General features: G+C 53.8%; 3 protein-coding genes across 6 annotated transcripts; 1 reads left to right on the top strand and 2 right to left on the bottom strand.

Annotated features, from left to right (window-relative positions):
• The first annotated feature begins 3,688 nt into the window (after positions 1-3,688).
• LPO (lactoperoxidase) lies at positions 3,689-21,978 on the top strand. 2 transcript variants are annotated; one of them, XM_069481137.1, is made up of 12 exons: positions 3,689-3,764; positions 4,692-4,779; positions 6,078-6,238; positions 7,931-8,048; positions 8,508-8,637; positions 9,392-9,598; positions 10,855-11,179; positions 13,337-13,497; positions 19,366-19,618; positions 20,486-20,659; positions 21,324-21,561; positions 21,771-21,978. In XM_069481137.1, exons 1-12 carry the CDS (start codon positions 3,689-3,691, stop codon positions 21,976-21,978), a joined length of 2,139 nt encoding a protein of 712 aa, XP_069337238.1. The 2 variants fall into 2 exon arrangements, with proteins under 2 accessions (XP_069337238.1, XP_069337239.1); XM_069481138.1 differs by lacking the exons at positions 4,692-4,779; positions 6,078-6,238.
• Positions 21,979-24,808: 2,830 nt separating this feature from the next.
• On the bottom strand, positions 24,809-33,885 carry MPO (myeloperoxidase). The gene is made up of 12 exons (XM_069481136.1): positions 33,789-33,885; positions 33,550-33,643; positions 32,990-33,165; positions 32,618-32,741; positions 32,404-32,533; positions 32,110-32,316; positions 30,887-31,205; positions 28,926-29,086; positions 27,515-27,770; positions 26,848-27,018; positions 25,755-25,992; positions 24,809-25,016 (listed from the first exon to the last, which is right to left on the bottom strand). Exons 1-12 carry the CDS (start codon positions 33,862-33,864, stop codon positions 24,809-24,811), a joined length of 2,160 nt encoding a protein of 719 aa, XP_069337237.1. The 5' UTR covers positions 33,865-33,885.
• Positions 33,886-45,730: 11,845 nt separating this feature from the next.
• TSPOAP1 (TSPO associated protein 1) lies at positions 45,731-68,058 on the bottom strand. 3 transcript variants are annotated; one of them, XM_069481132.1, is made up of 31 exons: positions 67,726-68,058; positions 66,800-66,907; positions 66,396-66,524; positions 65,622-65,801; positions 64,912-65,097; positions 63,630-63,707; positions 63,460-63,543; positions 63,131-63,220; positions 62,817-62,939; positions 62,456-62,560; positions 60,743-60,793; positions 60,324-60,344; positions 59,427-59,631; positions 58,644-58,816; positions 57,233-57,348; positions 56,838-56,947; positions 53,043-53,873; positions 52,746-52,897; positions 52,053-52,433; positions 51,725-51,970; positions 51,198-51,377; positions 49,814-50,653; positions 49,084-49,183; positions 48,831-48,982; positions 48,008-48,176; positions 47,545-47,616; positions 47,098-47,130; positions 46,837-46,940; positions 46,675-46,746; positions 46,354-46,464; positions 45,731-45,760 (listed from the first exon to the last, which is right to left on the bottom strand). In XM_069481132.1, the coding sequence occupies exons 1-31, from the start codon at positions 68,056-68,058 to the stop codon at positions 45,731-45,733; spliced, it is 5,565 nt and encodes a 1,854-aa protein (XP_069337233.1). The 3 variants fall into 3 exon arrangements, with proteins under 3 accessions (XP_069337233.1, XP_069337234.1, XP_069337235.1); XM_069481133.1 differs by having other exon boundaries at positions 47,545-47,589; XM_069481134.1 differs by lacking the exon at positions 65,622-65,801.
• Positions 68,059-68,585: the final 527 nt, after the last annotated feature.

Below are 68,585 nucleotides of genomic sequence, written 5' to 3'. Positions count from 1 at the left end.
TTTGGACTTGTCTATATGAGGCATTTTCCGGTGCCAGCTTTGGCTACCACCATGCACATCATCCTTGTTTGGTGTAAGGGAGAGAGAATTCGATTAAATCCATTGTGGGGCAAGAAGACTTTTCTGAGCCTGAAAACTAAGTCACAGAATCATAGACTCTTGAGGCTGGAAGGTACCATAGACTTCTCTTATCCAACGTGTATTGGATCCGAGGCCTAAGAGATGTCATGTGTCCAGGGTCACACAGGAATTTGGGGGAAGATAGTAATAGAATGGTGCTCCAAGTGCTGTTCTTGAGACTGGTGTGATATAATATGACCTCTCCACTGTAGTGGAGACTTTGCAGTGTTTTAAGGGCTCTCAGGTCTGCATCTCAGCCTCTCATGCCTCCTATTTGCAGCAGATCTAAACATCCAGTTCACCCTGAATATCCAGTCTCAGATGTCTGAAATGCCATGGAGACACTTGGCTTGCAATCAGTGTGTGAACCGCAGCAGGACTAGGTGGGCTTCGTTTTGGAAAATGGAGTAGTTGAATCAGTTGTTTTTTATGTGATCGGGTGCCCCAAGCCCTTTGGCTGAGGTAGAATATAGGAGATTGTCTCTGCTGTAGAGGGCTTAATAAGAATCTCCTCTTCATTATACTCCTGATCCTGGAGCTGCTCAAAAAGGTCAAATAGAGTGTCCTCGTGGGTGACGGTGTGTTTGTTGGCTTTCCTATTGGCTCATCCCAACACCCTCAACAGAGCTCTTGCCAGCCATGGAAAAGAACCCGCCTGATTTCTTCCCTTCTCGGGCCTTCCTCCAGTCTCTTTGGTGACTGCTCAGCAAGTTTGAGAGCCAAACTCTGGAGGGCCTCGGTACTCAGAGCATGGTCTGCAGGCCCACAGCATCGGCATCACCCAGAGCTTATTGGCAGTGCAGACTCTTGGGCCCTTTCCATGATCTTCTGAGCGAGAATCTGCATTTACCAAAATCCCTAGTTGATTGTGGGCACACTAAAGTGTCAGAAACCTGCTAAGAGGCCATCCCTACCCTCTCCCTCTGCAACCTCCAGATGCTGAAGTTCTCTGCTCTAGGAGTTTCATTCACTCAGCATGTACTCAACACCTGCTGTGTACCGACATTTGCTTAGGTGCTAGGAAAACAGAAATAAATAAGACATAGCCCTTGAGGAGCTCATGGTCTCATAGGGGAAACAGACATGTATGAGATATGAGTACAATACTATGGGAGGACAGAAAAAAGGAATGGCCTAACTTTGCCTGGAGAAATCTAGTAAACTTCACAGAGGAGGTGGCATTTGGCCTGGGTTTTGAAGGATGAATAGAAGTTTATCAGGCAGAGAGAGCATTGCATAGGGAAACACATAAGTAGAGGCATGGGATTGTGGACCAGCCTGGCATATGAGGGGCAGAGGCTGTGGCACTGTCTCCAGATAGTGCTCCATGTCCCGGGGAAGGCTCCAAGCTTTGCTGCAAACCAAAGGGCCTGGGAACTGGTTTCTGCACTGGCCATGACGATAAGAATGTGGATAAACATCCAAACGTCACAGAAGCCTCTTGTTGGCCTCTTACACTCTGAAGCCCCATGCCCTCTGCCCTTTGCCCTGCTTGGTTCTGGCTCCAGACAGTGTCCCTCCAGCATCTTTCTGCACACCCCCTTTTCAGTGACACAACCCAGGATGTACCTGGCTCTGCTTTCCGTCCAACACCCCCTTCCCCGACACTGACCAGGAACATTGCCCAAGACATGGAAAATAATTTAGCTCTGGCCTTGAAATCCCCACTCCTTGACTTGACAGTGAGGCGAGCGTGAAGGGATCCCAGAGAACAGGAGAGGAGACACGAGCAAATAAGCATAGTTTCCTGTTCAGATTTCTCACCTTTCACCTCTTTGGCTTATTTTCTTCTTCAGTCTGTCTCAGATGATGCCCTTTTTCCATAGACTAACCTTTTACTTTTTGTTTATAATTTATTATGAAATACATTATTCATCCAAAGAATAATATAACAAATACCTGTGTGCCTCTTAAAAAATCAATGAGATGGTGGTTGCCAGTAGCTGGGGGAGGGGGAACAGGGAGTTGGTGTTCCATGGGTATAGAGTTTCAATTTTGCAAGATGAAGAAGTTCTAGAGATCTGTTGTACAACAATGTGACTGTACTTAACATTTCTGTACTCTGCATAGTCAAAATGGTACATCTTATGCCGTGTTCTTTACCATAATTTCTTTAAAAAAGTCAATGATACCTGTTACTCCAAAACCAATGTTTTTGTCTGAAATGGGCAGATTTCTGTCCACTCAGTGGACCCAGCAATGGGTCTCCTGGAGTCAAAAAAAAGTGTGATAGAGGGAGAGGAGGTGCCAGATGATCTTTTCCTATTTGGGGCCACATGAATACAAGGACAAGTTGCGATGTTTGAGAACTCATCTTGGGTGGAAAAAGAAGTACCAGAGAGAATCTCAGCCAAAGAGGTATTCATACCTTGTCTTTTTTCTAGCGTTAGAGTACTAAAAGTACATTCAACCATATAAAAATTATTACAGGGCCCACAGAATGGCAGAGGGAAGAAGTGAGGGGTGTGAAGGAGGCCAAAATTACTAGTCCAGACACACAGCTCTCCTCTTCTGGTCTGGCCTCATCTGGGGGAGATTATTTGGACAGCATCTGCAGGGCAGGCTGGGTGGTCTCTCAGGCAAAGCTCCAGAACTGCGATTTCTCCCCCGGAGCTTCGGGTGGACACAGAGGGTCAGCCGATCTGAGGCCGTTCTTCCTGGTGTGTTTCTGGAGTCCAGTGAGTGCTGAAGGGAGAAGCCTGCCCTCTTGTGAGAGCCGAGGAGCCTTGAAGACCAGGGTCTAAATACAGCCATTCCACCTGCACACTGTGGCCTCCCTAGGCTGGAGCTGGAATCTCCTCAAAAGATATTTTGGGTCTACTCCACCAAGCCCAGTGAAGCCCCTCATCAAAAAACAAAGCTGCAGAAATTTTAGTCTGATGACTCAGAGTTGAAGTTCATGGTGAAGGGGTTCATCTAAGAGCTGGAATCTCTCAAGGGAGCACTGAGCTTTGCCCCCACTTTCTTTCATGTGTTCCCATCAAATTGGTTCTTTGGGGGATGGTGAGGCCTCTGCCTGGTGTCTGAAGGGAGAAGCCGCGTGTCTGCCCCTCAGGCACTCTCCCCATGCTGGGCCAGGGGACACTGGCTTGCAGGGGGCAATACAGCCTGAGGGGAAGGGGGAGGGGAACTCCGAAGTCCCGTTCCAGGCCCAGTAACAGCATTTCTCACACCTGTGACAAGACAGGTACAGGATCTCAGGACCACAGGGCAGAATCGGACATCCTACATCACTTTGGTCCCACTCCACCCTCAGCAAGCCAGGGGCCCAGAGATGTTAAGTAACCTGCCTAAGGTCACAGAGCGAGTAGGAGCAAATGCAGAATGACAACTTAGGGCCTGAAACTCGGAAGCCTGAGTTCTTCCACCATTGCTTCTTTCCATCTCCCCCACTACCTGGCGTGGGCTGTGCATAGGGTAGACGCTTAATTCGTTAGCATGGTTTCCTCTTCCCTGTCCCAATGTTAAGGCACCTGGTGCTCCCTGGGCTTTCTGTCTTCTGCGATTCAGTCCTTCCCACTGGGGCTCTAGAGAGGCTCACAGCATGACCCTGTGTCTCGTTTCAGCAATGAGGGGCCTTCTCCATCTCCCAGACCTCCTGGCTTCGCTGATCCTGCTCCAGGCTGCAGTAGCTGCTGCGAGAGGTAAGTGTCTCCCTGTACTGGTTTCCTGGGGCTGCCATAACAAAGCACCACAAACTGGGTGGCTGCAGACAATAGAAACTTATTTTCTCACAGTCCAGGAGGCTAGACATCCAAGATCAAGGTGTTGGCAGGGCCGTGTTCCCCATGAAGGCTCTAGAAGAGAATCCTGCCTGTCTCTTCCAGCTTCTGGTGGCTCCTGGCATCCTTGGTGTTCCTTGGCTTGTAGCTGCATCACTCCAATCTCTACCTCAGTCTCCACATGGCCTTTGTCTCTGCACATTGTCTCCTCTTCTTATAAAACCACCAATCATTGAGTTTAGGGCTCACCCTAATCCAGTATGACCTCATTTTAATAGGGTCTGCAGAGACCTTATTTCCAAATAAGGTCATATTCTGAGGCTCTGTGTGGATGTGAATTTGGGGACGGCTATTTAACCCACTACATTCTCCTTGTTCAGAGAATGGGTCCTCCCCACCCCCCATATTCCAGCTCCCAATACTAGTGAAAACAAGGAATACCACCGCTACCTTCATGCCATCTCCCTCCCTACTTCAGGGTCCTGGTGATCAGTAAGCTCTTTGATGGACTTGCTTAAGAGTCTGTGCAACCATCTCACCAAGAACCAGAAAAATCCCCACAGCCCAGTAACCTGAGCCAACCTGAGTGATCATACTCCTCCTTCATCCCACCCCTGGGTGTTCCAGTGATATCTCGAAGAGCAATTTTAGCATCTAATTGAAGATCCCAGAGTATTCTTCCCATTCTGTGCTTTTGCCTCTTAAGGACTCTTGTGACAGTTTCCTAATCTTGATCTCCTGCCTGCTGAGATTTGAGGGATGGGAGTGATGGCGGAGAAAGAGGGAGCCAGGCAGAGGACATCTCAAAGGAGTGGTGTCTGATGCCCTGCTCCCCCGCCCCACCCCAAGCACAGACCACCAGAACTGCTGCCATCTCGGAAGCTGTGAGTCAGGTCAAGGTCCAAGTCAACAAGGCCTTCCTGGACTCCCGAACCAGGTACGTGACACACACACATACACGTACTTCCTTTCACAGGTTTTGGGTTAATGCCAAGCACGTCTAGGCCAGCCCTGACAAGCCAGTGAGCCAGAGCAATTGTAAAACTCGCCCTTCCACCCCTCTCCAAGTATGTGGCATGTAGGAGCAACAGCCCACAACTCCTAACACCCTCAGCCTGGAAGTTACCTGGAAGTAGACATCTAACCTAATTCCGGAAGGACTTTGTTCCAGATGGCCTAATATTTCCTTGGGTCATGCATTCCAGAGTCTCAGAACGCCTCTAGGTAAAAGTTCTTCATTCAGCCTACTGGCATTGACTGACTGAGGTCAGGGTCACTAGAAGCAGAACCCGAGACCTGGATGTACGTGCAGGTGACTTATTAGGGGCGCGCTCTCAGGGAAGCTGAAATGGAGCGAAGGAAGGGGAGGCTGGAAGGCAGTAGGCCTGGTGGCTCCTTGCACCTGCCCTGTGCGCCCGCGTAGTCCTCTAGTGCTTTAGAGTTAATGGCCTGGTATGTAGTGAAAAGCCAGGTACAGTGAACTGTACCCAAAAATTAGGGTTGTCTTCTGTGAGAATTTGAGCCACTTCCAATATTTATGAGTTTTAGAGCCACAGAGATCATCTCATAGAACCCCTTCATCTCACATATAAGGAAACTGAGGCACGGTGAGGGGGTAGAGGGTTCTCAAGGAGAGACTTTTCTTTCCACCTTGCCCTTGGTCATTCATCTGTGTTGTCACAAACTTCTGAGTAGAAGGGTTTTTGTTTTCTCATTGTACACTTGGGAAATTAAGGAATAGGCTGGGTGCTTCGGGCCCCATCTGAACAAGCTCGAGGCTAGTTCTAGGGCCGGATGCAGTGAAGGATGTTTTCATGGGCAGCCTGGAGGGACACACACATCCTAGCCCTAGAATTCTCCTCCATGGAGCTTGATGACATGCCAGCTACATGCCAGGGGTTCCTCAAGTCTGAATCAGTCACCCCCGGGGGCCTGTGTGTGTTTTTGAGGCTCCTCTGACTGGAACCAGGAACTGGTCTTTTCACGTCCGCCCACCTGCGTTCCCTCAGCACCAGACCTGCCAACACTCAGGGGCCACTGTAGCCTCCTCCTCCCGGAGGAGCATTTCCAGAGGCGCCAGCAGAGAAATGAAGAAAAGGTCCTGGGAGCACAGAAGTGTCTGTGTCCTGTGTGCCTCCCACGTCCCCTGTACATACACCACCTCCCGCCCCTCCGCTGGGCCCCCAGCCCCCTCCTACAGCGCCGGGCTGTGACCCCCACCACTCTGCACCACAGGCTGAAGGCCGCCATGAGCTCTGAGACGCCCACCAGCCGACAGCTGTCGGAGTACCTCAAGCACGCCAAAGGCCGGACACGCACAGCCATCCGCAACGGGCAGGTGTGGGAGGAGTCCCTAAAGACACTGAGGCAGAAGGCATCCTTAACCAATGTCACAGGTACAGAAAACCTACCAGCCCCCTGATGGCAGGAAGGGCCACCTCCCCACAGGAGAGAGCAGAGGCCACCAGAAGCGGCACTCCCTGTCAGGAGCTATCTACTCAAAGAGGGACATGCAACTCTCCCTTCTCAGAACTGTAGACCAGACTGGCAGAGCAACGAGGGGCTTAGAGGACAGCAGAGGCAGGAACTCAGACCTAGCAATGTCACATTGCCAACTCCAAGTGAAGGGACATTGGTACTCTTTGTACAATACCATCTGTACAGCCTCTGCCCAGAGGAAGTGCTAAAGTCAATAAACACAGGCTCCCTGTCCCAAACCACAGTGCCACCACTTCCTCTAATAGAGGGGACATTTAAGCCACCTGTGTCAGGGCGATTTATAAGGATTATGTCACAGGAGATGAGATTGCCATCTTGTTCTGGGTAACTTGTTGCTGAAACAATGAATTTAACTGATGGCTTGGTCATAACCTCCTCCACGCCCATCCCCACCCCCAGCCAAATGCCACAGCTCATGGAGGGTCATGAGGAAGCGGTTTGGTCCTGACAGGAGGAAGAGGCTGCAGGTTCTCCCTGGGAAAACAGAAATGGAGGAAGACTACCTGGCCCAGGACTTGGGCAAATTCCAAAGTGCCAAAAGAAGGAAACTGGGACAAGGTGGGGAGAAGCCGGGAGCACTTTGGATTCTGAAATTCAAAAGGTGCTGAGGGTTGAACCCCAGCCCCTGCCAACTTTCACAGATTCCCGCCCTCCCTCCCCCGAAAAGAAGCCCCCATACAGCCACATTTCCCCGTCTCCCCTTCATTGCAGACACCAGGATGGATGAGGGGCTATGTTCGGAACTTGGCAGCTGTCTCCATTCTGTGCCTACATTGAACCCTCTGATGCCTAAGGCCCCCCTCTGTTACTCCTCCCCCCCCCTCACTATAAAATTACCTGTCCCTGGGCGCAGTGGCTCACGCCTGTAATCTTAGCACTCTGAGAGGCTGAGGTGGGAGGATCGCTTGAGCTCAGGAGTTGGAGACCAGCCTGAGCAGGAGTGAGACCCCATCTAGTAACTAAAAATAGAAAAAAATAGCCAGGAATGGTGGCACGTGCCTATAGCCCCAGCTACTCAGGAGGCTGAGGTGGGAGGATCGCTTGAACCCAGGAGTTTGAGGTTGCTGTGAGCTAGGCTGACATCATGGCACTCTGGCCCAGCCAAAGAGCAAGATTCTATGTATGTATATATCTGTCGCTTCCCGACATCCTTCCTAGCTACATTCCTTCTTGCTTTATACTTTAGGTGTCAGCGAAGCTTTAGAAGGAAAGCAATCTTATCAAACTCATACTAACATATGCTTAACCTCTTGGGGGGGGGGGGGTATTTTCATTCTAAAGGAAAGATTTGTAGATTCAAATGAATCTTGGCCTGAGAGACAGGGAATTACCAGCCATGCTGGGGACGTTCCCAATCACTCACTATCTGTGTGGCCTGGGGCAAGTCTTTTGAGTGTTATGGTCTCAGTTTCTTCTCTGTAAAATGGGAGTAAAAAAAAAATCTTACCTTAATGAGTTGTGAAGATCAAATGAGAAACCGCCTGGGAAATGCTCACCTAGAACATGGAACGTGTCCTGCCGTGTTTGGAGAAGGACATGCCTCCGAATGGAGCAGGAACTCAGCCCCTTTGGGGGCCCTTCTGTTTCAGGCTCCACCCTGGACCTGACCTCGCTGTCCTGGGAGGTGGGCTGCGATGCCCCTGCTCCGGCGGTGCAATGCGACATGAGCAGTCCTTACCGCACCATTTCGGGAGACTGTAATAACAGGTGCCTGGGCAGGGGTGGGCGTGAGGGGCAGACCCCCACTAACCGCCCGCCCCGCCCACCTGCACCCCCAACCACTACGCCTTGCTTTGCCCCTTGGGCATTCCAGGCAGAGCCGCCCCTGCCGCTGCCGCAGCCCTACCCTCCTGGACTTGCACCCCCAACTTCCCCACCTTCTAAAGATCACGCGTTTCCAGCGGTCCCAGTGAGCCCACCGTGTCCCAGTGGAAGTGACACCTTTCCCCAGGGCAGAGGAGTCCCGCGCCCTCAGGGGATGGGGACAGTTCAGAACCCCCCCCCCATTTGACGCACATCCTTTGCGTCCCCTTTCCCTCGGGCAGAGGCTCCTGGGGTTCCCCCATGGGGTCCCGAGCAGTGGGACCCGGGGTCGGGGGTGGCCCGGCGCGGCAGGAGACCCCGCGCCGAGCGGCCGAGGCTGAGGGCGGGTCCCCGCGGTTCCAGGAGGAGGCCCGCGCTGGGCGCCGCCAACAGGGCCCTGGCGCGCTGGCTGCCCGCGGAGTACGAGGACGGGCTCTCCCTGCCCTTCGGGTGGACGCCGGGGAAGACGCGGAACGGCTTCCCTCTCCCGCTGGTGAGGGCGGGCCGGCTGGGGGCGAAGGATGGGAAGCAGAGGGGAAGGGATGCACTCCCCAAAGACACGCGGAAAGGAAGAAGAAATAGGTGGGAGGGTGGAGGGATGCGCGGCGGAGCCGCTTCCCGAGAGAGATGATTCGGACTTGCTCCCTGGCGACGTTCCCCGAAGTGCCACTAGACGGCAGCAGAGCTCCGAGCCCGGAGCCCAGCCACGTGGTGGTCACGTCCCAGCCGCCAAAGGCCTGATACCCTGGGGTCTCCCAGGCAGATGGCCTCCCTGCCCCATCCTGCTCGCGCTTACCCCTGCCCCAGCCCCTGGAGTGCATCAGCTGTTGTTTGCCTGGAGGTCCTATCTGTTGGCCTCATCGGAGCTGGCAGCCCTTACCCAGAGCCCCTCTCCTATTCACGGACACCTGGCGCCTCCGTGGCACTCACTTCAGAGGCAGCCTGTCTTTGTTTTTCCTCCCCATAATGGAAAGGGCACTGGCCCTGCAAGTCATCAAGTCATAGAGACCCGGGTTCAGTCCCATCCCTGCCCTTTTGTAGCTGCAGGACCTTGGAGAACTGACGTCACGGCTCCAGGATTCAGTGTCGTCCTTTACAAGATGGGGTAATGCCACCCACCTCACAAGCTCCTCATGGAGATTGAATGCACCTGTTACATAGTGGGCACTTAATAAACTGCAGTTGAATCTGAATCCTCAAAGCACTTTTTCCTCTAATCCACCCTCCCCTTCTCCCTCCGTCCATAGGCCCGGGAGGTATCCAACGAGATTGCCGGCTATCTGAATGAGAAGGATGTCCTGGACCAAAATAGGTCCCTGCTCTTCATGCAGTGGGGTCAAATTGTGGACCACGACCTGGACTTTGCCCCTGACACCGAGCTGGGGAGTAACGAGTACTCCAAAGCCCAATGTGAGGAGCACTGTATCCAGGGAGGCAACTGTTTCCCCATCATGGTAGGCCCTGCAGGGGGGCGGATGTCCCTAACCAGTCCCTTACCCACCCTGATGTAGGAGACATGCCCAGCCCTTTAACTAGGATCTCTTGGTAGACCTTGGATGCTGATTTGATAGCTTCCCAAGCCTCACACATCCATTCATTCACTCAGCCATTTATTCAGTAAATAGACATTGACCATCTAATCCGTGCCAGGCAGTACACTAAGCACCAGGGATACAAAAATGAATAAAACACTGCTTCTGCTGTCAAGGACAAAGGGCCAGTGTGGGAAATGGACATGTAACTACTAATGGCAAAACTGGAAAGCTCTGGGGAGCCTTGGTCAGCAGCAATGGTAACACCTGGGGGTTTATTAGGCGTGCAAAATCTCAAGCCTCACCCCAGACGTCGGGAAATACATTCTATTAATACATTTTACCAAGATTCCCGGGAGATTCATCTTACACACAGTAAAGGTTTTGGAACACTGCTGTAAGTCATTCTAAAGGAAACTTGGATGAATCAGAATGAGCCGCAGGGATTTGTGGGAATTTCCTGCAGGAGGGGAGAGGACCTGGCAGTAGTGCACCTTTTCTTCTTATTCACGGGTTTCACGGTTAGAGAGTAATTTATTCACTTAAACAACAAATCAAGGCTATGTGCTGTGGCATAAAGAATATGAGCTGGGAAATGAAGCCAATCTAGATCTGAATCCCACATCTTTCCCTTCCAGCAGTTTGTAAGTTCTTAGGCAAGTTACTTAACTGTTTTGAGCCTCAGTTTCCTCACCTGTAAAATGGGACTGAATTGTCCACTTTATGGGGTTTTCTGAGGACAGAAGTGAGATAAAGTATTCATAATGCCTGGCATATGGTAGGTCCAGAAATAAAATGGTAGCTTTATTAGTAGTAATTATTAACAAACCCTTTCCCATCTCATGTCCTGCTTTCCTGTACAGGGATGTCAGAACTCCCCTCCCCATCGAAAATTCAGAGCCCTCACTGTAAAGGACTGAATGGTTGCCTTTTGCTCTTTTTATTCAGTAAATAGATATTAACCATCTAGTCTGTGCCAGGCAGGATATAGTGAACTTCAGGGTATTAAAGGCCTAGGGTGTGCAACATCAGCAGGAAGTGTCTAGGGTCAGTGTCTGGTCCCAGGGTCCCAGGAGGGTGTCATCAACATCTTTGCATCCAGACTTGCCTTGGGGAAAGGTCGCCAGGGCCCAGCTATGCTGCCCCTGCCTGGTCATTGATGCCCAATCTCTCTGCAGTTTCCACGCAATGACCCCAAGCTGAGGACTCAAGGGAAGTGCATGCCTTTCTTCCGAGCCGGGTTCGTCTGTCCCTCTCCACCCTACCAATCCTTGGCCCGAGAACAGATCAACGCTCTGACCTCCTTCCTGGATGCCAGCTTTGTGTACAGCTCCGAGCCATACCTGGCCAGCCGCCTCCGCAACCTCAGCAGCCCCCTGGGCCTCATGGCCGTCAACGAGGAGGTCTCAGACCATGGGTTACCCTTCCTGCCATTTGCCAACAAGAAACCAAGCCCCTGCGAGTTCATCAATACCACCGCCCGTGTGCCCTGCTTCCTGGCAGGTGAGTCTAGGCCGGGAGCAGAAGGGCCCAAGGACAAGGGGGTTATCCAGGGAGGCTCCACCACTGCTCCTTTCTCATCAGCTTTCTGGAAAAATGCACACCAAGCCACTGCTGACCCTGGCACTGGTCCAGGACTGGCAGAAGGGCCCAGATGAATAGAGAATCTAAGAACATGTATTCACTGTAAAACAAAACAAGGAAGTTCAGAAAAGCTCAAAGAAAATAAAAAGAAAATTCACACAATCCCACCACCCGTCAAAATCATCATTAACAATTTTTAATACCTATCATTCCAGTATTTTTCTATCACACATATAGCTCTACATTGTTTTACATAATTGGGGTCCTACTAATGCTCTATAACCTGATGCCTTCACTTAGTATACTCCATGCCCTTAACTATTCTTCTACAACATGATTTTTTTTTTTTTTTTTTTTGAGACAGAGTCTCACTCTGTTGTCCAGGCTAGAGTGCCCTGACGTCAGCCTAGCTCACAGCAACCTCAAACTCTCAGGCTCAAGCAATCTTCCTCTCTCAGCCTCTCGAGTAACTGGGACTACAGGCATGCACGACCATGCCTGGCTAATTTTTTCTATCTTTATTTTTAGTTGTCCAGCTAATTTATTTCTATTTTGAGTAGAGACAGGGTCTCACTCTTGCTCAGGCTGGTCTCGAACTCCTGAGCTCAAGCGATCCTCCCTCCTCGGCCTCCCAGAGTGCTAGGATTACAGTACAACATGATTTTTAATGGCTGCCTGGTATTTCCTGACATATGTTACCATACTTTATTTTTTTCTCAACCCTATGTGGAGGCATTTAGTTATTTCTAGTTTTTCTGTGTTGTATTGTTGTTGTTTAGGTAATGATTATCTTTATTGATGAACCTTTGTTCTCCTTTTCGATACATTTAAGATAATTTCCTAGAAGAGGAAGTTCTAGATTAAGAGGAACATATATTTTTAAGGCAACCTGTGTGTGACCAAAGCCCTCCTAATTCTGTTCCTTCCAGGGGCTCACGCCCTCCTGGGCCTCTATCTCTGGCTTCTGGAGGCCTTCGCTCCTTCAAAACTCTGCTCTCCTGGGACAAACCCCCCGGCCACCCTGACATGGCAGAAAGCCTGCCCAGAGGCCACGGTCTTTTGGTAGACCTTTTGGATTTTGTGTTCGCACATACCCCACATCAATCCAGGCACAAAGCCAAGCTATTTCCTATTTTCATAAAAATATGCACTAACACCAAGAATTTGTGGATTTAGTAGACTTTCCTAAAGATTAGAGGACACCTGGTCTTTCACCATTTAACTGCTCCCATCCTTACTCCTCTCCACCCCCGATAAGCCCCCATCTAGGTTCTTCTCCCTTTATTACCTAGAGGAATTCAGCCCTACCCAGGTTCCTACCCTCAAACCTGCATTCCTAAAATTTTCAGAGTTGCTCTGCAAAATAAAAAGCCCCTCATTTATTTTACCTGCCCTTCTTAGAAGGAAGTTGAATTAATTACAATTAACAAAATTTTCCTTCCTCACTCTGGGAGGCCGAGGTGGGCGGATCGTTTGAGCTCTGGAGTTCGAGACCAGCCTGAGCAAGAGCGAGACCCCATCTCTACTAAAAATAGAAAGAAATTATATGGACAGCTAAAAAAATATATATAGAAAAAATTAGCCGGGCATGGTGGTGCATGCCTGTAGTCCCAGCTACTTGGGAGGCTGAGACAGGAGGATTGCTTGAGCCCAGGAGTTTGAGGTTGCTGTGAGCTAGGCTGACGCCACGGCACTCACTCTAGCCTGGGCAACAGAGTGAGACTCTGTCTCAAAAAAAAAAAAAAAAAATTTCCTTGCTGGTATGTCACCAGTAGCCTTTACCACATTCCCAGGTGATAAGCCTTATTATCCCCACTTTCACAGACAGGAAACTGAGGCTCAGAAACATTAGGTAACTTGTCCAAGTCCACACAGCTAAGAAGTGTATGTATGGAACTGAATTCAAACTTGTGCTTCCTCCCCCAGTCCCCAGCCCTCTCCACCCTACTTCCCTTAAGTTGACTGGCAGGAGGGGCCTAGGAGAGGGCCCGTGGGGCACCATCATTTCTTTGTGCGGGTTCCTGGGTCCCGGGCCTGCTCGGGGACAAGCCACCTCTCTGCCTTCTGGGCTTTCAGGAGATTCCCGAGCCTCAGAGCAGACCCTGCTGGCCACTTCCCACACCCTCTTTCTCCGCGAGCACAACCGGCTGGCCAGAGAACTGAAGAGACTCAACCCTTCGTGGGATGGAGAGAAGCTCTACCAGGAAGCCCGGAAGATCCTGGGAGCCTTCGTGCAGGTAGGAAGGCCCAGGCCCACCTGGCCCCGGCTTCCAGCTCTGCCGTCTGCTCGCTGCCACACCTCCAGCTACCTCCTCTGTTTCCAGACCTCCGTGCACCCTTTCTTCTGCTCCGCTGCTTCTCTCCCATTGTCTTGTCCTTATAAATGCCCCCTCCTTTCATTTCTTCAGCTTCTCTGTCCCAAAATGAATCCCTGAATTTGGAGTGATGGAGAGTCACCCAGATGTTGATCCCTTTAGTGTGTCTGCCCTGGTGCCATCACTGGAACCATATGCTCTTCCACTCCTGGGACTGCTACATTATATTGATATGGGTTATTTTGATTTCATTCTCTTCCTTTTTAATTCTCTGTACCTAAGCCTCATGTCATGGGTATGCTCAACTGGTATTGTTGATTGGCTGATGGACTAGAAGAGACTTAGAAAGATTAACAAGTTAGGCTGGGCGTAGTGCCTCACGCCTGTAACCCCAGCACTTTGGGAGGCTGAGGCAGGAGGATCACTTTAGGCCAGGAGTTTGAGACCAACCTGGACAACATAGTGAGACCTTGTCTCTAAAAAATCAGAAAAAATGATGGCACATGCCTGTAGTCCTAGCTACTCAGCAGGCTGAGGCAGGAGGATCACTTGAGCCTAGGAATTCGAGGCTTCAGTGAGCTGTGATTGTGCCACTGTACTCCAGCCTGGGTGACAGAGCAAGACCCTGTCTCTAAAAAAAAAAAAAAAAAAAAATGTTCACAGGTTTATATATTTTAAACATTTTATTCTGAAATAATTATAGATTCTCAGGAAGTTGTAAAAAAATATACAGGAAGGTGCTATGTACCCCTCACCCAGCCTCCCCCAGTGCTAACATCTTTCATAACCATAGCAACAGCAGGAAGTTTAACATTGATACAAACCATACAGCTTATTCAGACTTTACCAGTTTTAAATTCAATCATCTGTGTGTGTGTGTGTGTGTGTGTGTGTGCTAAAATTCAGATTTTGCTTATTTCTTCTTTCAGTTCTATCAGGTTTTGCTTCATGTATTTTAGAGCTCTGTTGTTTGATGCATAAACATTTAGGATTGCTTTATCTTCTTGATGGATAGATCCTTTTTTCATTATATAATGTCCCTTTTTGTCCTAGGTAACTTTATTTGCTCTGAAGTCAACTTTATCTGACATTAATATAGCCACTCCTCCTTTTTTAAAATTAATGTCTCTGTGATATATCTTATTTCCTCCATTTCAACCTATGTATGTCATCATGTTTCTTATAGGCAGTGAGTTTCTTGTGGACAACATATAGGTGAGTCACTGTAAAAAAAAATCTACTGTGCCAATTTCTGCCTTGTAACTGATGTATTTAGGCCATTTGCCTTTAAAGTAACTATTAATGTGTTAGGGCTTAACCATGCCATTTTATTATTTGTTTTCTGTTTGTTCCTTCTGTTTCTTGTTCCTCTGTTGTTATTGTTTTTCTTGCCTTCCTGTGGGTTAATTGAACATTTTTAGAGGTCCATTTTTATTTTTACATATTGCTTTATATGGTTTTTTTTTTTAGTGGTTGTTCTCAGTATGGGCAGATAGATAGAGATAGAAAGATAGAGACACATGGCATATCACAATCTACTAGTGTCAGTGTTTTATCACTTCAAGTGAAATATAGAAAACTTACTTCCACGAGGACCCTTTTCCTCCCCACTTTTAAAATATAATTATCTAAAGTATTTCCTCTACATACAGTTTGCATGACATCATATGGTGCTTCAATCATAAAATATGATTAAAGAAACTTATAAGGTAGAAAATAATTTATGTTTGCTTCTATTTTTACTCATTACATTGTTCTTCTTTCCTTTCTGAAGTCCCAGCCTTCTCTTGTTATCACTGTCTTTGTGTTTAAAGAGTTTTCTTTAGTCATTCTTTAAGGATAGGTCTGCTAGCAACAAATTTTCTCACTTTTCCTTCATCTGAGAATGTCTTTATTTCCCCTGTATTCCTGAAGAATAGTTTCACCAATACTAGATTCAGGGTTGACAGTTCTTTTCTTTCAGCACATGAAAAATGTTCTGTGACTTTCTCACGGCCTCCATGGTTTCAGATGAGATATTCACTGTTATTTGGATTGGTGCTTCTTTATAGGTAATTTGTCATTCTCTTTGGCTGTTTTTAAAACTTTTTCTTTTTTTCCCTGGCCTCGAACCCTTGGGCTGAAGCGATACTACCACCTCAGCTTCCAAAAGTGCTGGGATTGCAGGCATGAGCCACCACACCTGGCCTGAGACTTTTCTTTATATTTAGTTTTCAGAAATTTAATTATGATGTGTCTTGGAGCAAATTTCTTTATGTTTATACTGTTTGGGATTCAGTCACCTTCTCAAATCTGTAAATGTATGTCTTTCACCAATTTTGAGAAATTTTTAGGGATTAGTTCTTCAAATACTTTTTCAGTTTCACCCCCTTTCTCCTCTACTTCTGGGACTCCATTGATATGAATGTTAGACCTTTTGTCATTGTCTCACAGAACCCTGAGACTCTCATTTGTCTGGAGTGAGTGCCGTGGCGTCAGCCTAGCTCACAGCAACCTCAAACTCCTGAGCTCAAGCGATCCTCCTGTCTCAGCCTCCTGAGTAGCTGGGACTACAGGCATGCACCACCATGCCCGGCTAATTTTTTCTATATATATTTTTTAGCTGTCCATATAATTTCTTTCTATTTTTAGTAGAGATGGGGCCTCGCTCTTGCTCAGGCTGGTCTCGAACTCCAGAGCTCAAACGATCCGCCCACCTCGGCCTCCCAGAGTGCTAGGATTACAGGCGTGAGCCACCGCGCCCGGCCGTGTCTGAGGTTTTTTTTAAAGTCTGTTTTCTTTCTGTGGTTCAGATTGAGTAAATTCCATTGATCTGTCTTCAGTTCTATCCTCTGTCATCTCTATTATTGAGTCTATTTAAGTCTTTTTAAAATTTCAATTAGTATACTTTCAGTTCTATCATTTTAATTTGTTTCTTTTTATAACTTCTACTTCCTTGCTGTGATATTCTGTTTTTTATTTGTTTCAGGAGACTCTATAATTGATTATTGAAGCATTTTTATAATGGCTGCTTTAAAATATCAGATCCTTCTAACATCTGATTCATGTTGGTCTTGGCATTAGCTGAATGTCTTTTCTCACTCAAAATGTGGCTTTTCTGGTTCTTGTTATTATGAATGATTTTCTTTTTTTTTTTTTTTCTTTTCTTTTACCCCACCGTGACAGACATGTAAGGAATGGTTTTCAACTCTCTCCTAGACATTTGGTTATTGTGTTAGGAGACTCTCAATCCTATTTAAATCTTTAGCACATAGTTACCTTGTTTAGGTTTCGCACGTAGGTTCTGGACTACTTTTGTGAGCTTTAGTTCCACCAAAGTTTAGTTTCCTGAACCTAGCAATGCTATGTTCGTTTGCTTCATTCTTCTGGTGCTTCTGGGCTTCCCATTCAATCCCTGCTGGTGCTGTCTGCAAGGCAAGAAGGTGTTTTCCTTGCTGTCTGCTGTTGCTCAGCAACGTTTTAGGGAAGGAGAGGCCACTGTGCCCAATCTTCTTATGCTACCTGGTGATGAGCAAAGACACAGAGCTTCACTGCTGCCACCACTGCAGGCCAATCTGACCATTTGCCAGCGTAGATTGTGGATCGAGGGCTGGGATAGCCAGAGTCTTCAAGGGGACATGAGTTGTGAAGCAGCGATCAGGGTTTTCTACTAGGTCTCTGCTGGATTTCCCTTGGCCCAAACCTTCAGAAGGAGACAGCAGGCTTTACTTGACTTCTTTTGCCCATTTCTGTTGGAGGTTCCAGATTACCAGCCTCTCCTTCACCCAGTCTAGGGGTATGTAGGAACTCACCACGTTGGTATTCCCCGAGTCAAAAAATCCCCAGCCAGTTTACTCTCTTCTTTCCAGCTTTCAAAGTCCTTTTATTGTTGCCTGTTGAATAATTTCCAGGGTGTTTAGTTATATTTGGTGGGAGGAGTAAGGAAAATGAGTCTCTTCCATCTTGTTCTAGTACCAGAGCCTCGTGCACATATTTGTAACTATCGAAGAGATCTATTTCCATTATTTTTTTTCTCAAAATCTCCAGAATTCAATATTTATTTTTAAAAAATGGTTGGACCCAGTAATCATATTACTGGAGATACTTGTAGGAAATCATCCAGCAGAGTAAAAAATGTCTACCTAAAGATTGCATAAGTTAAGGCTTATATTAGTTTGCTAGTGCTGTCATAACAAAATACCAGAGACTAGATGGTTTAAATAAAAATTTTCTCATAGTTCTAGGGGCTGGAAGTCCAAGATCAAGGTGTTGGAAGATTTGGTTTCCCTGAAGCCTCTCTCCTTGGCTTGCAGATAGCTGCCTTTTCACTGTGTCTTCACACGGCTTTTTCTCCGTGCGTGTGCCTATCTGGTATCTCTCTCTCTCTCTCTCTCTCTCTCGCCTTATAAGGATGCCAGCTGTATTGGATTAGAGCCCCACCTTATGACCTCATTTAACCTTAATTACCTCCATAAAGGCCCTATCTACAAATACAGTCACATTAGAGGTTAGGGCTTCAACATAAGAATTTGAGGCGTACACAGTTCAATCCATAACGATGCTTTTTGGACTACGAGAAAAAGAAACCCACTCAGGCTAGTTCAGATGCTCAGTATTGGTTCAACCCTATACGTGTGTCAAATGGAAGATGATAAGGGTTTCTTCTGGGACAGGGAGTGTAGTTGAGCCTCATCAAAGGTTAGAGCCAGAGATTGGAAACCATCTGGAATTAGGGCAGCTACTCTGGTCCTGTCTCTCCCTCCTCTCTGCTCCTCTCTCAATTTCTCCATTGTTCTCCACTCTCTCTGCTGGTGGGTCTTCTCTGCTTTTCAGCACATGGTAGAAAATGAGCACCTATGTGACCCCACCTGCCACATCAGATCCAGCACCATCCAAAACAGTCTAGAACAGCTGCGTCCCCAATCTAAGTTCCTGAGAGGGAATCTGACTGACCAGCTTGGTCGGGTGCCACAGCTGGGCCATCCACTGTGGCTGAAGGTGGGGTTCTGTCTCCTGCTGCCTCCCACAGCCCGGGGGACAGACCACCTGATCCACAGGTGACATCCCCAAGGGATTTGTCACTGAACAAACTAGAAGCCACCTAAGAGTAAATCAATAAGAGAATGGCCAATCACATTTAAAATAATTGTGAAAGCTAGTTAGAAATGTAGAAAATGTTAAGTGAAAAAGAGGAATGCAAAGCTATGCATTCTCTAGGATTATAACTATGTAAAATACACATCATATAGATACAGACTAGAAAGAATACAAATTAATATAATTATTGTGTTATGTGGAGGCATGATTTTTCTTTTCTGAAAATTTTTTCTATTTGTGTTGTTCATTGGTGTTGCGTAAAATAACATTAGAATCAATCTTTCCATGATGCGGCATTTCTTTCAGAACTGGAGATTGAATGAATTTCCCTTGGTTGCCCCTGAATCACTCCTGTTTATCATTCTCCTCTCACCCTGACTTTGTTACATTAAAGTGACACACAAAGACTGCCACTTTAGCATCAAGGTCATAAACTTAGAGCAAAGATGACAAAGAGAGTACGTGTCATGTCCCAAATTCAAATGACTGATTAGTAGAACCTATGTTGAGACAAATTATGAGAGATCAGCAGATAGGATGCCATGATCGATTAGCAATGTCTGCCATGGTCTAGGAATGGAAACTTGGCATGAATGCTATCCATTTGCCATCCTTGATTTTTGATTGCTCATCCCTCTTGGCCACAGCTCTTCTCCAGCCTCCCTCTGCAGAAGTTTAAACCTTCTCACACCCTTTCCTCATTTCTCTCTCCAGATTATTACCTTTAGAGACTACCTACCCATTGTGCTAGGTGACCATATGCATAAATGGATCCCCCCATATCAATGCTATGATGAATCTGTGGATCCCCGAATTTCCAATGTTTTCACCTTCGCCTTCCGCTTTGGCCACTTGGAAGTCCCCTCTACTGTGTCCCGTCTGGATGAGAATTATCAGCCATGGGGTCCAGAACCAGAACTCGCCCTGCACACCCTCTTCTTCAACACCTGGAGGATAGTCAAAGATGGTATGTCCTTTCGGGGAGCTGTCACCTGGCTCTCCTCTCTGCAGCCTGCTCGTAGGGAAACCTGGCTTGGAAGTCAGACTTCAAGCACTTTTGTGTGACCTTGGGCAAGTGAATTCACCTCACTGAGCCTCAGTTTCCTCATTTGTAAGATGGGGAAAATAGTAATACCCATCTCATGCAGATATCCAAAAAAATTAAATGAGATATACATGTAGAGCACCCTACAGTGGTTCCTGACACAAAGGAGGTGATCAATAAATATTAGTTATTATTATTTCTTTCCTCCTGGCTTCTAAGGTGCCTGGGATTTCCCTACCTCTTTTCCCTGCCCTAGGCTTCTCTGACTTCTACAGAAAGAATTCGTGGGCTTGGTAAATAAACTTCTCTTTTCTATTCTCCTCTAAAGCCTTCCACCTCTATGAGGTGCCAGAGGTGGGAGCCAGCTTTCCTTTATCTCTGGGGCTGTGCTGTGCTGACACTGGCTTCACTTAAGGCCTCATGCATTAGGGCCATTTCCTAAAGATTTCTGCAACCTCTTTCCAGTCTGCAGTGTTCCTCAGCAGAACACACGGAAAGAGAAGGAGCTGACTCCATGAACTAGAGCTTGAAAAAAAATCTTGACATTTATACTCATGTCATCATCCCGCCCTTTCTGCCACCCTCGGAGCAGGCAGTGTGGGCTCTCCCCTCCCCCTGAGCACACCCCGCAGGCTGCACTGTGCTCTGCTCTCCCTACTTCCAGCCCACGCTGTCCAGGTGGCCCTACTTTCAACCAAGAGAAAATGTCTGGTGGAGGCAGGGGCCAGCCGTGGAAGATGTCCCCACCCTACTCCATCCTCAGGATGGCCTCTGGGTCTCTCTCGGCAGGTGGAATTGATCCTCTGGTGCGGGGCCTGCTGGCCAAGAAGGCCAAGTTGATGAAACAGAACAAAATGATGACGGGAGAGCTGCGCAACAGGCTTTTCCAGCCAACTCACAGGATCCACGGCTTTGACCTGGCTGCCATCAACATACAGCGCGGCCGGGACCACGGGCAGCCTGGTGAGTGCGCTGGGGTCTGGCCTGTGCTGGGGAACTTTTAGCTAATTTCTGGGGCCCTTAGAGACCCTTCTCTGTAACCCTTAGAATCTGATCTATTTTAAAATGGAAGGAAGGCCAGTTTTTAAAACCCACTTTGTTCATCTACAAAGTGGAATCTTCCATTTTCCCTAATGCAGAGACAAGAGCACATACCTGGTGCTGTCTTGGAGTTCCTCAGATGAAAAAGAGAACAACTAACTTGTAAAAACAGTTTAAAAGCTCAGAAAATATTAAGAAAAGAACAGAGAAATTGATGACTGTTGGACCTTTCTTTTGTACCCATGAATGGCAATTTAATATAGTAATAAAAAACCAGACTGCCTGAGTTCAAAGCCCAACTATGCCATTTACTAGTTATGGGACTTTGGGTGAATTACTTAACGCTTCTGTTCTTCAGTTTACACATTTATACAGTACTTAGAGTAGTGCCTGGACTCACAGTGAGTACCACAGAACCTACAATCTCCTCAGGACTAAAGTGCCACGGATACAAAATAACAGATCGCTGCCTCCCCGTCCCAAAGGCTGTGAGTTCAGACTTTTTAGGGCTGACAGAGCTGGAGTGGGTATGTCCCCAAGAGCGGGTGTGGGCAGAGATAAGACAGCCTCAGCCTCTCCATCCTAGGGTACAACTCTTGGAGAGGCTTTTGTGACCTCTCACGGCCGCAGACACTGAAGGAGCTGAACGTTGTGTTAAAGAACAAGGTGCTGGCCAAGAAGTTACTGCGTCTCTACGGCAGCCCTGACAACATCGACATCTGGATAGGGGCCATCGCGGAGCCCCTGGTGGAAAGGGGCCGGGTGGGGCCTCTCCTGGCCTGCCTCCTGGGCAAGCAGTTCCGGCAGATCCGTGACGGAGACAGGCGAGTGAGACTTCAGCGGGGGGAGGGCAGGCTGGAGCCCTTCTCCAAGGTGGGTGTCCCAGGGTCCTGCATCCTGCGTGAGGACTATCTCCAGACCTCAGGATGAGTGGGTCTTTTTCATGGTCCCAATGGCCTCCTTCGCTCCCCTGTGGCGGAGTGGGGCGAGGCCACAGCTGGACTGGATGGAATGACCTGCTGTCTCTCTGCAGGTTCTGGTGGGAAAACCCTGGAGTCTTCACAAAGGGGCAGCGGGACTCTCTACGGAAAATGTCCTTCTCACGCCTTGTCTGTGACAATACCCGCATCACCAAGGTCCCGCTGAACGCATTCCGGGCTAACAGCTACCCACGAGGCTTTGTGGATTGCTCAGCCATTGACAAGCTGGACCTCTCACCCTGGGCCTCGGCGGAGAATTAGGGGCCTGGGCTCCAAGGCCTCCACGCTGCACAGTAAAGCTCCCTTTGGTCCACGATGCCATTTCACACCCAGTCCCAGCCCTTCTTCCCAGCCAGGCCTTTCTACACCTGCCAGATGAACAGCTGGTCCAGGCCCCAGGGAGGCTGCCTTGGCCTTCCCAGCTCTTGCACTGGGCTCCCCAACTTCCACCCCCATCCACTCTGCTTGTGGAAATCCTCCTTTCTGTTGGGACTTAGGCCCTCTGAGATGCCCTTCCAGTCTAGCTTGCTGCATGTCACCTGTCCTCTCCCCTCAACAAGCCTTGCTGAGGCTGTGGCCTTTGACCCTTATCTGTCCTCCTGGCCTCTCAAACTAAACTGTACGATCCCTGAGCCAGGACTTCAGCCTGCTTCCGAGTGTCCCCCATGGCACCCAGCGTGGTGCTCAGCACATAGTTAGTGCTCAAAAGCACCTGGTGATCGACTAAAGATGCTGGCAGTGACACTGTTCCCTCTGAAGTCAGGCCTTGGAATTACTGTCAAATAAGCAGCTAGATGTTTGTAATCCATACGCACCTCACTGCTGAGATACAGCACGAGTGGGTCTCGGGGTGGGAGAGCACGGTGTGGTGGGATTTCCAAGAGCTCTCAAAGCAAGGGCTCCTGGGGAAGAAGAACTGGCTGTGGAGTCGCAGGAGATGGGGCTGCTGGCAGCGGGTGTGCGGTGGGGGGAATTACTGGTGTTGCCAAGGCATAAAACAGGAAGGAAAACCAAGCCTGAACTCCCTGCAGCTACAGGTAATTTCTCTTCCAGCAGCCCTTCTGGGAAATACCCTCTTCTAAGGCAGCGGTCCCCAACCTTTTTGGCATCAGGGACCGGTTTCATGGAAGACAATTTTTCCATGGGGGGGGGCGGGGAGGCGGAGCTCAGTCGGTGATGCGAGCAATGAGGAGCAGCTGTAAATGCAGATGAAGCTTCACTCTCCCACTGCGTGGCCCAGTTGCTAACAGGCCAAGGACAGTACTGGGCTGCAGCCCTGGGGGTTGGGGACCGCAGTGCTAGGGCAGCCCTAGGGCCTGTGAAGTCTCTAAGGGGAAATTTCAGAATATTCCTGAGCTGCTGCCCAATACAGATTCATATGTTCTTGTTTTGAAATGACCCTTCAGGTAAGGTCAGCCCAGCCAGGGCCCCAGGCCCCTGACCGGCGGGGTGGGCGTGGGAGACACCTAGCCATCCTGTGGGAAGAGCCCAGCAGCCCGGTGACCTGGACTGCAGCCCTGGCTCTGGCCCCTGCTTCTTTGAGGCCTCAATTGAGCCCCTTTCCTCTCTCAGCAGCCCTGTCCTCATCAGTGAAATGAGGACCAGCAGTGTCTACCCTGCCACTCACCACAGTGGGGCCCTAACGTTACCTGGGGCCCCAGGGTCCACTAGACCCCATCATCCTCCACACCTTCCCACTCCCAGTTGCGGTGCCCCCTCCCCATATGTGGGAAAGGTGGAGGGAAGCAGGGGGGTCCACCTGTCAGATGCAGGGGTCAAGCTCCAGGCAAGGCTACTTGGGGAAATGCAGTCCTCCTCCTCCTGCAGCGCTGACCCCGTGTGCTGGGCCCAGCCATCTGCTGTCCCTGAGTGAGAAGGGTCTCTGAACCCCTGTGCCAGGCTGCAGGGATGCAGGACGCGGCGGTCCCCTCTCCTTGGGGGGGCTGCCTTCCTACCCGACTTCTGCTCTTTCTCTCCTCCTGCACAGCACGTTGTCCCCACTACTTCCTGACACACAGTGAGCACACAGCAAATGTTTGCCAAAGCAATGAACGAACACAAGGGCTCAGTGACCACAGTCCCCTGCAGGGTGGCAGGGGTGGAGGGTGGGGGAGGAGGGTCTGTTTGGCATGGCCAGCCCCCCAGGTGTGGATCGGCCAAAGGAGGACTTCCCGGAGCCCTCACCCCAGTGCAGAAACACAAGGCCACACTGGCTCAGGGTCAGAGCCCAGAGGGAGCCTCTTGCTGAGGCGCCCGCCCCTGCGCAGACACGACAGCAGAGATCCCCATCCGAGGTGCTTTATTACCATAAACATCAGGGCAAACAAATGGTACAGAAAGGCCACTGGGCCCAGTTCCTCTTCAGGAGGACGTCTGGGAATAAGCAAGAAAACAGAGTAAGGAAGAAAGAGGGAAGCCACGGCCCGAGCCACACGGCCCAGCTGCGAGCGGTCCATCCTCCAGGGTCACCGGTTCACTTCTGCAAGCCAGGACACAGCCAAGGGGCAAACTCCCTGAGGGCACAAGTGGTACCCTGGTATCTCTCCTGCCTCTGTAAGTTTCCCACGCCAAGCACGGCGCCCTGCACACAGTAGGTGCACAATAAATGAAGAACCAGATGATGCTAACGGGCCTCTGAGGAGCCCTGACAGCTGTGATTTGCAAGGAAGAAAACTCATGCTTGGCGAGGCCGAGTAGTTTGCCCAAGGTCACACAGCCGTAAGCCTCAGGGCCAGGGAGTGAGCCCAGGCGGTCCGGCTCCAGAGCTGGGCTCCTCACCGATCTGCTCTGCTGCCCTCCACGTACTCAACATTCTCAAAAACAGCAAGCACACACTCGCACAAACGACACACAGGCAGAGCACATAACACACTACCCATGTTCACAGCCATACGAAACGCCAATTTGTAGACACTGCGCACAAGCGTGTGCGCACACGCACACACACACACACACACAAATGAACGTCCAGCCGCTCATTTTCTCAGCTGGCGCCAGAACAGGATGTGCTCACCTAGGGACAGGAGATCTCTGTGGTTCCAACTGGCCAGCCCAGGTGTACCCCTCACTGCTGCACCCCCTTGCCCAGCCCCTAGGCCTTTTCCCTCCAGGCAGCCAGGTCCAACGGAGGAAGTGTACTGCAGTTGACAAAGTCCCGGGGAAAGGAGTTAGACATGAAGATGTTGTTCTTGGACACGGTGGTGATGCCCGTGTTGTCGCAGATGATTCGGGGCAAGGAGATCTTGCCCAGGGCCTGCTGCTGCCGTGTGGTGAACACGCCCTTGTTCTGCCACCAAAACCTGCATGGGGAACACCCGTGGGCGCTGTACCCGCTGCTCCCCGGATGCAAGAGGACCACAGCAGACAATGCCCAGCAGCACAGGAGAGCCCCAGGCCCTCGGGCAGCCCAGGGCCTTTCAAACTGGTGGTCCCTCTCTCACAGTGCAGAGGAAAGCAAGGCTGTCCGGCTGCCTCTCCCTTGCCCAGCCTAGCAGCCTCCAGGGCACCCCCAATGCCTGGAGGGGGAGCCTGGCCCACACCCACTCATGAAGCCCTGTGCCCTCTCCTGGGGCTGCATCCACGGGGTGGAGAGAATCTTGGGGGTGGTTTATCATTTGCCCACCCAGAGAGGGGCACCTATTTCTAATTTTCCCAGAAGTGCAACACAGGCTAGGAAAAAAACAGACATGAAGATGTCAGGACCACGATGAGATGGCCCCAAGGGAAGCTGTGGGAAAGCTGGGACGGGACTGTTCCATAGTGACTGACACCTCCATGACTGCCCAGTGGAACCCAGAGGGAGTAGTTAAGAGTGGTATTTTTTCCTATCCGCCCTCCTTCACAACCAGAGGTCCAGGTCACTCCTTGCTGCACTCCCAGATAAGTTCAGGGCACCTTAGGGATGACCTGGAGGCTTTCCAGAACACACTAGAAAATCACTGACTCCTTCCAGCCCTTCCTTTGACTGGAGAAAGTTGGGCCCTTGAGAGGGTCCAGGATAGGCCCCGCCCCCCAGCGGGCCTGAGCCCCCTCCTCACCGATCACCGTCCCGGAGCTTCCTGAACTGGGTGCCTATGAGGCAGGCCAGGAGGGGGCCCACGCGGCCTTTGTTCTTCAGGGGCTCGGCCACGCCGCCTATCCAGATGTCGATGTTGTCGGGCGTGCCGTACTGCTCCATCAGCTTCCTCGCCAGGTCCAGGTTCTTCAGCACCGTGCCCAGCTCGCCCACCGTGTTGGGCTGCGGGAGCCCGCAGAAGCGCCGCCAGGCATTGTACCCTGCGAGGGGGAGGGGCGGGTGGTGTGGGTAGGGCCCTGTGCTGCAGGTGGGGAGGTCACTGGGCACAGCAGGGAAGGGTCACATATATGCCATCAGCCCCGAAAACCCACCTCCCCAACACACCAAAGTCATAGACTGGGAGGAGGACCCCTCCCTAGGGAACGCTGAACCCTTGGCCCAGGCCAAAGGGGACAGCTGGGCCTCTCTAGGACACCCTCTGTCTTTCCCTTGCTGTCCCACCCTAAGGCAGACCCTAAATTGCCATAACTCCTGCCAGCTCCAAGAATAGGGACATTTCACTGTCCCCCTCTGGAGCAACCCAATGTGTCTGTCTCTGATCCAGGAGGGGTGAAGTGTGTCTAGAAGCCTCAGCCACACTGGCTACTCCATAATACAGGCACAGCCATTAGGGTTAGGCTGATCGGGGTTCAAATTCTAGCTTTGTCTTTGGCTAGAGAACCTGGCCAGGTTCTGAGTCTCTCTAAACCTCAGTTTCCCCCTCAGCAAAATGGAGGCAATAATAATCTCTTTCCCTCAGGGTTCATGTACAAGTAAGCAAAGTGAAATGATGATGGAGACAGATTTTCAGACTGTGAGTCATTGTCATTATTATGATGCTCCTAGTAAGAGGGTTACAGCACGCAAAGGAGGATGGGAGGAAAACTGGCCAGATGGGAAAGGTGGGGGCCTGACCTCAGGCTGTTCCCTGAGAGCAAAGTGCTGGGGTCGGGGGAGAGCTGGGAGCATCGGGGGGCCCTAGAGTGGGATGGGGAGCTACGGGCTACCTGGGAGGCACCGAGGGGCGGGGGCGGGGCAGCAGGGGGGTGGCAGGGGAGACTCCTGCAGCCCCTCACCTGGGAGGCCGTGGTCCCGGCTGCGCTGCATGTTCAGAGCGGGCAGGTCCAGCCCGATCCTCATGACCTGCTCAAACAATCGCTCCCGGATCTCATCCACCACGATTTGGTTCTGGCGATTCAGTTTGGCAGGCGTGGCCATGAGGCCCCGGAGGATGGGGTCAATGCCACCTGGGGACGAGAGGAGCAGGGTGGGGCAAGGATCTGGCTCAGTATCAGAGCTCAGGTTGGAGCCAGGGACAAGTCCAGGTGGGGTCGGGGGATTGGAGAAGAGGGCTGGGCACAAGCCACACCTGGTGCCAAGGTGGCCCCAGTGAGCAGGTCCCCACCAGTCACTACATGACCCCAGACGCACAGAAGTCTCAGGGGATTATGCCATTCAGACTTGCAAGGTTGGGATGCTCCCAGCCCCTGGCCTCCTGGGTCACAGAGAATCACACAGACGCACACTCGTAGGAAGGAGCCAGCTCCTCTGACAGCCATCTCCAACCCACTCTATCATCAGACGCAGGAGCAGAGGCGGGTGGGCTGACACAGGTGAGTCAGACCAGCTCCCAGAGATGGAAGCAAAGCAGATTTCCTCCCACCCCAGCTCTCTGCAGCCAAAGCCACCCCCACCCCACCCTCAGCTGCAAGCCCACCCTCTCCTGGCCCAGGTCCCACTCACCTTCCAGCACTACCCTCCAGGTGGCAAAAAAAACCCTGCTGAGTGGGACACGGGGGTTTATCGCCACGGGCTGGTACCGATTGTCCAGGCGGAACATGAAGGGTTGGATGAGGGTGTGGCCATAGCGGAAGGCGTTGGTGAAGACATTGGAGATGCGCGGGTCCACTGAGTCATTGTAGCCGCTATACTTGGGCAGGTACTTCTTCATGGCCTCTGGCCCCAACACCAGGGGCAAGTAGTCCCGGTAAGTGATAATCTAAAGAAAAGTCACCTGGAATGGCCTCTCCACTTACTCCTCGCTGCAGTCTCCCCCTGCTCCTGGCTTGAGGGATCCCTCCTGTCCCCCATCCGTGGTCAGAGAATTGCTTCCCACAACTCTGGATCCAGGCCTAACAGAGTGGTACCGAGGGGCATAAACACAGCTCTCCTGCTTGCTGGCTGTGTGGCCTTGGACCAGGTATTAACCTCTCTGAGCCTGAGTTCCTCAAATGTAAATTAAGGATAATTATATTATCCTCTGCCCTAGAGAATTCAATAACAAAGCACTTTATTAGTCATCGTGATACCTCCCTTACCCTTGAGTTATCCATGTCTCATTTTTCCTACTATCTTATAAACTCCTTAAGAGCCAGGGAAATTGAAATTACTGAAATTATTAACTGTGCCTCCAAGTGCCTGGCCCACAACAGGGCTCACTACAGGTTTGTGGAAGGAGGGGAGGCAGGAAGGAATGACGAACACTCTGGCATAACTGCCCCCAGTGGAAAGGGAAGATGTGGAACAGTCTCACTCTAGATTCTAGGCTCTAGAATTTCCTCTGAACCTTAAATGAATCTCACCTGAGTTCTTAGTGCAAATCAAAAACTCACCCTCGGCACCTGCAACTCCCTCCCCGTCTAGAACCTAAGGGAGCGTGTTTATGTGTGTGTGTGTTTGTATTAATATGGGATCCTGGGGAGGGGACGGGGACACTGAAGCTTCAGAAGTTGGGAGAGAGAGCCAGGAACACTGCCCCAGGGGCAAATGAGGCCGAGGAGTTCCGGCAGGGCCAAAAAGGAGACGTGAGTGGGTAAAGAGCCCAGGGGTGACAACGAGATGGAAGAAGGAATCGCACTTCCTAAACAGCTACTCTGCGTCAGGCACTAGACCACCTGTTCAACCCTCCTGACACCACTCCTGGACCCACAGGGAAGACAACAGGGAGCAGCAAGGCTGGGAAGAAGGGGAGGGAAGGGAGGGAGACTTTGTCAAGCACATAATGTCTGCCAGGTGTTTTCATTTTAATCCTTATGGCATCATAGGGAAAGAAACCAAGGCTCAGGAGGGTTAGTAACTTGCCCGAGATCACACAGCTAGGATGTTGCAGATACATGTGCGACCCCAAGTCAGCCTGATACTCAGGACATCCTACCTGGACCATGGCCCCCACAATCTTCCGGGCCTCCTGGTAGAGCGTCTCTCCACTCCAGCTGGGGTTCAGGCGCTTGAGCTGTGTGGCCAGCCGGTTGTGCTCCCGCAGAAAGAGGGTGTGCATGGAGGTGAGCTCAGGCATCTCACTGGAGCGGGTGTCCCCTTAGGAAAGTCAAAACCACTGTCATTCCTAAGACCTCCATCCCAGAAAACATCTGCTCCCCGGAAACTCCCTCCCCAGCCAAGGCCTGAAACGTCTCCTACTCCCCCTCCTCTCCACCCATCTTTTCACATCATGCTCAATTTATACTCCTCTAGGAGGCCTGCCCTGGTGCCCCAGGCCACCAGAATAGCTTCTTCCTCTGCTTAGGGGCACTGCGGGTCAGAGATGCTCATTCAGTAGGTATCAGATCTGACACATGACTTGCCACCTTCCTGTACCTGACACTGGGAGCTCTTTGAGACCAAGGACCATGGCTTGTGCCTTTGTGTATTTTACCCTCCCTCCTAACACACAGAGAGACACATGGGGCTGAACACAGTGCCTGATACAAAGTGTGAGATTTGTGAACACTGCCTGGCTAACTGATTCTCTTGATTCAGGGAAAGCCAAAAAGTAGCATGCATGTTGGCACAGCCTATCTCCCTGCCTGTGTCAGACGCAGTTAATGATCACAGCACTCTTTCCTGCTAATACTAGATGCACCCTCAGAATCCGTCTCAACACAGGACTCCAGAAAGCCACTACCATTTGAATACAGTTGTCAGCCCCACCCTTACTACATGCCAATGGGGCAGCTTGCTCCAGGGGAGGGGGCCAGGGCACAGGATGTGTGGGGTCCACACCTGAGACTCTGTTCGAGAAAACTAAGCAAGACCCACGATTCCTCTAACTCTCCCCCAACCCTTCTCTGAAAGGGGCCAGAGGGCAAGGGTCAGGGCCATTTCAGCAGGACACTGGGTTCAGTCCGGGCCAAGTCTAGAAGCTGGTGGGAAGGAAGCTCTCTGAGAGCAGCTTCTCCATCCGTGAGCCTGGGATAGGGGGCTTGGCAAAGCCAGGCTAGAGGTGGCCATGCCTGGCTGGGGAATGCTGCCCTTGCCCAACTAGCCCAGAAGAGGCCAGGCTCCTTCCCCAGGAAGTCCTCGCTGGCACTGACCTTGATTCTCTTCCCAGGCGCCCAGCCAGGGCAAGACCAGCAGGAGCCACCAGGAGGAAGGGGAGGGAGACCAGAGGAAATGGCCTCGGGCCCACTAATGGCTTTATATTAAAACACACTGGGAAATTTCTGGTCACGTCTGCTATCACTGCCCCAGTTGTCCCCGAAATTTCCCGTATTTAAATTTAAAATCCCACCCTCTCTTATGACAGGCAATCAAGATGGGCAGGAGGTGATAGTCTGGAACAGTGCTGTCCAACAGTACTTTCCAAGGCGAGGAAAATGTTCGACATCTGTGCCACCTGATAGGAGAGCCACTAGCCAATGAGGCTACTGAGCATTGGAGATATGGCTAGTGCAGCCGAGAAACCGAGTATATTTAATTTAAAATAAAATTAAAATAGCCACATGTGGCTAGTGGCTACCACACTGGACAGTGTGGTTCTCCAGGGTGAGGGCACCACAGTGCTCTCTGTCCCTTTTGCACCCTGTCCTCAAGGACTCAACTCTCCTCTCCTCCAGAGTCCAGAAGAGGAAAAAGTGACAGAGAAAGTGATGGACAGGCAGACAGAGGCTCCTCGGTCGTCCCTGTGTCTCCATCTTAGGTTTGGAGTTGGGGGAGGACCATTTGGTTTTTTGCCTTTCTGGCTTCATCAACTTGTTACCAAGGCAACCGGATTAATATCATGAAGTTGGTGAGAACAGTCTCTCTAAATACAAACCCACAAGCTGCTCACAGACAGGCCCACTGGCTCCAGCAGGGAACACCTCCTGTGCCACCCCAGGTCTCCACCCTAGGGCTGACCTGCCAGGAAGCAGGGGATGCGCACAGAGCGGTTGGTGAGCAGACAGGGGTCGTCGTGCAGGCTGTCAAAGGGCAGCAAGGCCCGGCCGTTGTCATGGAAGCGGGTGTTGACGGCCAGCAGCCCCAGCTGGTTGCTATTGTTGCGCAGCTTGTTGGCCAGGGGGTCCTCACTGCCATACACCATGCTGGCATCCACGAAAGAGGTGAGCGCGTTGATCTGATTGCGGATAGTGATGTTGCTCCCAGGGCAGGCCGGGCAGGAGCGGAAGAAGGGGATACAGTCTTGTTGGTTCTTGATGCGGGGGTCATTGGGCGGGATCTGCGACACAGAGAGAGGCTAGACCGGCTCCCCCAGGGCAGGGACAGTGGGCAGAAGTGGCTCTCCTGCTGCCCTGGGGGACAACCTGCAGGGAGGCCTCTGAAGGTCCCAGTGGGATCACTGCCTGGGGTTCCACCAGCAGAGCACCCCTGAGGTTCAGGGTTGATGGTCAGGACACGGAATGGGGAATGTGCGGAGCCCCCTCGGGTGGGCACGGCCAGTCCTCTGACCCCCTCCTCACTAAACATTCTCCTTTCTCTCTCTCTCTCTCCTCTCCTGTGTCTGTTCCTTCCTCCTCTCCCCTCTGGAGTGGTCTCTATACTCTCACTCTGCCTCCTCTTCCTTTCCTTTTCCCCACCTCTGTCTCTCTCCCTTGTCCCTTTCCTGTCTCTCGCTCTGGCCCTGACATTCCTGCCCTCTCTCTGAGACTCTCTCTCCTTTCTCTCCTCCTTCTCCCTACTCAGCACGTGCCTCAACTCCCCAGCCCACTCTCAGCCCTGACCCCAGCTCTCTGCTCCCTAATGTGGGCGTCGGGGGAGGGGAGGAAACAGGGCTGAGCGCGGGCCACTTGCCCATGGAGGTTTGAGGGACACCGAGAAGGTCCTCATCCCAGAACTCTCTCCCAGACTAACAGAGCCAGTAATCCCCCCAACGGTGTCCTGCCAGCCAGGGGACAAACATTACTCTCTCCCCTGGCCTGGGAGAGGCAGCGAACGCATGGGATGCGCTGGCTGAGAGCCCGGCGCCGGGAGGCAGACAGCACAGAGCCGGGCAGGCCTTGCCTCTGGACACAGCGGGGCTGCGGAAGGAGACCTGGACACAGAAGGGAGGTGGCCACTTCCAGGAACAACCTCCCCCCTCCGCACGCCGGCGGGGCAGGAGGGGCAGGCGGGAAGAAGGGCACCTTGAGCGGGAAGCAGGGCGGCTGCTGCAGGCAGCTGGTCTCGCAGTTGAGGCCCGTGAGGAAGGAGGCCCGGGCTGCCGGTTCGGGGGTGAAATCGAGGTCGTGGTCGATGAGCTGGCCCCACTGCATGAACATGAGCGAGCGCTCCTGGTCCGGGGTCAGCTGCTCCGTGGGGAAGCGCACGATCTCGTTGGAGACGGCGCGAGCCTGCGGGACAGGGGACGTCAGGGGCGCCTGGGTCCCGCACCGCACCGCGTCTGGCCGGCCTCGCCCCCTCCGCCCGCCGGCGCTCACCAGGGGCACCGCGAAGCCGTTTCGCTTGACCCCAGCGGTCCAGCCGAAGGGCAGCGAGAAGCCATCCTCGTACTCCGCAGGCAGCCAGCGCACAAAGGGGCGGTTGGAGGCCCCCAGCGTGAGGCTGCGTCTGCAGGGGAAGGACAGGGCGATGGCACGACCTGGCACCTCCCTGAGCGCCCCCCACCGCGGGCCCACACCCAGCCCGCCGCACCTGTTGTTGCAATGCCCGGTGATGGTGCGGTACTTGTCGTTCTCGGGGCACGTCATCCCCAAGTCCTGGTAGGCGCAGCCGCTTGACTTGGACAGCAGGCTCAGCTGGGCGGGCGTCAGAACATCTGTGGTGGGTTCGGGGGGACAAGGGGGTTGGTGAGAGCTGAGCCCCTCGTTTCCCATCTTCCCTGACCTGAGGCTGAGGAGCCCTGGACATCCTGGAGGGGGCCCCTGTCTGAGAAGCAGAGGGGTTGCTAGCATGCCCCCGAGACTCCTTGGAGGGAGAGGTTAAGGGGATCACCATGAGATGGCTGGGGTCTCTAGTACGGGTCACTAGTGGAGCAGGGGCCTAGGGTGGGATGGGCAATAGTACCAGTGACATTGAAGGGCCCCCGCCACCGGGACCGCAGCTTCCCCTCCAGCAGGCCCAGAGCCACGTGCAGGTAGTCAGCAGCCCTCACTGCAGTCCTGGTGGCTGCCACAGGCTGCTTGAAGTAGGACAGGAGTTCCATGGGGCTGGCCGAGCCACTGCGAAGCCGCTGCCTGATGCTGCTTGGGGAAGGGAGGAGTAAGGGCCCAAGAAGGGTGCAGAGACACTCAGCAGAGCCCCGGCCCAGGGGCAGACACACAGAACTATGTAGACAGACCCACGGACGGGAAGAAGTTTTCTTTTAATTAAAAAAAAATTTCCATATATATATATAGATAGATATAGATATGGACCCAGGTGTCCAGACAGAGGCAAGGCCATGGGACGGATGGCTTTGAAGATATTCTTGCATCTAGAGACACGAGGACAGGCAGACAGACAGAGGGTCCCCCATGAGTCCCCACAGACCCCCATCCCCACCTACAAACTCCCTGCTGACTGCTCCTTCTCTGAAAGGCCAGGGGCAGCCTTGCCCGGAGCTGGGCAGTGCCCAGCACCCCCACCTTTCCCGCCGCTCCTTGTAGGCCTTGTCCACTAGCCGCTTGGCCTCCTCCATGCAGGTCAGCACCACCGAGGTCTCCACCTCCCCTGGCACAGCTGTCCAGAGCAGGGGTCACAAAGTCAGGAATGGGCCCAAAGTCCCCCATCAGGCCCCAGAGCCAAGGAGCCTTCACTGAGAAAAGGAGTCCCTGGGACTCAGAACCACCCAACACACCACCTTTTCCCCCCTTTTGAATGTTACCTGGAGCAGCACCCTCAGAGGGCTGGGGCATGGCCAGAATGGCCAGGAGCCCTGCTAGGGCCAGGAGCAGCTTCATCTCTGCAATGAGACCCCCAGCCCAGCAAATGCCCTAAGCCCACAGTGCACCTGGGAGAAGACAGCCCCCCACTCTCTCCTCCTGGGCCCCTCACTCCCACTTTCACACCCCAGCCCACCTCCATGGCCCTGTCTGTGGATGAAGCCAGGCCTCCTTGAGGGAGGGGTCCACAGCACCCTCATCCCCTTACCAGCTGCAGTCACCCAGCCCCCAAGGACCCCACCTCCACTGCTCACCTGACATTGGCAACTCCTCTTAGCTGAATCTGGGCTTTTATGTCCTCTAAGCTGGGGGCGGGGCAGGGCAGAGGAAGGACTGTCCCTGGAGACTGAACTCTCTCTCCTCCCCCACTAGGGTTGGGGGTCACATAGAGGGGCCCCTGAAATGGGGGCACAGGTCAGGAAAGGAGGAACCAGAGCTGTCCCCAGCCTTTGAACTTAGCACTCCCACTCCAGGGTTTCTCGCTCCCCATTGTGCACCTAGACCAGTGCTGTCCCCCAGGGGGTACACACAACTGAGTATCCAGGGTTCCTTTGAAAGGAACAAAAGTCAGGAACCAGTAGCCTAAGGAGTTATGGGGAATAGAGTGGCCCCAGGGAAGAAGGGAGGGGAGTGATAAGGCACCAATTGGCTTCAGGGGCCATCCCACACTCCAGCAGTAACCTGGGTCCTGCACCACCCCTGATGGGCAGCCCCTGGTTCTTGGTGGGGTTAAGGGGACAGGAAATCTGGCTGGTGACCGTTGGGCTTCACAGGAAGGAGGACCCTGTGGGCAACGGGCTCAGGACCAAGGTAACTTCCTCTATCCCTCCTCCCTCCCCTTTCTTCTTGACTTATGGTAGGGGGCTGTCTCCAAAACCACCCCTTGACACCACCCCCCCGCCGCATCTGCTTCTGGATTTCAGGAACCAAGAGAGAGCAGAGTTGGTTGTGGTTAGTGGTCAGTTGGGCGATGCAGCCCAGGGCCTCTCTGGGACAAGATCCTTGCAGCTGGGAGGATTTGGGTTAATGATTCAGGATCATTCTGATATAGAAGAGGGGGAAGCTTCTCACTTTAGAAAGGCTGGCAGAAGGGCTTCCATTCTCAAGCAGAAGTACTTGTGACATGACTGTTCATCCACCTGCCTGGGCCCTGGTCAGGCTGAGCACGTGCCGGCCATGGTGCCTATGTCCTATTTTGGTGTAGCCCCACCCCCTACCTTCAGCCACCTTCCCGCCACTCACTCTTGTCTCCTATGCCTAGACCACATGTTGGCCAAGGAACAGGGACAGCAACACACCCAGAACATCTTCCCCACGTGCTCAGCGATCCATCACCTGCTGGGAAGCGGAGCCCAAGGGACCATGACAGAGGAGGCCATTCCTCCAACCTTGCTCCACCAGTGACTTGCTGCGTGAATTTGGTCAAGTGGCTCTTTGTGAATCAGGTTCTAGAATTTTATAGGCTCTTGGAAATACTTTTTTAATCCTATCACAATATATTTTCATTGAGGAGAACACAAACAGGCAAAAATAAAAATAAATTGAAATCAAAATCAAGTGATATTGTGGGTAATTTTTTTTCTTTTAAGGTTTTCAATGTTTTTCACATAAATAAGCAGTTGGAAGGAAAATAATTTCCCATAATCCCACCATTCACCAATAACCCATTTAATAATTTAATATCCTATATGCAGATATGTATTCTTCAACCATGATAAGAACAACTTTAAATATTGTTTTACAATCTACTTTTAGTACTTAATAATTTTATCCTGGACATCTATATCAATAGTTACAGGTTTACTTCATTTTTATGTCTGCATAATATTTTGTATAAATATTTTGTATGATTTATTAACTAATCCTCTCTTAGATACTTGGGTTGTTTCCAGTTTTCATTATTATAAACAGCACCAGGATGAACATCCATGGCGTTAAATCTCTAGTCACATCTTCAGTTATTTCCTTAGGCAAGAAGACTTAGAAGTAAAATCGCTGTGCATTTAGGTGTGCACATTTTAAGGCTTTTTAATATTTATAGCCCAATGGCCTGTGAAGATTGCACCTCATCCTCCACGAGCCATGCATGAGAGCACGTGTTCCCCATCACCCCCATCCACCTGAGCATCAGCGTCCTTTTACTCTTTTAGGGGAATTGTCAAGACTCAAGAGGGAGGAGGCATTTAAGCCCCTCACAGCAGAGATGAGAAAGAGGGAGCCCAGGGAAGGAAACCACTTTGCCAAAGGCGACAGTGTGGCACAGTCCAGAACAATCTTGCGACCTGACCGGCGCTCTTCACTCACTTGCCTCTGCACACTGCTCCTGGCCTTGCCTTCAATCACCTACTCCACAGGTACTTATCGAGCCCTGGTCAGGACGGTGCTGGGCACTGGGCATCCTCCACTGAACTAAGCGTGGGCCAAGTCCTCAAGGAGCTCACAGAGGGAGGCGGAAAGGAACAAATGGGATCCCAAGAGCCTGTGCAGGGTTCTTTGTGAGCATCGAAGAGCGGAACTTGGATCAGCTGGGGGGGCTGTAGGGAAAGGAAGGCTTTCTTGAAGAGCTGATGCTTGAGACCGTCTTGAAGAATATTTTGAAGGTGACCAAGTGGACACAGGGACGGAAGAACATTCTGGGCCCAGACGATGACCTGGCAAAGGCCTTGATGCAGTGGGCCTCGCTTGGACACTTCCAACACAGGGGCAGGGAGGCAGGGAGGAGGCAGGGCAGCAGGCCCAGGCCCAGGGCACAGTACTGAGATGTTCTTGTCCCGAAGCCCCAGGGAGCCAGGAAGTCTGAGAAGCCCGCGGGCAGGCGGTGGTGTGGAGGCTGCGCCCGGGGGGCAGGGCAGGCGGCAGCGCAGTGACTCACGCCACTCAGGAGACCTGCTGTGCTTTCTCAAAGGCAGCAATGAGGCAGGGAAGGGTTGAAAAGCCAAAAGTCTTTTCAAAGAATGACGGTAAAATTCCCTTAGGTCTCTACCCTCGTGGAGGTGGGAGAATTCTCAAGAAGCACAATCCCCAAACCCCGCCGGGGGCTCAGGGCTGGGTCTGCGGGCCCGCACTGTTCACGATGATTCCAGCCAATGAATAATGACCCACGTGGGCTCACCGCAAGGCCGTCAGCCTCCCCCGCCTGTACCTTTGTTGATTCCTCATCTAGGCCTTATTTGTCTGGTGTGTTGGGGGCTGAAAAGGCTTCTCAGCGTGCAGAGTAACCAAGAGAACATGGCTCCTGCGGGAGATCCTGCAAAGAAGCCTTGTCCCCATAAATTACCTTCCAGCTCCCCTTCCTCGGGCGGCCTCTGGAGGGCACTGCTGGAACTGCTACATGCCAAGACTATAGTCATTTGAGGGTGCCCCCCCAACACACACACACTGCCCCCCCCCCCCCCCCGCTTAGATTTCCCAAACATCCCACCCCCCGGGGTGAAGCCCAACTGCTTGTGGGATAACGGGCCCCCTCTGCCACTGCTTGCAACACAGTTTGTTCTTTCTTAATGCTGTTTAGGAAACACTTCAGTTGGGATTACAGCCAGATTTCCTGTGTGTGTGCAGGTGGGGAGAAGGAGGCACCCCCAGAGGCTATGGAAGCTGGGGAGGCGGAGGGACAGTGACTGCTCAGACACGCCAATTGCGCCCAGCCCGTGGACCTTGTTTTAGCTCCCTTTAAAATTTTAAAAATTAATTTTGAATTCTAAAGGTAATACCTGGATATCTTTTGAATAAAATTTCAAATTGCAGACCAGGGTAACGCTCCCTTTAGATTAAGTTATTACATCATCCCCGATTCCAGTCCCCGTCCTCCACTCTTTAGACATAAACACACTGTTGTCATTTTCGTGTTTGTCCTTCCAAACCTTTTACTTTACATTCATTCATATATTAATATATGGATCTGTGAGAAATGGTCTTTTTTCCTTGGTTTTTCCATAAATGGTATCACATTATACATACTGTTCTGCAATGTGCTTCTTTCCCACAACAGATCTTGCAGATCTATCATGCACTACTTAGAGAACCACCCCATTTTTTAAACTGTTATATAATATTCTTTAGTTGGGCTACACCTCCATTATGTAACCATTCCTCGATTGATGGAAGTTGACATTTTTCCATTTTTTCACTGTCAAAAACAATGCCTCGAGAGGCCGCCTTGTACACACACACAAAAGTTCTCCAGGGTAAAGATAAAGAAGTGGACCACAGGTTTTGTGCATTTTAAATTTTTAACAAATATTGCTAAACTGTCCTCCAAACTTTGTAAAAATCTCATGGGCAAAGAATGGAATCATATCATTGGTTCAATTTTTATTTCTTTGATTAATAGTGACGTTGAGCATGTTATCATTTGTATTACAACTTCTGCAACTTTCCTGTGTTTGGTTTTGTCAATTTTTCTATTGGATTTTTTAATTGACTTGTAAAAGTTATTATATATTCTGGATAAACACTAATCCTTCAGCTGTTATGTATGTTGCAAATTTTTTTTCCAGTCCATCACTTTTCATTTATGTTTTGTATAATCTTGAGGTGGTCAAATTTATCAATCTTTCTCTTTATGGATTTTGCTTTTTGGACGTGTTGAAGGAGCTCTTCTCTTCTTCAAGATCATAAACGTGTTCTCCTATTTGGCATTATAATATTTCAATACTTTACTTTTTATCATTTAGGTCACTAATCCATCTGGAATTCTGTGTGAATAGTGTGAGGTAAGGAGCTATCTTTATTTTTTCTCCAAACAGATAACCAGTTGTCCCAATGTCTTTAATTGAATAATCTGTCATTTCTGCACTGAATTGAGATACTACTTTAGTAACGTACTATAAATTTTGTATTTCTAGATTGTTCTATTCTACTCATCTCCTAGTCTGTTTATCTATTCCCATGCCAATACCTCGTTGTTGAAATTACCATAACTTTCTAATACATTTTGATTTCTAATAAGGGATAAATTCTCCTTCATTCTTCCTTTTCAAAAGAATCTTCAACATTCTAACATATTTTACTCTTTCTTAAGAATTTTTGAATGTTTGTCTAGTTTCATAAGAAATCCTATTGAGATCTTTATTGATATTGCATACAATTTATACAGAAATTTGGTGACACTTGACATCTTTATGATATTGTCTTCCCATACATGTACATTCATTCGGTCCAACATGTTTACTGAGCACCTACCTCGTGCTAGTACTGTTCTGGGTACTGGTGATACAGCAATTAACAAATTACCTGCTCTCATGGAGTTTCCATTCTTGAGTAATACAGTGTATCCTTTCATTTGTTTGTCTTCTTTTATATCCATCATGTAAATGTTTTTGTTTTACCCATGAAAGGCTTGCTCATTTCTTGTTAGATTTGTTCCTAAGTACTTCCTTTTAAAAAAAAGTATGTAAATTTTGTCATTAAGTTTCTCCACAGAAACTTGTAAAACCTTATAAGTATTTTCTTTTCCTTAAAACCATTCAATTCAAGGTGAGTTTTGTTTTGTTTTGTTTTGTTTTGTTTTTTAGAGACAGGGTCTCACTATGTCGTCCAGGCTGGAGGGCAGTGGCTAGTCACAGGTGCCATCATGGCACACTGCAGCCTCAAACTTACTTGGGAGTCTGAGGCAGGAGGTTCACTTGAACCTAGGAGTTCAAAGTTGCAGTGAGCTGTGCTCACAACACTGCATGCCAGCCTGGAAAAAAAAAATTTTTGTTAGTATGCTTCTTTTCTTTTAGTTCTTTATAAAAGGTAGATTCATTGATCTGAAATGCACTATACATTTCTAACCCACCTTTCTAGAAAGGTTGCACTGTCTGATGAAGATTTGACTTTTTAAAAGAGTAAATATTCAAGCTTCTGTTAGTTTCCATTGTGGTTCCCAACTTTATTTAGGGTAATATTGTAAAAGTTAAAACCAGTTAAAGTCCATGATTATACAATTGCTTAATGGTTATTCAGTTAGTTCCCTTTATACTTGTGGTTATTGAATAGGGTTGGAGAATGGTAAGCTTCCATGAGCCAAAATTCTACAAAAGACACTAAAAATAAGAAACATTAAACTCAAAGTACAAGAATTAAACAGCATCTTTCTCCTTTGTAGTTTTCAAGATAACTGTAGGGCCAGGCACCTGTAATCCTAGCAGTCTGGGAGGCCAAGGCGGGAGGATCCCTTGAGCTCAGGAGTTTGAGACCAGCCTGAGCCCTGAGCAAGAAAGAGTGAGACCCCATCTATATTAAAAATAGAAAAAAGTTAGCCAGGCGTGGTGGCGTCCCACTCACCTGTAGTCCCAGCTACTTGGGAGGCTGAGGCAGAAGGATTGCTTGAGCCCAGGAGTTTGAGGTTGCTGTGAGCTAAGCTGATGCCACTGCACTCTAGCCCAGGCAACAGAGCAAGACTCTGTCTAAAAAAAAAAAAAAAAACTGTAGAACTTTCTGGGACTAGAACATCCTGAGATAGGGAGGAACTGACCAGAACAGCCCACCTCTGTTCTAGTCCTCCCATAGAAACGGGATGTCCTTCAACACTTTAGCCCAATGTGTCACAATGTCCCTGAGGTATAAAACCCAGGGCAGGCTGCTTTCCAGGGCCCCCGAACTGCGATGTAAGTGGGGCACACGCAGATGAGGTTCCACTCACCCTGGGCACCTTTCCTAAGCCTTAGGGAACTAGCTCACAATGAAGCCTGGGCTTCTGTCGTCCATTCCTGCCTCTTGTAAGTTATAAACCCACTCCACGTGACTCCATGTGACTTGTGGGGTGGTGTCCTTTATCAAATTAAGGTATTTTCCTTACATTTCTTGTCTGCTATGTATTTGAAATCTGGAGCTTATTAAATGCTTTTTCAACATCTTTTGAAGTGATCAGTGGATTTTCTCCTTTGATCTTTTAAAGTTGTGAATTTTATTAATAGATATTAATAGAATTAACAGATTTAATAATAAAAATGGTGAAACATTTTTGCCTTATTGAGATAAATACTACTCATCATAATGAATATTTAATTTGCTAATGCTTCATTTAGGATATTTACTTCTGTGTTCATAAACAGGATAGATCTGTCATATTATTTTCTTATCTTGTTTGTGTCTAGTTTTGGTGACAGGGTTGTACTAGTCTCATAAAATGAGTTGAGCTGCTTCTCCTTTTTTCTATACTCCTAATTTATTTATCAGCTAAACATGCAGTGACTCCTTTGAATCTAAGGATCTGTCTCTTTCTTCAGCTCCAGAAAATTTACAGCCATTATTTCTTCTATGGTGTCCCCTAATATTAGGAACAAAGCAAGGCTATCTGCTTTCGCTATACCTACCTAACATTGTACCGGAAGTCAGTGTTGCTAGACATCTTCTTATAAGCAGATGTTGAAACTTTTCACTCCCTCCTCCCTGCATAACTTTTCTTTTGGTTTGTTCATTTCATTATCCTTTTGTATAGCACTCTGAGAGAATTCCTTACCTCAAATTTCAAGCTTACTTTTTTTTTTTGAGACAGAGTCTCCCTCTGCGGCCCCAGGGTAGAGTACAGTGGCATCAGCCTAGCTCACAGCAACCTCAGACTCCTGGGCTCAAGTGATCCTCCTGCCTCAGCCTCCCGAGTAGCTGGGACTACAGGCCCGTGCCATGAGGCCCAGCTTATTTTTTCTATTTTTTTAGTAGAGACAGGGCCTCGCTCTTGCTCAGGCTGATCTCAAACTCCTGAGCTCAAGCGATCCTCCCCCCTCAGCCTCCCAGAGTGCTAGGATTACAGGTGTGAGCCACCGCACCTGGCCCCAAGCTTACTAATTTTCTCCAGCTATGAACCATATGTTTTTTTTACTCATATATTGAGTTATTTTTAAACAAACTATATATATATATATATATATATATATATTAGTTTTCAGGATCTCTATTAGATCTTTTTCGTAACTATTTGTTCTTGTTGCACATATACGATTTCTTACTTTATCTCCCCAACAATAACTAGTCTTTTTTTAAAGTTCTCCCCTAATGTTGTATTGACTCAGGTATATATTTTCCCATTCCCATTTGTTGCTTCCTTTGATGGAGTTGCCTTTCCTCAAAGGTTTGTTGAGTCTTCCTTGTGTCCTGGCTGCTGTGGTCAAGAGTCCCTGCTGGACGGCTGGGTGGGAACAGCTGCCAGGGCTGTTTCAGCGAGAAAGGGAGGGCGCACAATGTGCTGCAGCGTGTTGGCTCCTCACCTGGGCAGTGATGCTGCCTCTTTCTGCCAGGTGTTGCCAGACGCCTAAAGTACCACCTGTCTCTGATCTCAGCTGCCACCCGCACCGTTCTCATCTAAGGGCAGACATCCTCACCTTTGCCCCTTGGCCCGTGGGAGAAGGATAACGTGCTATACTGTCAGTCAGCTTGGCCCGCTAAGAACAACTAATGACACTGTCGGTAGCCCCAGGGTCTCTTCTGTCCCTGTGCACCACCTGTAGCCCGGAGCAATGTGCAGAACTCTCCCACGTGCGCCCTGCTCTGAGGTTCCTGAGTGTGGACTCCTGTCTGTTTTCTGCCTTTTCCAGAATCCTGCTATTTCTAGCCTACTGAGAGTCTCCTGTCTTGCCTTCAGATGGAACTATGTATGGTGTTTGTTTGCTTGTTTGTCCTGTTCCTCTTGAAGCTACCATTTCTGTGCATTTGTAAGGGGGAAGAAAGAGTGCGTTGTGTGCTCGGTCCACCACCTTGAAACGGAGCCTTTTCTTCATGTTTCCCCGTCCCCCTTCCCAGGTCTCTTTCTCCCTGCCCAACCCGGCCCCAACCCCAATACCTGGTGCTGTGACCCAGGGCTCAGGAAGCTGCCAGACTTTCTTCTTAGGAAAAGGAACTCAAAAGCTGCTGGTGTTGACTAGGTTTTGCCCCAGTCGGCCTTTGGATGTGACTTCTGGGTTCCAATGTCTAGAGTCCAAATCCCAGCATGACCCACCCTTCCAAGGAGTCCTTTGCCCAGGGAGAGGCCAGCATAGATTTTATGAAAATAGACTTTATTATAATAAAATGTCTTTTTAAACAAATGCCCCCACCATTCCACACCCCTGGAGACCAAGGTGGGGGTGGGGGCTCAAACAATCTCCCACCACAGCAAAGGAAACATGCAAAGAGACACTCACCCAGCCTGAGGGTGGGGCATGAGGTGGTTACGGGCAGGGCGGAGAACCCCACCCTACTCTGAACAGGGAATGTATGAAAATAGCTGCATAAATCTGTCCTTTTCCCCGGCCCTGGACTCTGACAGGGGCCAGGAGGGAAACGATGCAAAAGAGAAGTTGAATCCAATGAGCAAAATAAGGCAAACCCAACTCCTGCTTTCTGCCCGCTGGCCCCCTGGGTCTCTGGGGGAGGGACCACACGGGTGGGGGGAGGGGGCCAGGAGGCCTGGCAGGGAGGGCTGGAGCACGATGGGGTGGGGTGAGGCCCGCTTTGGCATGGCCTTTCTCCTTCCCGGGCCTGTGCGGTGGAAGCGAGATGGAGCAGCTGGGCTGAGGCACTGCGTATGTACATATATACACGCTCCCGCCCGCCGTGCGCAGGGCGGGCTCAAGGGCAATCCAGTGCAAACTTTCCTTCAGGGGAGGAAGACGTGATCAGGACAGGCAGGGCCATCAGAGGGCCCCGTCCTGGGAGTGAGAAGGCCAAAGAAGGAACTAGCAAGGTGTCGTGCGAGCCCGGAGGAGACAAGGTGGTGGACAAGGAGGCAGGAGCCTGTCCAGACCTCGGCCAAGTTCCTCTCTCACTGCGGGGCTCAGTTTTCCCTCCTGGAAGAGGAAGGCGCCCATCTAGAGGGTTTCTCACTAAGGACCCATCTAGCTCTGACCATCACCAAGTCTCTTCGATTCCCATCCAAGCGCCACAGTGTTAACTCAGCAGAACGGGAGGGACAGCGATCCGAGGGCCTCTGCTGGCCTCGGGGGGCCGCTTCTGCCTGCAGGATGGGCCGCAGCGTCACTCCTTCTTCCCAGAGCCCAGTTTCCTGAGGAGCTGCTTCCCCTTGGAAAGGAGACCCTGCACCTTCTCGCTTGTGCGCTGTGGCTGCCCCAGTTCAGTCCTGGGGAGGCTGCCAGGGCTGGGGGCACAGGGCCCGCCTGGGGGCGCCAAGGGCCCTGGTGTTGCGCTGACCCAGTCCTGGAACGTGAGAGAGAAGGGACACAGTCAGGGCCGACTCCCTGCCCCTCCCCTGACTCCTCTCTGCAACATCAGGGGCCTGCAGCCTCACAGGTCACAGGACCACGGCAGAGCACCAGAGAGCACCACCCACCGCCGCCCCGACCCACAGAGCACAGAGAGCCCAGTGTGGGGATGGAGCCCAGTGGGGGGACGGTGCCAGCAGGGGGATGGAGCCCAGCGGGGGGACGGTGCCCAGGGAGCACTGTGCTGGGAGTCCCACAGGACGCAAAGCCTCTGTTCTGCTTTGCTCACCTGCCACCCAGGACAAGCCCCTTCCCTTGTCGCTACAGGGTGCTGGGCTGACAGAGCCCAAGAGTTCTCAAAACCTCCCCCTCAGGGTGGGTGCCCTCAACTTCCCACATGCCATCCCCTTCCCAACAAAGGGAGGGCAAGGACAAGGACTGGTCAGAAGCAGCTGTCCCCTCCAGGGAAGGCAGTTCCTACAGCACTCAGTCGGAAGGCGCATGCTCGCCAAGCCGGCACAGGCAGTGCCCCGGGCCTGCAGGGAGTGGAGCCGGTGCCTACTCTGCAGGACGGAGGTCAGGACTCTCCCGCGAGGGCCTCTGAGAGGACTGCATGGAGGCCTGCAGGGGACTCACAGCTGCCCATCACTCAGCCCCCACCACCAGCTCTGGAGGCCACCCCTCCCTCCCTGCAGCATCTCCTCCCTCTGAATCTCCTCCTAGCTCCATTGGCAACCCTGAGCTACTCCCTCTGCCTCAGGCCCACCCAGGCAGTGCTCCTTAGTGGCTTAAGGACAGGGAGTTGGGCCATCAGAGGAGCCACCAAAAAGCCTCCCCCACCTATATTCCCACACCCCCGCCTTCACCTGCTGCGCCTGGCATGGCCCTGTCTTCCCCTCCCCCTCCCTTCGTCAAACCCCACTTGCTGCCCAGAGCATGGCAGGCTCCCAGCCAGGACCGAGGCCAGGAAACAGCTGAGGCCCCAGCCCTGCCCTCCAAGGCCCCGGGTGTTGTGGCAGAGTCTGCCCGCAAAGACGTCTGCTGGACCCAGAGATCAAAGCTTCTACTGTCAACCAGCCAGGGCTGGTGGCCAGGGCTCCTTCCACAACATCCCAGGAAGAGAGGTGTTGGGGGAACAAAAGGAGGGGTTTCTGAGCCCGGAAAAGAAAGGTTTTGGGTTATCTGTGGCTTTCAAGTCATCAAGGTCTCACTTTTATCCACAAACAGAGAAAATTGAGAGTTGGAAGTAAAATCATGCATGTGATCATCCTAACAGGTCATGATGCAGAGGACAAGGGTGGGGAGCCTACTAATACTGGCAGCATTACAGTGTCATCTTGTCACCAATAACGATCACAATGTTATAATACCACAGTCATGTAGTATCATAATACCACTGATGAGTCATAAAATGGATGTAACACGATGTTCTATAAGCCGCACGTGTTACAGGATAGGAGGCACCAGCTAATATGAGACATCACATACAAAGATGACATGTCATCCTATGACAGCTGGCACTGCCCTGGGTAAAGGCAAGGCAAGGGAAGCAGGGAAGGGGAGGGATGATCCTATATGCAAATATCTGGCTCATGGCAGGATCTCCCTCCCCCTTCCCTGGAAGGTGGAAAAGCTAGGTCAGCTCCAGCACTTGAGACAAAGGAGCGAGGTCTGATAGGGTCATGTGGGAGTGGGGGGTCACATGGGACAGAGGGGGCCGGTCCCCCCACTTACATGTTGCTCTCTCTACATACATCTATCTCCATCTAGCACTGGACTCTTCTCCTCCTCGTTCTCTGAGAACAGGGAACAAAGAGAGGAGACGGTTAGGGACAGACGCACATGCTGTCCGCCCAGTCACCAGGGGGCCCGGGTGCAGGGGCGGGTCCCGCTGTGCATGGCCTTTGCGTTTAGACCTATTGCACCTGGAAGCCCTGGGTTTTCTGGTTGGGCCTCCTCATCCTCTCCCTGCCCTCTGAGGCTGGAGCTTAATTTGGCACTCCAGGTGCTAAAGGAGGAGGACCCGGGAAGCCGGGCGGCATTCAGCAACTGGCTACAAAAGGCACCTGGGAGGCAGGGACACCAGCAGGGTAGAGCCCTGATGCAGGGGCCGACTGGCTAGAGGTGTGGGGGGCAGAGGGGTCCTTTTCCACAGGGCCCCCTCACCTGGGGCAGATGGCCTGGGGTCAGAGTCGTGGCTATCACCCCTCGGCAGAGAGGGGCACACACAGTCGGGGGAGCTGCCTGGCTGGGCTCCCCTCTGCGGTAACTCAGCAGCTCTGCCCTGGACACAGAGCCGCACCCCTCTGGCGACACTGGCCTGGCCCCACCACCACAGCAGCAGGGTGGAGACCGCACTGCTGAGCTGAGGGCCCAGCTCCCCACTGACCTGACTCTCAGCCTGGGGTGTCCTGGGCTCCCTGTTCAGGCCGCCTGCCTCAGGCCCAGGGCCCTCCAGGAAGTTGGATGGAACCAGGCCCCTCTGTCCATTCAATTCCCCCTGCAGAGGAGAGGCTCGTGAGGCTGAGACCAGGAAAGAGGCCAGTGGGGAACAGCCTGGGCCAAAATCACTGTCAAGGGAGGTGACCTGTCCCATTCCCCCAGATTCCGTCAGGGTCTCTTGCCCACCCCCCTGCCCAGCTCTGGGAGAGCCCTCCCTGCAGGGCGGGTGAGCTGGGGTGCGGAGCATCCTCCTCCCCAGTGTTCTCACATAGTAGAAACCGTCATCGTCCATGCCCCCGAACACAGTGATGACGTCCCCTGCCCGGAAGGGCAGCTCTGCCTGTGGAGAGCGAGAAGCAGCGTCAGGCCCCAGGAGGCCCTGCCACCGTCCCCTTCGCCCCCTTCGCTGACTCTGTCTGAGGGGTCTCACCTCCACGTCCATGTTGGGGGAGCTCTCCCGGGGGTTGTAGTCAAATGCAGCCACCATGGAGTGGGGAGCTTTCAGGTCAGCAGAGGGGATCGGCTTGGGGGCCGCTGCAGGGGAGGGGGAGAAGACTCAGGACTCTCTCGAGACCCCCCACCCCATGCTAACCACTGGATCCCTGCTGACCCCCTAACACCACCTCCCTGCCAGCGGTAGCCCCCGAGAGGCCAGATGGGCCACCCACCCCATCTCTTTGCCCCACCTCACCTGGACAGGGCTGAGCAGGGCCTTCCGACTCAGCTGTGAAAAGAGGGTGCCCATGAGCCCATCCCTCCCTGCCCTCTGCCCCCCAGGCTGGGAAGGTGAGGCCAGGCAGGACGCTCACAGTGACACAAAGGACGCTCAGAGGGCACAGCCGCCCAAACCTTTGGTTTGGTAGTGACCTAAGGCCCAGAAAGGGTAGACAACGTGCTCCAGGCTACACAGAATCCACAGTCAGGTGCCTTTGGGGACAGAGGTCTCTGCAAACCATCCCCCATCCCCACTGGAGCGAAGTCCCGCAGGGGGAGCGGATGTGGGCAAAGGTCTGCCCTGATCCCCCTAACCTGCTCAAAACCCACAGGTGTCCCCCCCCACCCCCCGAGAGCGGGGCAGCACCACCCCCACCCACACACATCCTCACGGGCGCCCGAGGGAGAATGGGATCTTACCCACCTTTCTTGGCGCGGCGGGGCTTGGGAGGAGGCCCAGTTGTGCGGGCTGTGGAGTACACAAAGGGACCGTTCCCTGATCCGGGAAGGCAAGTATATATAAGAGAGAAACTGAGGCAGGGGAGGTGGGGGGACAGGACAGTGATTCTGGAGTCTCCTCTCAGGGTTGGGCCAGGGTCCTGAGCTCATTTCTCAAGGGCATTCATCTCCCATCCCCGACAAGAGCCCCACCCGGCCTCCAGGACCCCAAATGCATGGCTAGCATCCTTGTATCCTCGAAACACGCCCATCCCCTCAGCAACAGACTCCTGCCCATGTGGCCGGCCCGCAGGCATGGCTTGTGAGGCCCCAGCAGCTCTGCTAGACTCTGGGTAACTGGAACACCCCAGACACACCAGTCACTCAGGGTGGGGTGGAGTTGGAACTGGGGTAGCTGGAGGTGGGGGAGGGACAGCAGCAAGTCATACCTGAGCCCTCAACGAGAACATCTGGAGACAAATAACCCCGCTGGAGCAGCTGCTGTCTCCCCGTGGGACTGTCCACGGCCACCTCAGCCACCATATTGCAGGGGATGTAGCCTGTCCGGCCCCCAGCTTCGCCCTGGTAGAAGCCATCAGCATCCTTGTCCCCAAACACCTGGAGGCAAAGACTAGTTGTCTCAGGAAGCCAGTTCGGCTCACTCTCTGTGCCCCAAGCCCTGAATTCTGGCAACACCCCACTTGGGGTGTTGGGAGAAGGGAGAACAGAAGAATGTTCTCCCTTTTGTAGGACGTGAAACAGGAAAAGGGGAAAACAGCAAAGGATGGGCCCAGAGGGATAAGACAAAACAGCCGTTTCTGTATCATCTTTATCCACTGTCTACATGGCCATCCCCCCAAGCCCCCAGACCAGGTGTCCATAGCCTCAGAGCACTAGCAAGGAGCCTCCAGTCAATACTTGGAGGAGTAATAAAAATAGTAATGCCAGCAGCAAACAGTGACACTGTGCTGACACCATGTGCCAGGCAGTTTAAGCGCTTTATGTCCATTGAATCATTTAATCCACAAACAACCCAGTAGGGTACACTAAGAGTATCTCCATTTTACCAGTGAGAAGACTAAGGCCCTGAGGGCTTAGGTGATCTGCTCAAGGCTGCACAGCTAGGAACAGCAGAGTCAGGGTCCAAACCCACATCATCGGGGCTCTGGAAGCCGTGTTCTCCACCACGACACCGCCAGTGCAGGAAGGGAGGGAGAAGGGAGGACCTGGCTAGCCAGTTTGGAGCTCTGGGTCCGACGCAGAGGCAGTCACCTTCAGGATCTGACCCTCCCGGAAGGGAAGCTCTTCTTCTCCAGCATCAGGGTTGGGCGACATTGACACGGGGTCATAGTCAAACAGAGCCACAAAGACCCTGACAGGTAGGTCCTGGTAAGCCAGCACTTCTGGGGGGCTCCTTGGAGGGCCTGTGCAGATGGGTGTGGAGAGGGCAGTGACTCAGTGGGCTCTGGCCAGGGGGTCAGGAAAGGCCCTCCCAGGCTGAGCCCAGCCCCCGTCACCTGCTCACCTAGCTCGGTGGTGCCTGGCCTGGGGGCTCGGGCCCCTCTCCTCTGGGGGCCCCTCCGCCCAGAGCTGTCCTGCCCTCTGGGCTCTCCAGTCTCTGCTGGCTGCAAAGAGAGGGCAACAGGTGGCAGAAGTAACACACCATCCCTCTGGCAGGCCCTTCCGCAGGGAGAGGACCCCGCCCACACTCCCCGCGCTCCGGCCAGTCAGCGTCAGCGTAAGCAGCACAGCAGAGCAGGAGCACAGCATCCCTCTCCTGGAGCCTCGGCCTAGCCTGCTGGAGACACACACAGCCCTAGGAGGGAGGAAGGGCACGAGGGGAGGCCCCAGCCCCTGTCCCCCAGCAGATGAGTGTGGTACAGGGGACTGGAGTTAGCCAAGGAGCATGTGAGAGGGGGCCGTCCCGTCAGCACCAGGGCTGGGCGACTCTGGACATGGCATCACAGTCAGTGTCCTAAACCCATAATTAGCTACGCAGAGGAAAGAGTGACCCTGCCCAAAGGCAGCAACAGGTGACTAGGGACAACAGAGTATTGTGCATCCCAGTTCTGATCAGCAGAAGCAGCAAAGCAGTGGAATGTGGGTGGGAGGAGGCAGGGGAGGGAGCCCGGAGGCCCAGCCCCACCTCTGCTGATGGAGGCGGCAGCGTGGAATGGGAGTGGCTGGTGGGCAGCAAGCAGGGCCACCAGGTGGCAGCAGGCAGGGGGCTGCCCAGGGTGGGGAGCGGCACGGACCCGGGAGGGTGGCTCCTTGGCTCTGCTAGTCGCACTGCGGCCTCTCCGCTCTGGCTCCCCTTTCTCCCAGGCCGGGAGGCGTGGGTAGGGGTTGGGGCCTGAATTGACCTTCACAGGCCCCCTGGACCTTGCTATAGGTGCTGTGCCCCAGGCCTCCCCATCTCCATGGTAGCAGGAGCTGGTGATGCTGACACCCCCGCTGCCCGCCTCCTGCTCGTCCTCCGAATCGTATTCGATGCTGATTTCCAGGCACTTGGGGGAGAGGCAGCTGGCCAGGCCGGACTCCAGGGCCTGGCCACGGGGGCACCTCCGAGAAGAGCCCGGCCGCCCTCTCCCACCAGCCTCTGGTCCACCCCTGGTGCCCTCAACCACGGGGAGGCCACCCCTTTCCCGTGCGGGGCCTGGTCGCCCAGAGGCCTGGGGCCCCCCGTTGCTGAGGAGTCGGCTGCAGTGTTCTCGGGGATCTGGAGGCCGCCTGCGGCTTGGGGGCTTCTCAGGGGAGCCCCCTCCTCTCCTCCGGCTGCTTCCACCAACTAATCCAGGCATGTCCTCCAGGTGGTCCCCGGCCCTGGACGGCTCAGGAGACAAGGGACACTGGCCAGGTCCTCGGGGCTGACCACTGTCACAGCCCAGCCCCAGCAACACAGGTTCAGGTAGGCCAGGGTCTCGGGAAGAACAGTCTGCCCCTTGCTTCTCCTCCTCTTCCTCCTCCTCCTCCTCCTCCTCCTCCTCAGGGATGATAAAAAGCTTCTTGCTGCAGAACTGCTGGAGGGGCAGCTCCAGGATCTGCTCCAAGATCTCCTCGTCGCTGTCAGTCTCACAAAAGAGGTCAGGCTGGGACTGGGGCTGGGGTGGGGAGTAGAGAGCAGCGGGGAAGAGAGGTGTGTGGGGAAGAGGAGAGAGCTGTGATCTTTGCCTCCAAATGAGGGCAGGGGTTACGGGCAACCCCACAGCCCTCCCGCAGCTTCCTCCAAGAGGAGAGAACCAGAGGGGCAGTGTCTGGCCCCGCAGAGCCACAGGAAGAATTAGGGAGCACACGAGACGAAAAGGCACCGACCCTGTGGGACAGCTGGCCATGCCTGTCACAGTGGAGAGGTGTCCCCGTCCCCTCCCAGAAGCTCCCAGCACATGGATCTCAGATGGCACCAGCCTCTGAGGGGCTGGAGGGACAGAAGGTGCAGAGATAGCCCCTCCTCCCCTTCCTTCCCAGGAGGGCAGAGGCCAATCCTGGGTCACTTCCTGTCTGCTGCTCAGGACAGGGCCCAGGCCACACACCTAGCATGTTGGTGGCACTCAGTGCCGGCTGGAGCAGCTGCTGACACATGTGGTGGAGGCCCCTGGAGCCTGAGGCCTGAGGCCCACCAGCCCCTCTCAGCCCCATTACCTTGGCCCCATTCTCCCTGATGCTGTTGCCAGTGACCTGCTTCTGGAAGGAGCAAGTCCTGGAACCCCGCTCGTCTTCTTCCTCCTCTTCCTCTTCCTCCTCCTGGATATCTGACAGGTCTGAGTTGCGGCCGTGGTCTACAAGGGAGTTCACCAGACGAACCCCGAGCTCTGCAGCATCCTCCTTATGACAAGGCGGGAGAGATGGGGGAACAGTGAGGGGACACAGGGGACTCCAGGCAGGGGTGGCCCCAGCCACAATAAAACAGGTCCTTTGGCAGAGGGAGCAGGAATCATGCCCAGAACGGAGGTGGACATAAGGGGGTCGGGGTAGGGGAAGAGGGACAGGAGCCAAATGGGCAGAGAAATCTGGGAAGAAAAATATACAAAGAAACAGACATACAGCACAGACAAAGGTGTCAGAGCCGGCCCAGAGCGGCAAACAAGCGGAGAGGGCAGCCAGGGTTGGGCTGGCAGAGGCAGGGAGGCAGGCCCTGACTCTTCGAGGGGACATAGTGTGTCCCCAACCCCTACCTCAGCCCTGGGCCTCAGCCCAGACCCCGTGTCTCCTCCTTGGCATGACTCAGGGCTCGGCACCCGCTGGGCCACCACTCCCTGGGTGGAGCAGGGTGCCGGGCGGGCCTCTCCCGAAGTCCACTGGGCCTCCTGCTCGGCCAGTGAGGGAGCAGCAGGGCCAGGGGCCCTCTGGCCCTGGGCTGGCTCACTGACCCTCCTCTCCTCCAAGGCGCACAGCACGGCTGCCCCCGCCTCCTCCTGGAATGGCAGGCACTGAGGAAGGGCCCAGGCCACAGGCCTTCTCCAAGCCTGCCCTGTGTCCCCTGCCCAGACAGAGTACCTGGGCACAAGGTGCTGGAGGTTCCTCTTGGGATCCTTTTAGCGTCTCTCTTGGAGGGCTTGCTGGGGAACCCCCCAGGGGCTCTTGAGTTCCATGGGGGGCAGGGTGCTGGAGAGGAGAGCTGGGGTCTCCAGGCCCCGGGGAGTCTACAGCAAAGGGTGGTCTGGCCTCCGCGCTTGGTCGTGGTGAGGGGCAGGAGACCCGGGCTGGCAGGCAGGCTGGAGCCCCCAGGGCTGGAGCGACAGGAGCTGGGATGGAGTCGGCTGACTCGCCATGCGGCGACATGGTGCGCACGGCCACCTCTCGGCACACGTGCAGCAGCTGCAGCTGGGACAACTCCACCAGCACACTGCCTGCCGTGGGCGAGGCCACCTCCATGATCTGCAGGGGAACACAGGCTGGGAAGGGGAGGCTGAGGACACAACAACAGTAGTGGTAGCTAGCACTACGCCAGGCGTTATGCTAAGCTCCTGGCATGCCTTATCTCATTGAATCCTCCTGGGCTTGTGGCTTCAGTGGTGGAACAGTTTTCAAATCCGTTGTCATGTGCTGCCAAAGCCCATGCTCTTAACCAATCTGCCGCATAGTGCCCAAGTGCAGGGCTGGGCATCTCTGTGCCAGGCCAGGGAGCCTCAGCAAGGAGGGACCCACACCACCCCCAGGGTACAGATGGGCACAGTCCCCAGGCCATACCTTCTGCCCATCAGCATAGATGGCGTAGCCTGTGACACGGACACCGTTGGAAGTGCCAGCAGCATCGATGGTGACTGGGAGCCAACTGATGATCAAGATTCCAGAGGAGGGCCCTGGCTCAATCTGCACATCCAGGGGGGCATCGGGTGGGCCTAGGGGAAGGAAGGCACAAGACCCAGCAGTGTAAGACACTCCCTGCCAGGTACCAGCCCAATTGGCCGTCTCATCTCCCCTCCCTGTGTCACCCGTGGCCTGGCCTCCTGGGTGTTATGGACACCAGGACCCAAGCCTGCCCACCTGCTGGGAGTGTGGTGAACTGCAGGGTGGCAGCCCGCTGCTCTGGCCGCTCCAAGCCTGGCTCCCAGGGCCCTCGGGGTGGGAGCTGAGCCTCCACTCGGGCCTGATAGGGTGTGCCAGGCCGTAGGTGGCAGAAGGTGGCCCAGTAGGTGCTGGGGCGGGCAGGTGGGCACTCTTCCCCATTGAGGTAGATGGCATGGGCCAAGTTGCTATTGCCGGGCACCCAGGTGATCTCAGCAGATGTGGCTGTCAACCGATGGACCCGCAGCTGGCTGGGTACCAGTCCGGCCCGAGCACCCACCGCCAAGCAACAGCGCAGAGGGTCGGAGCTGCCCCGGCTGGTCAGGGCCTGGACAGAAACATGGAGGGGTCCGGCCTGCAGGTCCAGGTTCTCAAGCACAGCCTTGGGGGCCGCCCCGGGCCCCAGGGCCTGACGCAGCTCCCCATTCACGCAGATATGGAAGCCGTGCAGTTCTACCCGCTCAGGAGGCGGCTCCCAGGCCAGCACCACGCTGTGCGCCAGCTGCTTGAGGACCACCAGGCGTCGGGGGTAAGGCACCGCAGGAGGCTCGCCCAGGCCCTCTGGTGAGGGGCTCAGACTGAGCTCGTCCCCTGCATCCTCCTCCTCCAGTCTGGGCTGGCTGCGTCCCCCGCTGCTCTGGGCCCCGCTGCTGCTGCCACCCCCACCTCCACTCAGGAAGCTGAGCTCAGGGCCTGAGCTGTGGGACAAATCCGCCAGCTCCGGAGGGAGGGAGGTCAGGAGGTCGTCGTCGGACACGCGCTCCACGAAATTGGAAGGGACCAGGCCCCTTCGGCCATCCATGAGCTCCCCTGGCACAGGAAGGACAAGAAAGGACAGGGAAGGGCAAGACAGACAGAGGGGGGGAAGAAAAACCAGTCAAATAAATGCATTTTAGCAACAGCTAGTGGGTGATCTTAAACATTTGATTCAAATCAACATTTAACTGTCAGTGCTTTTAAAAGACAGGAGCAGTAAAGGTGTGGATTAGAGAGTTTTCATAGGTGTGATAACAGCATTTTGGTTATGTGGACGGTGCTTCTTAAATTTTAATGTGTAATACGAATCACCTGGAGACTTATTAAAACGCAGACGCTAACTCAGTTAGGGCTGGGTGGGGCTGAGATTCTGCGTTTCTCACAAGCTCCCAGCTGCTCCCAGGATGTAGGAGAATGTCCATGTTCTAAGTATGAATGTTGAAGTATTTTGAGGTAAAATATCATGCTACCTACAATTTAATTTTAAATCATTTTGAAACTTACATATAGATAAAGCAAATACGACAAAATGTTAACAATTGTCGAATCGACGTGGTGGGTACATAGTGTCCACTGTACGTTTCTGTACATTTGAAAACTTCCATATTAAAAAATTGAAATAATAAATTCATATTGTTGTACTAAAATTGAAAAAAATTAACAGGTCAAGCCGGGAAAACAGATTCTACCGATCGGAAAGCTCCCTAGTGGGTTTTCCACAGGACTGAGGAGTGGGGGCTGGGGTGCCCCCAACTTCCCTTTGTGGAAAACACCTCCCCAGAGGGAGAGGGGCACACCCCCCTCATCAAGGCAAGGGGAGGAACCCTTAGAGTCAAAAAGGAAAGAGTCACTTATGGGTTCTAGGAGGATTAGGACCCCTGGCAGGCCTGTGTCCAGGATATGACTGACAGCTGTCCATCCAGGCAGTGACCAATGGTAAGTTCTGTCACCTGCGTCAGTTCTTCTGAAGACTTGAGTACTGTAAAGCATTTGTTGTTGTTTGTTTGAGGGATGTCAAGGAAACTGGGCACTCTGCGTGTCATGTTATAGTCAATTTAAAGAAGGAAAAAAAATTCTCAGAGAACAGACAGCTGGTGGCTGCTGTGTCTTTTTGGGGAGGAAGAAGAACAGGGCCCAGGGTGCGGGGCAGAGGGGTGAGTGGAGGCGGGTCTGAGCTGCAGGGGCGCCTGCGTTTCCCCGGCAGTAACTTGTGCCTCCCACCCCCACTCCCTCCCTCCGCATATGCTAGGAGGGAAGAAAAGGTAAAAGGAAACTTGCAGAAACAATAGGGACTCTTGATACATTAGCTATAATAAGCACTCTAGTGGGTTGAATGGTGGCCGCCCAAAAATATGTCCATGTTCTAATCCCTGGAACCTGTGAATGTGACCTTATTTGGAAAAAGCGTCTTTGCAGAGGTAATTAAGTTAAAGATCTTGAGATGAGATCATCCAAGATTATCCGGGTGGGTCCTAAATCTAATGATGAGTGTCCTTATAAGAGACACACAGAGGAGAGACAGGTGAAGAGAGGCAATGTGACCACAGACACAGAGACCGGAGGGACATGGCCACAAGCCAAGGAACAGTTGGAGCTACCAGACGCTGAAAGAGACGAGGAATAGAGGCTGCCCTAGGGGCCCCCGAGGGAGGGCAGTCCCGCCAGCGCCTTGATTTTAGACTTCTGGTCTCCAAAGGGGCCAGTGAGAGACTAAATGTCTGTTGTTTCCAGCGACCCAGGGGTGATACAATAATTGTTACAGCAGCCCCAGGAAACGAATACGAGCACCTCACACTCACTGAGGAGTAGGTAGGACCTTCACATCGAGCAAATAGAGCTCGCAAGGCTGAAGCTGGAGCCTGGCAGAGTCAGGCACGTGCTCCCCAAGCCTGTGCCACTGAGGACAGTCCAGGTGGGACCACATGTGACACAGACGAAGCAGTCCCTTAGCTAAAGTGTGATGGGGAATACAGCATCCTACACCCAGTTGTCTACGTGACTTTAAATCTATCCCAATCTACCCATGATGGTAGGGTTCGAATTCTAGCAATTTGTGGTTAGTTAATACTTAGGATTTCGCTGCCCCCCTCCAAAAAAAAGGTGCTTGGGTTTTTTGGTGTTTTGATTCTCTTTTTTTTTTTTTTTTTTCCATAAAAAAGGTATCCTTTTCCTGGAAGCTATTTAATCATGCTCTTTGTCATCTACCCCTATGGGGAGATTAGCTGTCTAGGCCACAAAGCCAGGTATCGTCACTCAAATACCAGGCAGAAGGCCCAGGGAAATAGCTGAGCAGGCTCCAAGCTGTCGGCGCTGCAGACTCAGATCTAACTCCTCTCCTACAGCTCCACGCACAGTCTCAGCCCTTGCCCTGTCCTGTCCACGCCTCACACCAGTCTCTACTCGGTGCTGTCCGCCCAGCTGCTGACGGATGTGGCCCGGTGCCCAGGCCGGGGCCACCCTGGGGCAGTGTCCCAGGGCCATTTCTTCCACATGCCCTGTCCTGTTGCCCAGTCTCAATGAGGCATCGGTTGCCTAGTGAGCCCTCTGGCTCCCCACAGGAACTGGAGAACTGCCCTGAAGTTCGAGCCCTGCCCGGGCCCTGACAACTGCTAACCATCCGCTAACACCTTCTCCTGGGATCTGGACCCTGACCCCCCCTCTCCACGCCTGATTGGAGCCCAGCATCAAATCTACGCTGCAGGCCTGAGCTCGAGTGTCCTGTGAAACACTGCCATGCCCTGCCTACCAGCACAAAAATAAATCTAGCCAAAATCCCCTGTGACAGTCCACCCTTCATCTGGACTGTGGGATGCCCTGTCCTGTCCTGGTTGGGGCCAGATCCCTTTCCTTCTCTTTCCCCACTGCCTGCCAGGTCTGTGTATGCCTTTTAGCTGAATCTTAGAAGGCATGGTGGGCTGAGCATGCTGGGGAGAGGCGATGGATGGGTGGATGGAGGTCTTTGGGAACAGGGGCTTACAGGCAGGGGAAGGGACAGAATGACCCCCACTACCTTCCTACCTTCAAAAAAGCCATCCTCGTCCATGTTGCCATAGATGTAGATGTACTCGCCCGCTGTCAGCGGAAGCTCTGCCTCCGGATTCTCATTGGGGCCCTCGAAGGGGTTGTAGCTGTTGAACGGGGCACAGAGAAGGAGGACAGCAACCTACGCTGTGCCTCCATGTCCCGTCTTCTCTCCCCCACTGCACTAAGCTTGTACCGACACTTGCTTGTCCACCTTTAGCAAAATAGAGTACTCACTGCGCCCACCTTGGTCCGACTAGGTTATGAGAATATATCCAGTTGGGGTCCCTGTACCACCCACACCACCTCCAGAGGTCTCTGTGTTTACCCAGCCCCCTCCTCCCATACACCCCAAATGCTGCGGGGATGGGCAGTGAGGGTGAGGGACCCACCTATAGCGCGCTAGGAAGACCTGGATCCTGGCTCCTCCCCGGCTGCCCTCCGGCGCTGCTGGGAGCAGGGAGACGCTGTCCGCCTCCAGCTCCTCCACCTCACTGGCTGTGTCCACCTGGGGGCAGACAGAAAGGGCTGCTTCCTCTTCAGGGCCCAGGGCCAAAGGCCAAGCAGGTGCGTTTCCAGGCTGAGCCAGAGGACCCCTTGCCTTGAGAAGGAAAGTGAGCACGTACATGCTGGACAGGGCCAGTGGCAAGAAGCTCCCCAATGTTTTCTCTGCACCTGAGCCAGCAGGTCCTGGCAGAGCCCAGCTGCCCCAGGCAAGGGCAGTGGGGATAACCTGGGTCCCTCCCTGAGCCCTGGCCTCTGTGCACCAGCCGATAAATAAGGCCACCTCCCCCATCTGAGAGGGGGTCAGGCCACGCTGGTGTGGGGAGGGGCTGTCGATGGCAGTTTGCCTCCTTAAGGTAAAAGCACAGCAAAGCGCCCCACTATAGAGAGCTGGAAGCCAGGAGGCAGAAGGGGCTGGAGATGTCCCTGCCTATAGCCAGTGACAGCGCTTCTGCGGGTCAGCCCTGGAACTCAGAACTGCCTGTCCACTGGCCCAGCCCACGGCTGTGGGGGCCCCATTCCCTAACCCTGGTCCAGATTGCTGGGGAGCAGGCCGTCTTATCTTCTCCGCCAAAGCCTGGGAGAAGGGGCCCCCTGCACCCAAAGCCAGCACCACCATCCTACCCCACCAGGGGGCAGCAGAGGCAGGGGCTGGCTTGTGCCACAGTCTGAACCCTCGGATAGCAGAGCTGCTCCTGCTCTGCCCCCTCCGCTTCCTGGGGTTTGTGGGTAGAAAGAGGGACGAGGCGATCAGAAGAGCTGTGAGTGATGCCCAAGGACTTAGTGATAATAATAGCTGCCGTATGTTAAGCATCTACTGTGTGTCCCACACTGAAACAGGCACTTGCCTTATATCTTCCCATGTAATCCTCACAACCACCGTAGAAGGTGGGTTTTATTAGCTCCAGAATTCAGAAAAGGAAACCAAAGCCCAGAAGGGGTCAGTGACTTGCCTAAGACAAAGCTGGGATTTGAATCCCAGAACCTATGCTGTTTCTCATCTTCTTCCGCTACAGACGCGCTTATGAACAGTCTCATTACGCGCAGCCTGGCGCCAAAGTGTCTCCTCCATCCAGCCTAGGGCTCTAGGGCCTTCCTGGGCCCCCGGGAGCTGGGGCAGGGTGGCCCCAGGTGGGGCTCGCAGGCAGGCCCTGGAGGGCAGGGACAGGCTGTGCCTGAGCTCCCCGCCCACGGGAGGAACCCACAGGCCACCCAACTCCTGTGGACCCCCGAAGAGGCCAGGGACATCTCACGTCCGCAAGCCAAAGCCAGAACCCCAGGCCCCTCCCCAGCACTGACCTCGGGAGTCGGGCATGACTTGGGGCTGTTGTGGATGGACTCGGAGCGCGAGGAGTTGGAGAGAGACTCTGCCTTCTTGGCGGTCCTTCGAGGGACCCCAGCAAGGGTGGCAGGGGCAGGCTCAGAGGACTTTGGGGTGCAGCATCCCGGGGAGCCCGGCAGGAGGTCAAGATCTAAAGGGAAGATGGGCTTGGGGGTCTGTGGCCTGAGGAGGGGCCAGGGAGATAGGGTGGAGCATCTTGGATATGGGGTCAGGCCCCCCCATAGCCGAGTTTCCTTACAAGACGAGAAAATTTGGAGGGCAACTTACTAAGCAGAGGTGTGGGTGATTTACATATATTATTCCACATGATCCTCAGAGCAGCTTGATGAGATGCATTTACTTATTCCTGTTTTACAGCTTAGGAAACTGAGGTTGAGCAGCGTGCCCCAAATCTCATTGACTGTTAGGTGAGTGGAGCTGGGAACAGCGGATCTGACTGCCCCCAGCCCCAACTCTCCACAACACCATACTGCCTGCTACTGGCTCCTGGCGCCCAACTCACAGCCCTGACCTCAGGGGTCTTGTTGGAGGGAGAAGAGCAGTGGCCTGAGATGCCTGGGCCAGGCTCCAGAACAGTGCCTACCCTGAGCTTTGTTTTTCCCCTTCAGACCTGATTCCAGCCAGGCGCAGCTCTAACCTGCTGTGTGGCTTTGGATGAGTTGCTGGCCTTCTCTGACCCTGAACTCCCTGCTCTATACAAAAGCCCCAGGCCTGGGGATGCCAGGCCAATGTCACCTTACCTTTGGGGCCGGACCCCCGGCAGGGCTGTGGGGTAGAGCAGCAACAGGGGGGTGGTGGGTGGTCCCCAAGGGCCCCACAGTCCAGGGCAGAGGTGAGCAGATCCAAAGGGCCAGGGTGCAGGCGGAAGGCCTGGAGCTCCTGTGCCAGGAGACTGAAGCGCTCGGTTTGGCTGCGGCACTGCTCCTCAAGCTCTCGAACCCGGGCCTGGGCCAAGACCCACCATGAGCCACCAGGCCCAGCAAAGCTGCCCAGTGCCAGCCCCCTGTGCCATATCCACACAGCCCCAGGCCAGGGCACCACCGTCATCTGAGCAGGGGGTGAAGTCCTGGGCTGTGTCCAGAGCAAAGGCCGGGGCTGCCGCACGCTCACCAGCCGCATGTACTAGACATTGCACTTCTGCTTCTGGCGCTTTCTAGGGCACCCTCCCACCACTACTATTGCCCAGTCACTACAGGAGCTTATCACCCTCTCACAGTCAGCAACCCAACCCCTGTCCTCGGAGAGGTGGGCCTGACATGCCACAGTGGAGCTAAGGACACCTTCATGGCAGGAATGGGCCAATTCTCAGAATTTTTCCCCAGCATCAGGAGAGTTCCAATATCAGAGGCCTCCCCTGGCCGAAGTCACAAGGTTCATAAGTTAGACCGGTGATCAACTGCCTCACGGTCTGAGTGGCTAGAGAGGGAAGGCCCCGTGTCTGCCAGGCACAGTGGCAGGCCTGGGATGAGAGGACAGCCCATGGGTCCTGTAGGAACCCCAGCCTATCCCAATGACAGCCCCTCTGCTGGACGTGAGAGTTGGGACCGCCTGGCCTGAGGGAGGGGATGCAGCTCAGCCGGCCCAGACAGGTGTGGGGAGGGGAACTGCAGGGAGGAGGTGGGGGAACCAGGCTGTACCTGCATGGAATCCAAGGTAGACTGTGGCAGGAAAGGAAAGCACAGAGGAGAGGTTAGAACCCATAGCCCCGTAGGTCACTGACCCAGAGGGAGAGGGAGAGTGGGGGGCCTAAGTGGACACCATGCAGTCAGCTCCCCAGACTGGGCAGTTCCTAAATGGAAGGGTAGTTCAGGGAGAAGGCAGCCTCCGCGGGTAGGTGGCAATGAGAGACTGCTGCCACCAGACTCAGGAGCCCCTGCCCAGCTGTGCCCAGCCTGAGAAATAGGCCAATGGTGGAGGGGACTCCCCCAGGCCCTGGAGCATTTAAGGGCCCCCCCCACAATCCCCTCCCCCCCCCCAGTCCATTCTAGCTCTTTCTGAAGTTCCCCTGCCTCCCTCCCAAGGTGCTGGAGCTGGGGACCACCTCCAGGGACCCTACCTCCAGTAGCTGCACGGCCCCTTCATGTTCCCTCCTGGCTTCTGCCTGGGCCTATGGGGTAGGAAGTAGAATGCTGCTGGAGAGGGGGTAGGAGTGAGGCAGGGAGGGCAGGAGGGGCGAAGGCAGGGAAGGAGGGGGAAGAAAGAAAAGGCTGGGGAGCAAAGGAAAGGAGGATAGGGAAGCGGGAGGCTGGAGGCTTCTCCCTCCCCAACTCCCACCCTGAAGCGTACCTTAGACCAGAAGGCAAGGGGTGGAGAGGGGGGCGGCCTGACACTTTCTCTCTGGACTCCCACCCTCCTGGCTTCCCTCCTACCTCCCCAGATGCTCCTTCTCAGCCTCTTTCGCCTGCTCCTTGCCTTGCCTTCTTAATGTTAGGGTACCCCTGGACACAGCACTGAGCCCACTTTATATTCTCTACTCTCTCTTAGGGGGTCCCATCTAGTCACACAAGTAAACACTCTGATGGCTCCTAGTAACTCCACGACCAACTTCCCCATGACGCCAGACTTGCATGTCCAGCTGTCTGCAGACACCGCCCCTTGAGTGTCCAACACACAACCCAAACCTGGCCAAAGCAGAACGCAGGACCCAGGACTGCCTGCCTCAGATCTGTTGCCCCTTCCTCCTTCACCTCCTGGGTGTGAAAGGCCCACCCTCCAGCAGGGTTTATACAGCAGATGGGTGACAGAGAAGAGATTCAGCTGGAATCCCACAGTAAGCCTCGTCAATTCTTTTTTTTTTTTTTTCCTGAGGCAGGGTCTCACTCTGTCACCCCGGCTAGAGTGCAGTGGTGTCATCGTAGCTCACTGCAACCTCAAACTCAAGGGATCCTCCTGCCCCAGCCTCCCAAGTAGCTGGGACTACAGGTATGCATCACCATACCCGGCTAATTTTTCTACTTTTTGTAGAGACGAGGTCTCACTCTTGCTCAGGCTGGTCTTGAACTCCTGACCTCAAGCGATCCTCCTGCCTCAGCCTCCCAGACTGCTAGGATTACAGGAGTGAGCCACCGCTCCTGGACGAGCCTTGTCAATTCTATCTACAAAACATATTTCAAATCTGTCCACTTGTTTCCACTGCCATTGCCTACACCTGAGTCCAGACAGTCACCCATCTCCCTCCTTGGCCACAGCCTCCCTCCATGCCCGAACCCACAGTTCACCCTCCACGATGCCACCCCTGGGATCTTATAAAATCATAAATCAGATCATTTTACTCCCCAGCTTAGGACCTTTCAACAGCTTCCGACCACTCATGGAGCAAAATATTCAAACTCTTCCTGTGGCATTTAAGGTTGGCCAGGATCTGGCTCTTGACCTCTCCTGCTACTCTGCCCATCCTTGCTGTATTCTAGCCACACAGGTCTCAGACCACCACCTCCCCCCAGCCCTTCCCTGCCACAGGGCATATCCCCTACTTGGCAAGCTCAATTGCCACCTCCTCAGGAATGCCCTCCCTGATGACCTCTAATGTGGTGCCTCACCCCATCCCAGCCACTCTTGCCACACCACCCTGCTCATCTCCCACAGTGCTCGTCAGTGTCTCAAATCATCTTGTTCACGGATCTGCTTATTTGCTGATGGGCCGGGGACATGTTTGTGATCACCACTGCCTCTCCAGTGCCTAGCACAGTGCTGGGCATACAGAAAATGCGTCTCGGATGGCGAAGCTGGGGTCCAGCAGCCTGCCACCCTCCCCTCGCTCCTGCCCCACCTGCTGCAGCCTCCGGACCTCCTCCTGCTTCTCCCGCAGGCTGAGCCGAGCCTGCTCATGTTCCACCTCCAGCTGCTGCCGCCGCTGGGCCACCTCCCGCATGTGCTGAAACACAAGACCTGGGGTCAGGGCCAGAGCCCCCTACTCCATTTCTATAGAACATCTAAGCTAAGGGAGCCTCAGATACCATCTGCCTCAGATCCCCTCTGTTAGAAAAGAAACTGAGGCTGGAGAAGGCAAGGAGCTGGCAGCACCAGGACTGGGCCTCAGCCCCCGATGCCCTACACAGAGCAGATTCTACTGTCCCCATTCCTCCCTGTGCCAGGGCCCGATACCTCCCCCACCTGCACAGTCCCCTCACCTTGAGCACCTGCTCCAGGCTCTCCAGCTTGCTCTGCAGGCCCTGGCTCTTGCGAAGGGCTGAGTCCCTCTCCTGTGTCACCCCCAGAAGCTGGCCCCTCAGCTCCGCATTCTCCCACTCCACCTGGTGAGGGGGCAGTAGCAGGAAGCTGGGTATGTGACACTTGTCCCACCAGCTCCCTCAACAGGGGGAATAATACCCTTCATACTCTACCCCAGTGTGGGGGGCGGGGGGGTGCAGGAGAAAGCCCCTTGCTGGGGACCAGGATCCTAGCAGGAGCACAGGCCTCCATGGCACCTGGGCATAGCTGGTACCTGCTCCTTCTCCGTGGCTCTCCCACTGAGCCGAGAGTTCTCCTCCACCAGGCGGGCATTCTCATTCTGGGCTTCTCTCAGCTGCAGTTCCTGAGGGGCCAGAGGAGCTCTGGGGAGGGGGCCCAGCACCCAGATCCCTCCTCTCCCCACACAGAGGACCCTGCCCTTCTGCCAGGCAAGGCCTTCCTCCCCTGCCCGAAACCCACGTCAGCCAGGAGAGGAAAGCGCCGCAGAGCAGGAGGGATGAGAGCAAAGCCGAGAGGGAGCCCACAACCTGGCTGGCCTAGGGAAGGGGGCAGCTGGCCTCCAGGCAGCCGTCAAGAGCTCACCAGCTCCTCACATCGCCTCTGCTTTTTCCGGGCTTCGTGCTCCAGACTTTCACATTTCTTCCGCTTCTTGCTGAGCTCAGATTCCTGTGGGGTGGAAATCAAGGGCTCCTCATGTGGGAAAGCAGATCTGCCCACAGCAGGTCGCCTCCAGCCCTTGACCTAGGACTTACCAGCTGCTGCACCCTCTGCTGTTTCTCTGGCTCCCCTAGGACCACGGGTGGGTTGTCCACATACTCCTGGGACGTGGCCTGGAAATGCCCAGGGGCAGGGGGCTGGCACCCAAGAACAGGGTCCCCTGCGCGGCCTGCCCCCAGCCCAGCCCGCCCAGGGGAGGTTGCCACCCCATCACACAGCAATGAGATCCCTGCCTAGGAAGAGGGGGGGAAGGGTACTGTCTGCCAGCCCCCTCTCATCATTTCCAGCTGATGTGGAAGTCCGGAGGCCTCACCCTTGTGTCCCAGAGCCATAAGTGCTTTGAGATGCTGGGACCTATGTGTGCCCTGGGAGATGGGTCCTTTATCCAGGCCAAAGCTTTCCCTTTTTAGCTTCCAGCAGCAGCCCTGCTCTGCACTCAATAACTGTCCTGGGTGTCCTTCAGTGACTGGCAGAGAATTAGGAGGCTGCTTGGGCCCCCAGGGATGTGATGTTCCCAGAGCTAGGGGTTCTAGATCATCCAATCTGGGCTTTGCCAGACCCTCCTCCTGACTTCCCTCTAGCCCACCCTATTGCGCTTCCCGTTTTTCCCTGCAAACTTTGGAGGAGGACAGGTTTCCGTGGGAGATGCACTTCCCTCCTTGGGCCAGCCAGAGAGGCGAAATCAGAGCAAGAAGCATCCCCCACCTGGAGGCCTTGGTCACTATCGGGTCCCCCCTCCCATCCATCTTCCCAAAAGGAGGCGGACCTAGTTGCTGCCCACCTAGGATGATGGAGAGAAGCTAGATCCCTAAGTTCTGGGGGTTCGGAGTGGGTCCCCGGGCCTCGGGACAGGGGCTGCTTAAGCCCCTCACTCGGTGAGGGTCGCCAGTACCTGGAGCTGGAGGGGCCGCACGGCCGCCCCGGGGTAGCCGAGGCCAGGCCTGGCCAGCCGGGCGGGCGCTGAAGGGCGGGAGGAGGCGGCGCGGGCTGGGCCCCGGGCGGCTGCCAGGGCAACCAGGGATTTGCTGCCGGGCCGTACCACTGGCGGCGCGGCGGGGGCGGCCGGGCGGCCCGGTAGGGCGCAGGACTACAGAGGGCGGAACCCGGGAACCCCCGGGGGCGGCGCGGCGAAGGTACGAGCGCCGGAGGCTTGGAAGGGGATCCTGCCCGGGGATGGGAAAGCTCTCCAGCCCCTGGGAGTGAGCATGCCACCACCAGGTCGTTGGGAATCTGAATACGGTGCAGAGGAAGATCCCGGGGTCGCCCCCACGTCCCATCTGCACGCACCCACACACCTGCCCTGGCGCCGGGGCTCACCTCTCCCGGAGCCCCAGGGGCCGTCGCCCCTGCTCTGGCCCGGGCAGCGGAGCCCGGGGGCCGGGACGAAGGGGATGGCTCCTGCTGGTTGCGCAGGGCGATCTGCCTCTGCAGCCGCAGCACCTCCCGCTGGGACTCTCGCAGCAGCCGGTCGAAGTCCCGCACGTGGAGCCACTGGGGACCCTCCTGGGGCGGCGGGACAGGGAGGGGAGTCGGGCCTAACCCTTACCCACCCCTACCCGCCCCATGACATCTCGGGCAGAGCCCACCCTCTGCCTTGCTGGAGGGGATCGCACACATCCCCTCACGTATGCATGCCGGGTTCAAGCATGTACTACCACATGCTTCTACTTATCTAAACACACACAAACTCAGTAACATTTCTCGGTAGCTTGAGGTGTGCCCGGCACTGTACTAAATGCTTTATGAACATCTCTCCACTCAGGGTGAACTATGTGTGGATTCATAAAGCCAGACCTACCAGTACACAGCCTCAAGCCTGGAGCACAGAAATGCCCAGGTCTGGGACTCATGGCTCCACCCTCTTCTCCCTCTCCCACCTGGGCCGTTGCCAGGGGAACCTACTCCCCAGCAGCCTCCACCTTCCGTTTTATTTGCATCTCATTAACATCTCGTCCGGCATCCTACGCCAGGCAAGGCGGCCCTGTGTAGACAGCTGAGCTGGAAGGAGTGACGGGGCCTCCTCGCACCTTGCCCACCAGGGTGAGCCTGGCCTGCAGCTCCCTGCACTCCCGCTGCAAGGCAGCAATCTGCTTGTCCTTGGCCAGCAGTGCACTGGCTGTCTCGCTGAGGTCCCGGGCTCGCTGGCGGGCTAGAGCCTTCCGGCACAACTCCAAGGTGGCCCCCGGCCGGGGCACAGGGGCACTCACCTAGCCAGAGGATGGGTAAGGCCAATGGTCACTTGAGGGATGGGGCACTTCTCCCACTACTTAGCTAGTCCCAAAGGAGGAGTTAGCTTGAAAACCTAGGAGCCTGGCCTCCTTCTTCCACCCAGACTGGGGTCTCAGAGGACCAGCAGCCTCACTTCACCCCATCCCAGCAGTCCCCAAGCAGGGACTGAAAGGGTTAGCTCTATGTTCTAGTTTAGGCCCAAAGGATGCCGCTAATTCTGGGCTGCCACTGTGATGGGTCTTACCCCTGCCCCCACTCCAGCTCTACACCCTGAGATGAGCTCAGCAGGAGGCTGCAGCCAGCACCAGCACGTGGTACCCAGAATCCTGCTCCCTGCCTGCTCAGGAACCTCCCCACCCAGCCCTTCTCTCCCTCCTGTAGCTCCAGGAACCTTCGGCCTCCTGGCCTGGCCAGCATTTGCTGTCCCTACACTTCGGCCCCTAAGCACCCCTTCGGTGCTTTCCTGGGTGCCGAATCTATGACTCCCAGCCCCAGACCGCTCCTCAGTCCCAGCCCTTGGCTCCCCTCTTCCTTGGTCACCCAGCCTCCACCCAACAGTCTTCTGTCCTCACCACCCTCAGGTTCGTTTCCTGCAGCTTCCGAGCCCTCTCCTCCAGGCGCTTGGCAATGACCGCCAGCTCTGCATTCTTCCGCTTCAGCCTCCGCACCTTCTCCTCCGTCTCAGGGAAGCTGCTCTTCCTCTGACAAGGGGTCAGGCAGAATTGGGGCATAAGGGAAGCACACACTGACCTAATCCTAGCTGACAAGGGCTTAGGCTAGCGCCCTGGGCTCACAGTGGGGTCCTTGCCAACTCTAGGCAGGAGTTCACCCTCTCTGGGGCTTGGGATTATGTCACCTCCATGTAGCCCCCACTTGGAGGGATGTCCATGGGGTGAGGAGGGCACTGAGGCGGAGGGCACTGAGGCAGAAGGCCTGGCTCCAGCCAGGACGCGGGACCCTGCTCTTCAAGCCTCACCAGCATCTGGTTTTCCTCCTTAAGGATGGCACAGCGCTGCTGCAGCTCCCCCAGGGCCCTCAGCAGCTCCAGATTGGGCCTGTCCCCAAAGCCCATGTTCAGCTTGGCCTGGCATGGGAAAGGACAGGGCACGGCACCTCAGGAGCCCACCCCTCCCAGTCAGAGCCCTCCCTGTGAAAGCGTCCCCCTCCACTGTCCAAGACATGGAGATGAGAAGGTTCTTTCCCGCATCCCAGGCCTTCAGAGAGGGGCACGGGAAGCCCAAGAGAAGGGGCTGCCCAGTCCTCCCTGCCCGCAGTGGCACCCCCACCCTTGGGACCTTCCTGCTGATGCTCCCCACCCCTGCCCATCTTCTCCTCCTGGGAAATGCCAGCTTGAGCTCCCATTCCCTCCCCGTCAAGACTCCTCATGGCCTTGAGTTCCCTGCCCCCCTCCCACAAAGTCCTGATCCCCCCATTTGCTACAGGAGACTGCTCACACCCACCCCAGACTCAGGCACAGCCCCAGCGCAGAGCCCCTCCCCTGAGTCCACTTTCTCTGGACTCTGATTCCACCATACACCTCCACACCCCCTATATCCCCCACCTCCCAAGGACAGACAGACTCGGGGAGGAGGAGACACAGACAGACTGTCAGAGATGGGGGTGGGGTGGGATGGGCAGGGGCAGGGCCAGGGCCAGATGTAGACAGACTGGCAAAGAGAGTCAGAAAAACAGATAAATGGCCAAAAAATGGATCCACTGAGATTCTTGCCCAGTGAAGGGAGGACAGATGGTCACAGAGACAGACCCACAGACAGACACACACCAAGAGAGGAGAAGTGGGCCATGGGGTTGCATATCTTGCTGTGCCTCCTGGCCAGGCTGAGGGGCATGGTGAGAGACCCCTCCCACCTTGCAGACCCCAGCCCTCCACAGCTCCCTTACCTTAGGGAAAGGCTCCACCTCCTCATCCTCCAGCCTCGGGCAGCCAGGTCCAGAGCTCGCTGCTTGCTGCCCCAGGATGGGCAGCCCAGCCTCTGCTCCTTCAGGGTCAATGCCCCCCATGGGCCCAGAGCTCCAGGCTCCGTTGGGCTTGGAGCTCTCCTCAAGCCTCAGTTCTCTAACCTGCAGAGCTGCCGGAGGAGTATCAGCAACGCTTGGGGCTGCGTCCCCAGGTTCGCCCCCCTGGCCCGGAGTCCAGCTCTGCCAAGCAGGCAGTGCCCATGGCTCCATGGCTCCGGGGTCCCCAGGCCGTGGGAGGGTTGTCAGTTGCTCCATGGTACTGCCAAGGGTCCCCAGAACCCAGGCTTGGGAACATCACCCAGCCAATTGAGGGGGCTGGCAAGGGTCATGCCAGGCCAGACCCTCTCCCCTCTGAGCGTTGGCTTCACCGAGGCTCCATCCAAGGCTGGCTGAGCTCTTCCCCTCCCACAAAGGAGGCTGCAGAAGGCGTCGGGGCTGCCGGAGCTGGTGCCGGGGGTATGTGAGCTATGTTTGCTCGTGGCTGTGTGCGTGTGCGAGTATGTGAAGGAGCGAGGGTGTCCCTGTGGGGGTGGGGAGGGTGTGCAGAGGCCACTGACAGCAGTGCCTGGGTAAGGGTGTGCGTGTGTCTTTAGGTCTGTCCGTGCAGGTCAACACTGGCTTGTGTGTGTTTGGAGGATGGGTGCCCCCACTTATGTGTGTTGAGGGGAGTGGTGCTGTGTGTCACTGTCTGCCTGTTTCAGAGTTACCAGTTGTTTCTGTGTGCGTGTGGGTGTCTGTATTGCAGGGCTGTGGCAGTGTGTGATGCTGTCACCGGTTGTATC

The sequence above is a fragment of the Eulemur rufifrons genome, chromosome 9 (assembly GCF_041146395.1).
Source record: "Eulemur rufifrons isolate Redbay chromosome 9, OSU_ERuf_1, whole genome shotgun sequence".
NCBI lineage: Eukaryota > Metazoa > Chordata > Mammalia > Primates > Lemuridae > Eulemur > Eulemur rufifrons.
This window is presented reverse-complemented; position numbering and strand designations above follow the sequence as displayed.

Coding starts and splice junctions, on each gene's coding strand:
- LPO (XM_069481137.1), top strand. CDS start 3,689: ATGAGGGGCCTTCTCCATCTCCCAGACCTCCTGGCTTCGCTGATCCTG. Junction 3,765..4,691: donor TGCAGTAGCTGCTGCGAGAG/GTAAGTGTCTCC, acceptor CCCCACCCCAAG/CACAGACCACCAGAACTGCT. Junction 6,239..7,930: donor ATCCTTAACCAATGTCACAG/GTACAGAAAACC, acceptor CTTCTGTTTCAG/GCTCCACCCTGGACCTGACC.
- MPO (XM_069481136.1), bottom strand. CDS start 33,864: ATGAAGCTGCTCCTGGCCCTAGCAGGGCTCCTGGCCATTCTGGCCATG. Junction 31,206..32,109: donor CGCCCTGCTTCCCGCTCAAG/GTGCCCTTCTTC, acceptor TCTGTGTCGCAG/ATCCCGCCCAATGACCCCCG. Junction 27,771..28,925: donor TTGTGGGGGCCATGGTCCAG/GTAGGATGTCCT, acceptor ACTTTTCTTTAG/ATTATCACTTACCGGGACTA.
- TSPOAP1 (XM_069481132.1), bottom strand. CDS start 68,058: ATGGAGCAACTGACAACCCTCCCACGGCCTGGGGACCCCGGAGCCATG. Junction 62,940..63,130: donor GAGCCACGGAGAAGGAGCAG/GTACCAGCTATG, acceptor CCCCCTCACCAG/GTGGAGTGGGAGAATGCGGA. Junction 52,898..53,042: donor GTTCACCACACTCCCAGCAG/GTGGGCAGGCTT, acceptor TCCTTCCCCTAG/GCCCACCCGATGCCCCCCTG.